This window comes from Gymnodraco acuticeps, unplaced genomic scaffold (genome assembly GCF_902827175.1).
Source record: "Gymnodraco acuticeps unplaced genomic scaffold, fGymAcu1.1, whole genome shotgun sequence".
In the NCBI taxonomy this organism is placed as follows: domain Eukaryota; kingdom Metazoa; phylum Chordata; class Actinopteri; order Perciformes; family Bathydraconidae; genus Gymnodraco; species Gymnodraco acuticeps.
The window spans coordinates 1,433,202-1,505,290 of NW_022992232.1; the positions used below are offsets into that span (position 1 = coordinate 1,433,202).

General features: G+C 40.7%; 2 protein-coding genes across 3 annotated transcripts; one reads left to right on the forward strand and one right to left on the reverse strand.

Annotated features, from left to right (window-relative positions):
• Positions 1 to 11,008: 11,008 nt before the first annotated feature.
• Positions 11,009 to 44,709, forward strand: mmd (monocyte to macrophage differentiation-associated). 2 transcript variants are annotated; one of them, XM_034206188.1, is made up of 8 exons: positions 32,629 to 32,727; positions 33,049 to 33,082; positions 33,832 to 33,913; positions 34,506 to 34,666; positions 35,414 to 35,488; positions 35,577 to 35,678; positions 36,059 to 36,128; positions 43,907 to 44,194. In XM_034206188.1, the coding sequence occupies exons 2-8, from the start codon at positions 33,057 to 33,059 to the stop codon at positions 44,108 to 44,110; spliced, it is 720 nt and encodes a 239-aa protein (XP_034062079.1). In that variant the 5' UTR covers positions 32,629 to 32,727; positions 33,049 to 33,056; the 3' UTR covers positions 44,111 to 44,194. The 2 variants fall into 2 exon arrangements, with proteins under 2 accessions (XP_034062077.1, XP_034062079.1); XM_034206186.1 differs by lacking the exons at positions 32,629 to 32,727; positions 33,049 to 33,082 and adding an exon at positions 11,009 to 11,059 and having other exon boundaries at positions 43,907 to 44,709.
• An 11,550-nt stretch (positions 44,710 to 56,259) lies between these two features.
• hlfa (HLF transcription factor, PAR bZIP family member a) lies at positions 56,260 to 71,876 on the reverse strand. The gene is made up of 4 exons (XM_034206185.1): positions 71,520 to 71,876; positions 70,012 to 70,353; positions 64,002 to 64,204; positions 56,260 to 59,881 (listed from the first exon to the last, which is right to left on the reverse strand). The coding sequence occupies exons 1-4, from the start codon at positions 71,632 to 71,634 to the stop codon at positions 59,666 to 59,668; spliced, it is 876 nt and encodes a 291-aa protein (XP_034062076.1). The 5' UTR covers positions 71,635 to 71,876; the 3' UTR covers positions 56,260 to 59,665.
• Positions 71,877 to 72,089: the final 213 nt, after the last annotated feature.

The following is a 72,089-nucleotide window of genomic DNA, read 5'->3' on the forward strand; positions in this document are numbered from 1 at the left end:
ACCATTCCTAGAACAATTAATGGTGTGGCGGTTTTACGGGGTGGCAGCTGCCACCTCAGAAAAATGCCTTGCCACCCCAGCTGCCACCCCAGTTGGCAGCTTTGTTTTGAAAAAAAAGTTGTGGGTCATCGGACATTTATGAGAGAAAATCTCTAATGTCCGAGTGCAAGTGAATGCAGCACAAGATGCGAACCTTGTAACCCCTCCCCCGGCCCTGGAACGAGCGTGGAAATATGATTGGCGGCGATTTCATTTGAACGGGGGACAGCGCAAAACGAGAAGCATTTCAGATCCAAGTAGACGGAAGGAATGAGGTATTTGCGGTCAGTGGCAGTTGTCACTACCCGATCTGCAGTGCGCATGTGCGAGATGGTCCGCCATATTGGACAACTCCGGACGGCAACCCAAGTAGGACACTTGACACAGTGGCTTTTGGCAAAGCTCAAAAATAAAACTCGAGAGAGATGAGTTATTGTTATTACAACGTGACTTCACTATTATTTAACAACTCTTTTTATTGGGTTCTTTTATTTGGGGTTAAGTACATTGTCAGAATAAGTGAGAAATGGATTTAACTTCTGTTACACAGCTATATGCCATACATTTTTGCACACATTCACAGTAAATATGTATTCAGTATGATAGCTGTCTAACAGAAGTTAAATCCATTTCTCACTTATTCTGACAATGTACTTAACCCCAAATAAAAGAACCCAATAAAAAGAGTTGTTAAATAATAGTGAAGTCACGTTGTAATATCTCTCCTCTCTATCTCTCTCTCTCTCTCTCTCTCTCTCTCTCTCTCTCTCTCTCTCTCTCTCTCTCTCTCTCTCTCTCTCTCTCTCTCTCTCTCTCTCTCTCTCTCTCTCTCTCTCTCTCTCTCTCTCTCTCTCTCTCTCTCTCTCTCTCGAGTTTTCCTTTTGAGCTTTGCCAAAAGCCACTGTGTTAATGTTGTCCTACTTGGGATGCCGTCCGGAGTTGTCCAATATGGCGGACCATCTCGCACATGCGCACTGCAGATCGGGCAGAGCTGCAGATCGGGTAGTGACAGCGGTCAAGCCCCCAGGAAGTGCGCCGGACTCAGATGAAAATATTCGTGCTGGCCAAACGGCGGTACTACACTTCCGTTTGGTTGCCAGGCCCGGAAACACTTTTTCCCATTGACTTACATGGGGAAAGAGTGGTCTGTAACTCGTTGGATAATTTTTTTTAAACTAAATAAACTACCCAGTATGAATCCTTGTATAGCCCTTATTAAAAACATTTGTTCCTCAAGTTGTAAAAATGTGCTAATAACGTTATTCTGAGAGTTATTTCCCTCTGCATTATGAACGTGCATCTAACCCACGGGACCGCGCCGCCCGGCACGTTCATGTTACGTGTCCCGACCAATCAGAGCACACTGTGCTCACAGGGAGGGTGGGGGCTGAAGCTAAGTTGGAGCTACAAAGAGCCGTTAAAGGCAGAGTGTGAAATTCAGTGAATACACGTAGTTTACAGAGATGCTGTATGAGAAACCAATGTGAGTTGCGTTTATCTTTACCCATGGATGCACAATAAGAACGGATCCATATCGTCTTACTGCCACCCCACGGAGCTGTAATAATGGATATATTGCACATGTTTGCTGTAATTCATTATCATACTACATGGGCTGTATGATTAAATCTTGTACCGTAAATGTTGTATTAAATAAAGTTAATATTACCGACATTATTAACGTCCCTGTAGCTTCGTATTGCACTAAGAAGCTTATTGCACTGTAGGCCTATATAAATATATATATATACAGTGCAATAATTATTTCATGCTAAATGAAGCTCTGTTGGATATCACTAGATCCTGTTACAGCGTAATATAAGTACATAACGATTGATGTGTATATTAGCATCATTACTAGCTAGCTGCTAACTGCCGCCTCGTTCATATCAAATCCATGATAACAACAAGCCATTACCATGATGTCATGAATGCGCGGTGCTGTTACGTGTACGCAAATTGACGTGCTTGATGCAAGCATTTTGGTTAAAGTTGCGCATGCTCTATGAGCGCACATACGGGTACTTCTCAGGAATGCTGGGTAATCTGTGACGTTTCACTCTCTCAAAAGGTGGGCCATTTTATCATCATGCGCTAATGAGCAGTGTCACTACCCGATCTGCAGCTCTGCTCGATCTGCAGTGCGCATGTGCGAGATGGTCCGCCATATTGGACAACTCCGGACGGCAACCCAAGTAGGACAACATTGACACAGTGGCTTTTGGCAAAGCTCAAAAGGAAAACTCGAGAGAGATGAGTTATTGTTTTTACAACGTGACTTCACTATTATTTAACAACTCTTTTTATTGGGTTCTTTTATTTGGGGTTAAGTACATTGTCAGAATAAGTGAGACATGGATTTAACTTCTGTTAGACAGCTATCATACTGAATACATATTTACTGTGAATGTGTGCAAAAATGTATGGCATATGGCTGTCTAACAGAAGTTAAATCCATGTCTCACTTATTCTGACAATATACTTAACCCCAAATAAAAGAACCCAATAAAAAGAGTTGTTAAATAATAGTGAAGTCACGTTTTAATAACAATAACTCATCTCTCTCTCGTTTTATTTTTGTGCTTTGCTAAAAGCCACTTTGTCAAGTGTCCATCTCGGGTTGCCGTCCGGAGTTGTCCAATATGGCGGACCATCTCGCACATGCGCACTGCAGATCGGGCAGAGCTGCAGATCGGGTAGTGACACCCTGAGCAGATGAGGGCTGCTTCTCAGGTCGATTAAATGAAATCCTTGCTTCCCTCACTTGCGTCGTTTCCCTGCGTTTAGTCCCTCCCACCAGGGAAGCATGGAGGGACGCAAGGAAACCACGAGAAGCAGGGAAATGAGTTTTAAGAGCAATGGGACGTCCTTTCCTCCGGAGCGTCACGTGAAGCGACGTCCGTTTGTGATGACGCTGCACAGCTGTTCTCTGGCAGCAGCCAGCTCTGTACCCGTTATTTCCACAAACACCCCCGCCTCTGTTAGTGCACATTTACTGACATAAACATTAGTATCATCTGTTGTAGATCCAAATACATGAAATAAAATAAGAAGTCATTCTCAAAAAAGATAAACGCCATTCTTAAAATGTATTTAAACGAACAATAGTTTGATTAATATTGATTAGAGTGCACAATAGGAATACAATTATTCAGAGAACAAAAAGAGATATGTTATCTATCAAAACCCAGTTAGATTAACATTCATTGGACTGCACACTTTGTTTGTTTGTGTGGAGCAAATTAATATTTTAAATAGTCCTTAATGAATGACTGAATGGAAATGACAATAAATGGAAATGTAAAACAAAAAAAGCGATCATGAAAATGTTTCCAATAAATGAATAAAATGATTTTTGACCACTTTGTTGTTCAGATATATCTCATATTTGTAACTAAATGATACATTAATTGAAACAAAACACGGTATAAACTGAGGAGTGAGTCCCGTGAGGTTCATGTATTTTCTTCACTCCGCTGGGGTATTGCTCTCATGTCAAGAAGCATCAGATCAGTGCATGCACTGCCTCGTCCAATCAGTGAGCGATACACAGTAAGGGGGCGGGTGTATGGAGTCAGAGTTGGGTCAATATTCTCGCGCGTAAAACAAGCTACTCACGAGCGGAAAATGTGCTTTTACACGCGCATAAAATGACCCTCGCGCGCAGATTAAACCCCCGCGAGCGGCGCTGCGCCCGCGAGCGGCTCTGCGCTCGCTCGCGAGAGAGACAGCCGCGGAGTCTGTCTACGCGCGCGTGAAAAGTTTCTGGCACTTTGGGGCGGAGCCACTGGACTTTGATTGACAGCTGCCAGGAAACCCGGGGTTGCCAGGTTTGATACATGCCTGAACTGCCAAGAGCCGAGCAGTGACGGCAGCAAAATCAGTTGGACGAGATTGAATGGTAATGGTGGGATTTCCTGGCAGCTGTCAATCAAAGTCCAGTGGCTCCGCCCCAAAGTGCCAGAAACTTTTCACGCGCGCGTAGACAGACTCCGCGAGGCTGACACTCCCGCGAGCAAGCAAGAGGGGGTTTAATCTGCGCGCGAGGGTCATTTTATGCGCGTGTAAAAGCACATTTTCCGCTCGTGAGTAGCTTGTTTTACGCGCTAGAATATTGACCCAAATCTGACTCCATAGGGGTGAGTATCTGAGGATTTCATCGGAGGATGGTCTGGTGGTTCCTCGGTTATCGCTTCTCCATGATCGCTCCTCGCTCCTCGATCCTCGGTCCTCCGGCAGAAATAAGAGCCATGGGACGGTACTCAAGATGGCGCAGGCAAATCAACTTCCGGTGAGACCGAGGACCGAGGAGCGAGGAAATGAAAATAGTCGACCTGAGAAGCAGCCATGGTACCTACAACGGCGCCAGTGTATGGCTACAGCCATACCAAGAAATGGCTTAGCCCCACCATGAAAAATGATGTTAAGGTAAGCAAAATAAAGTCCGCCAACTCGCGTGGAGTAAATTGCACAGACAGCAGTTAGTAAGATTGATTTCAGTAGCCACTTGTCTGGAAATGCCAAAGACTAGAAACGGTTTTGAAAACTTTTGTCACGTAGGCTAGTGATCATCTTCTCAATAGAACATCTTTGATAATGTCTTCTGGCCAATCAGAATCACGATAACGGCGTGTGTTGTTGCAGGAAGTCCCAATACATCGATACAGCATTACGTGTTGATAGAAATCAACACGTAATGAAATAAGACCCCACGGTTTGATGATTGATAGGTGTGTCTTTCATTTTGACACACAGAACAATGGGGGCTATCCACCCTTATCCACAATGTAAAGTAATTCACAGCCTCTTCCCTCTTCTCTCTGTGAGGAGCAGCAGGTTCAGCTTTCAGAACAAAGCAACACAAAACTAAAATACCATTCATTTTTTTAAATATGTCGTGTAGTAATAGATGTATTTATTTTTCTTCTCAAGAGAGTACCAGAATGTGTATTTTATGTTAGTATTTCAAAAAATCTCCTGGGGGAGAATCCCCCCAGACCCCCCTGCAGGGGTTGGGTTTTCAGCATGTCAACTCTTTCACTTGTGGGTAAATTGCAGGATTGGCTCCAGGTCGCTCTTTTTATTTACTACAAGACAAATGTGCCTTTTTATTTCATACAGTTCAATTTGGATTGAGACAGGGAAATAATCTAAACCTCACGCGTGGCGTTTCACTGTCAAGGGGAGCGTGCGTAATTACATTGCAAATACTGACTTGAGCCCCACCACTGTATGGGTTAGCCCTACCACAGATTACCCAACACAAATACTCTGGAGCCACTGTTTGCGGTCTACAATGATATAGAAGAGCCTGTCAAGTTTGGCTGTACTCAGCATTGAATCAAAACGCACCATAGCTTTAAATCTTAATACGTTTGTGAGGCGTTTTGCTGATCAAGATGGTAATCACCACATTCAGATGTTATAGGCATGCCAACTTGATGCTCTGCTCACGGATGAGTCGATGAGAATAATAAAGTGTTAAGATGATGACCTTACGTGTGTATAATATGTTTCTTCTTTGTGGGGTTCTGCCCCCAAAAAACAGTTTCAAATCCTGAGAAAGTCAAATAAGACGGTGTGTAAAACCTCACTGCCCAGCCAAAACCACTTTGATTTAACTAGGCCAGTAGGTAAGGACTTTCCACTGGATAATAACTGCAGCGATGTAATGTTTATGTTTTAGCTGAATACACGTTTTTTAACCCTAACTGATGCAGTTAGTCACTTCTTTAATGTTTGTTCTTTCTGATGTAAAGTCAAGGTTGTAACTGTTTGCAATGAAGTTGTGGGGCGCTGAACTGTTCTTTTGATTCTTTTGATATATGATAGTAGGGATGTCCCGATCACCTTTTTTTGCTCCCGATCCGATTCCGATCATTTGATTTTGACAATCTGCCGATACCGATCCGATCTTTATGCAATGCATTAAGAGAAAAAAAAGGTAACAGATAACGGCTGGTTATCCAACGCGATGAATTCAGCTATCTTGGCTGTTATTTGTTTGGCCTTTTCACTGTTCTGGGGCAGTTTCTCTTTCCTTTTTAAAAGTCTCTGAAAGTGTCGGTTGTTTCAGTGCCGTTACCTGAGTGGCCGCTGTGTACTCGTCGTGTTGTTGTTTGTGTTTGTTTCTCAGGTGGCGTATTAGATTGGTCGTGTTGAACGTAGCTCTGTTCTTTCCACCACGCGGAACCTCCGAGTTGCAAACATTGCATCTGGCTGTTACACTGCCTTCGCTTTCAATTTTATAATACTCCCAAACTCCTGACATTTTCTCTGTCCCGACTCCCGAGTCACCAGCTAAACGTAGCCTCTTGTTAGCTTACTGCTACTATTAGACACTGCGCCCACTCTGTTGCCAGATTTGAGAGAAATAAGCAACCAGGTCTATGAAAACAAGCCCAAAAGAAGCAACACATACATTATGTTGTGTAATTTTAAACCAAAACTAAGGCCTCAGGATGACTTTAAGACGTGAACATGGTCATTTTTGTAACATTAAATAAAAGAATACAAATATTTTATAAAAAAAAAAATTCCTGATCCCCGATTTTTTTCTCCCGATTCCGATCTTTTGAAAATCACGTGATCGACTCCGATCCCCGATCACGTGATCGGGACATCTCTATATGATAGTAATTACTTGTCTTTCAAATTTGAAGGAGGGTGAGCAACTATCTTGAGAACATTCATCATTATCTCCTCCAAAAAATATAGTTCATTTAATAATAACACTAAATATGTGAATCATAACAGTGATTGACAGCTGATTATATATATGAATAATATGATTGTTAATATTATCATATTCATACAGACAAACATCGATGAGACAGTTAATTAATGTACTTATTGCAGCAGTCTGCATAGATTTGGTACCCCTGCTGGTCTAAGAGTGAGACAAACTAATTCAGTTATTGTTCAGTTAAAATTCATTAAATGATGTCTGCCACCTTGTATATTTATATGTAAGGCTTTACTGATGTGCCACAATAATGTCACCTAATGTTATTGAGTTAAAATATCAATATTGTGGCTTTCCAAGTTAACATTGATTGATATGACTGCGATTAAATCAGCATATACTTCTGCCAGGGGATGCCACCCCTGAAATTCTCCTGCAACCCTCTTGCCACCCCATGAATATTTTTCTAGATCCACCCCTGAGTAACATTCTCAGAATGTTTTTAGAACCAACAATCTCTAGCTGGGAACTCAGACATGCCTACGCAAACATGCAATATCATGAATTACGTGCTTGTTTTGTTTTTTTAAAAGGAAAATGTGGTGACATCAGATTTGTTTTAAACATCCTTTTCAAACAAATGCAACAAGTTTGTTTTTTAAAGCGCATTACAAATAAATCTGACGTTGACCATGACCGTGTTAATATTTCTTATCACAGGAACATTTTATAAAAAAAGAATAACCTCCTGAAAACATTATCCAAATGTTGCTTTCAAAATGTTCTTCTTTGGTTATTATGTAACATTGAGGGAATGTTTTATAAAAGAACATCTTTAATGTGTTACCCCACAACGTCCAAAACACATCCTTAGAATGTTGCAGGCAAAACGTTCCACCTTTGTTAACATATCACATTAAAGGAACATTTTATAAAACACTTTCTTTCATCTCAGGCCTCAATAACATCCTGAAAACATTTTCAGAATGTTTCTTGGAGAATGTCCTTCATTTATTATCATGTAACATTGAGGGAACGTTTTATAAAGAACATCGTTAATCTGTTACCCAACAACGTCCAAAACACATCCTTAGAATGTTGCAGGCAAAACGTTCCACCTTTGTTAACATGTCACATTAAAGGAACGTTTTATAAAAAAACTTTCTGTCATCTCAGGCCTTAATAAGATCCTCAAAACATCCTCTGAATGTTGCAGTTAAAACGTTATGTCTTAGTTAACCTTAAACCTTATCGGAACATTATTTGAAAAAATAAACATCCTAAAAAGGTTCTTTGGACATCAGATTAAAACGTTTCTTTAAAACCTTATAAGAACCTGTAGGTAACGTTAGCCAAAGTTGTGAGAACGTTCCCCGCTAGCTGGGTCCCCCCATGGCTCCTTATTATTACCATACTTTATTTATTTTAACTTTAATGGCCCTATACGGCATCATACATATAACACATAAGTAAAGCAGTGTTTTTAGGAAAGAAGGAAAAAGAAGAGGGTCTTTAGGAAAATAAAAGGGTTAACAACTACAGAATTGACGATTGTCTGCAACACCAGTATCATTGGAAAAACTGGGGAAAAGTACACCGTTACCTGCCTAATTAAAGTTGCCTTTGTATAGCATGTTGGTTTAATAAGTACAATTTCCATAAATCTGTATACTAATACTCAAAGTGTGTTTTTCCATTGTTCATTTTGCAACAAAAAAAGCACAGTTGTATGAAACACTCCAAATACCAACCACTGTGCAAAAAGGGATCAACACAAGTACATAAATACTACTTACTATACAGATACTCATACTAGCAATACAGAAATCGGCTCCAACGGGCCCCTGAAGTTGTGAGTTGTATCCACATTCATGAAATATGTCCCTTTGGAGTCAGTTATTCCAGACTGATGTTAACCATTTGTTATATCCCTCTTGTTACATGAAAGACAATCAATCATCATGAGCAAATAGCGACATGTTATGAAACTGAAAAAGTTGGAAATGGCGCAGTCATCGTATGCAGAGTGCACTTTGACTGGTCCAGATGCTGACTGCTGGAGTGGCTCATCACTTCTTCCTGACAGATGAGCGCTGTGTGTTGGCCATCAGCTCTCATGTGTGGAGGTCAGCCAGGATCGGGGTCAGGCTTTCTGCAGCGAACATCAGTTTCCTGAACATGTAGAGGGATTACATGTATTAACGTGGAGAGTGAGGTCATTCTCTGCTGCAGATGTAAAGTACATCTGCTGCCCACCCTCACTGTTATACACCAGGAGGCAGGAAACATCCCGACGGACTGGATTAGTGCAGGATTTCATGCTCTCCCTGTTTATGTTATGAATACTTTTCTTGTTGGGGGAAAACCACAGTGTGCTGCCCTGTTGGCTCTGCTCTCATTGAGTGCAGTTGTTGAGGTTTTAAGGTTTTCTGTATGGAAGCCCATTACCGGCAGTAAAAAAAAAGACAAGAGGATGAAGTTGAAAATGCTTGTTTATGAAGAAAAACTAATGACTTACATGTAGTATCTCAAAACTATGATTTAGTATCTGAAAAAATTACATATATCTCGAAGTTAGGACTTAGTATCTAAAAATAAAGACTTGGTATCTTAAAAAAAGACTTAGTAGTATAATGACTAAGTATCCCAAAATAGTGACTTAGTATTTGGAAATAATAATTTAGTATCTTAAAATAGTGACTTAGTACATCAACATGTTGACTTAGTATCTCAAAATAAATCCACTGTGAAACTGCACAGCACACTCACACAAAATTTGCATAAATTAAATCGATTTAAAAAAAAACTTTTCTTACCTCACAAACTGCTTCAAATCAGTGTGAAGTATGTTACTTGGACACGTTAACAACAACAAAAACAGACAGAAAACATTGCAATCATGAGCTTCTTTGTTAGTAGTAAGTGTGAGTTATTGCTTTATTTGTGCTCCTGTGTGTCTGGGAAACAGTTGGCCTCCAGCCTCTTCTGATTCTTGTCCCCCTGCTAACATTGCTAGTTGCTGCCCTCTGCTGTCCATCGGTCTCACAGCAATCTCAAATACCTGCACCACAACAAAAGTTCCAGCAAACTTCTTGAGACACATGCAACTGAAACTTTAAAGTGTCACATCCTCACAAACACACACATTTTCTTGGCTTTGATCTTATGCAATCATGGCATGCTTTGTCATGCTGCAGCAGAGATTATAAACCAGAGCAGCACTGACTTGTAATCCCACCTCTGATTCCCTGGTAGCCTGCAACAAGGAGTCTGCTGTAATCTGCTCAGATTACATGTTCAACAAAATAATACAAGGTCATAGATTTGAGAGAGAAATGTATTTTACTTTGTCCTGTTGTTGACAAAGTCTTATGCTAGCATGTTAGCATTTTTTCCCCAGTGGCATTTTAGCCCCGCTGTCCGGCCTCTATTTAGCCAGATGGCTTCCTCTGTCAATCCCCACTCACAATCAAGATTAAGATTACACCACACAAACATGCACTCAAATGCGTCCCATACACATTAATTAATATCCACTTTCAAGCAGATGATATAACACGGGGTCTGTCGCGGTTACAACTGAAGCTTAAGTTATTAAAGGGAACTGTTGATCGCAGAAATTCAAGGTTGGAGGAGTGGCGCGGATTAAAGTATTTTTACCACAAAGCCCTGTATACGCGGTGCTCATCTGAAACCGAGAGGTGAGAGACAGAAGCGAGGGAGGAGGGAGGACAGTATAGGGAGACATATTGAAGAGGATAGAGAGGGAGAAAGACTTGCGGTTTCCAGGCTTGTTTAGTGCTTCTCCGTTTGTAAAGCAACCAGTAGCTTCGACTTTCCCTTCTTCTGAGGCCTCGGAGGCGCTTGTTTTTCCAGGCCTCGGGGCCGCCCAGCATGAAGCGGGCACCATGGGCTTTCTGGAAAACTACCAGGAGATCGACCCTGTCACTTTGAACCTTTGTATCCTGATTGCCAGCTACGTTATCTTGCTCCTCGTCTTCCTGATATCGTGTATCATGTACGACTGCCGGGGCAAAGATCCCTCTAAAGAGTACGCCCCGGACCCTCCGCCAGCTCAGTCTCCCATCAGGCTGGTGGTAATGCAGAGCTCACCGGCCCCGGTTGCAAGGTGGGACACGTCCAACATGATCACGACCTACCACGAGCCAACACATTCGGACTTTAGGGAGAAGAAGAGCACGATGGTCTGAGAGACTCTGCAGACCCACCTTTGTATATACTTGACTCTATTTTTTTTTTGTATATGTTTCTTTTTACTTGCTTCCTCTCTGAGACAATGCTAGGATTTGACCTACGCCGAACCAGTCTTGCACGGTAGGTAGACATGCGTTGATGTCTTTAAGTGCTGTGTGTTTGCATGTGAGATCCCTATCTATCTCAGGGATCTCAAGCCAAAGCCTGCAGTCTGCTTGCGAGAGGAAGTGTCACAACTGATAAAGCAGAAGGAATAAAGAGGGGGCTTTTCTGTTGTGTTGACAAAAAAGGGTTTAGGATTAAGGTAGGTGCTACGAAAACACACAGTGAAGTGTAGTATAGGACCAATTTAATTAGAGTCTTAACATCTGTGGTTCTTTTTAGATTTTAAACAAGATATTTTAAGACCAACAAGTGCCTTTAAGCGAGATCAATACTTGTCGCACCTTATTATCTTTGGACTTCATTCCTCTTTTACAAAATCATCCTATCTATTTCGCAATCAAGGGTGCATTGCTCTTTATTGGCAGCCATTCAGGGATTAGTGTCAACGTTTGGTTAAGTCTGTCAGTAACCCCTTACATAACTCGAGGAAGTGTGATGCATGGATGTGGTTGTCAAAGCGGCAGACAGATGAGTGAAAGCTCTCCTGACAGGTCTTGCTTAAACGTCTACTTTCTTATTTTGAGATGTATGTCTTAAATCACTCCACCCACACAACAGAAAGACGTTAAGACTCACATCCATTTAGCTCCCTGCTTTCTTGACACCATGACTGAACGTTTACCCGTTATCTGGAACATTACAATGGGAATGATGAGATGAACAGATAAACAGTGAAAGGAAAGCTTATATTGCTCTTATCAAATGCAGATATGGTTAATCAAGTCTGTGGAAACATGCAAACCGCATTTTGTGTAAATAAGCATGGAGCACATGATAACTGTTTGATAAGTAAACTGATTTGACGTGCATTTGTGTAACCCATCATTAAGTATTGAAAGGTATTTATTATGATGGATTGCTCCTCTTATTTAATATGTATTCTTCCAATGGCCTCCCCCGTGACTTCACTTTGATTATATCCGGCTAAACATTTATGCTTGGTAAGAAACTCTCCAAACAATTGTACGGGTCATTTATAGTAATAATATCTTCTGTGCAGTGCCATGAAGTAATCAGACTGATTAGCTGGCCTGTCCAAGGGTCTGAAATCAAAGTAGGGACATTTTCTCCTAGAAGCTGATTTACCCAATTTTCTGAATAACAGGACAGGGTGAAACCCGAAAGCCTGTCCAACTTTGATATCAACTAAAGACAAGTTTGCCAGGGTTCACTCAACAAGACATGGAGATAAGTCATTGAACCTGACTCTTGCAAAAAAGCCACCATTGGAGTTCTATTCAGATTAACATTTCCTGGAGAGAAAAACAATCCTATTGGTTGAGTTTGAACTCAGTTGATGTAGCCTAAGGTCCAACACATTATAAAATTAAAAAAGATGGAAGCCAATGTCTCTAAGATCTAGAGTGCAATTGCTGATCACTGAAAAAGCTTATTTCAAGGTATGAAAGTAACTCAAGGTAGCTTGTATGATATATTACGAAAAGTTATTTTGTTTTGCCTTTTTCCTAGAAATTTCCAGCTACAAGTTCTAGGAGAATGTCTTGTGTAGTGTCGTTTTTACACTTCACTTCTCCTGGCTCACAATTACACTGAACAAAAATATAAATGCAACACTTTTGTTTTTGCTCCCATTTTTCATGAGATGAACTCAAAGATCTAAAACATTTTCTATATACACAAAATAACCATTTCTCTCAAATATTGTTCACAAATCTGAAAAAATCTGTGATAGTGAGCACTTCTCCTTTGCCGAGATAATCCATCCCACCTCACAGGTGTGGCATATCAAGATGCTGATTAGACAGCATGATTATTGCACAGGTGTGCCTTAGGCTGGCCACAATAAAAGGCCACTCTGAAACGTGCAGTTTTGCTTTATTGGGGGGGTCCGAAAACCAGTCAGTATCTGGTGTGACCACCATTTGCCTCACGCAGTGCAACACATCTCCTTCGCATAGAGTTGATCAGGTTGTTGATTGTGGCCTGTGGAATGTTGGTCCACTCCTCTTCAATGGCTGTGCGAAGTTGCTGGATATTGGCAGGAACTGGAACACGCTGTCGTATACGCCGATCCAGAGCATCCCAAACATGCTCAATGGGTGACATGTCCGGTGAGTATGCTGGCCATGCAAGAACTGGGATGTTTTCAGTCTCCAGGAATTGTGTACAGATCCTTGCAACATGGGGCCGTGCATTATCATGCTGCAACATGAGATGATGGTCGTGGATGAATGGCACAACAATGGGCCTCAGGATCTCGTCACGGTATCTCTGTGCATTCACAATGCCATCAATAAAATGCACCTGTGTTCGTCGTCCATAACATACGCCTGCCCATACCATAACCCCACCACCACCATGGGCCACTCGATTCACAACATTGACATCAGAAAACCGCTCACCCACACGACGCCACACACGCTGTCTGCCATCTGCCCTGAACAGTGAAAACCGGGATTCATCCGTGAAGAGAACACCTCTCCAACGTGCCAGACGCCATCGAATGTGAGCATTTGCCCACTCAAGTCGGTTACGACGACGAACTGGAGTCAGGTCGAGACCCCGATGAGGACGACGAGCATGCAGATGAACTTCCCTGAGACGGTTTCTGACAGTTTGTGCAGAAATTCTTTGGTTATGCAAACCGATTGTTGCAGCAGCTGTCCGAGTGGCTGGTCTCAGACGATCTTGGAGGTGAACATGCTGGATGTGGAGGTCCTGGGCTGGTTTGGTTACACGTGGTCTGCGGTTGTGAGGCCGGTTGGATGTACTGCCAAATTCTCTGAAACGCCTTTGGAGAAGGCTTATGGTAGATAAATGAACATTCAATTCACGGGCAACAGCTCTGGTGGACATTCCTGCTGTCAGCATGCCAATTGCACGCTCCCTCAAAACTTGCGACATCTGTGGCATTGTGCTGTGTGATAAAACTGAACATTTTAGAGTGGCCTTTTATTGTGGCCAGCCTAAGGCACACCTGTGCAATAATCATGCTGTCTAATCAGCATCTTGATATGCCACACCTGTGAGGTGGGATGGATTATCTCAACAAAGGAGAAGTGCTCACTATCACAGATTTTTTCAGATTTGTGAACTATATTTGAGAGAAATGGTTATTTTGTGTATATAGAAAATGTTTTAGATCTATGAGTTAATCTCATGAAAAATCGGAGCAAACACAAAAGTGTTGCATTTATATTTTTGTTCAGTGTCATTGTGAGCCAGGAGAAGTGAAGTGTAAAAACGACACTACACAAGACATTCTCCTAGAACTTGTAGCTGGACATTTCTAGGAAAAACGCAAAACAAAATAACTTTTCGTAATATATCATACAAGCTACCTTGAGTTACTTTCATACCTTGAAATAAGGTTTTTCAGTGATCAGCAATTGCACTCTAGATCTTAGAGACATTGGCTTCCAGCTTTTTTAATTTTATAATGTGTTGGACCTTAGGCTACATCAACTGAGTTCAAACTCAACCAATAGGATTGTTTTTCTCTCCAGGAAATGTTAATCTGAATAGAACTCCAATGGTGGCTTTTTTTCCAAGAGTCAGGTTCAATGACTTATCTCCATGTCTTGTTGAGTGAACCCTGGCAAACTTGTCTTTAGTTGATATCAAAGTTGGACAGGCTTTCGGGTTTCACCCTGTCCTGTTATTCAGAAAATTGGGTAAATCAGCTTCTAGGAAAAAATGTCCCTACTTTGATTTCAGACCCTCGGACAGGCCAGCTAATCAGTCTGATTACTTCATGGCACTGCACAGAAGATGTTATTACTATAAATGACCCGTAAAATTGTTTGGAGAGTTTCTTACCAAGCATAAATGTTTAGCCGGATATAATCGAAGTGAAGTCACGGGGGAGGCCATTGGAAGAATACATATTAAATAAGAGGAGCAATCCATCATAATAAATACCTTTCAATGCTTAATGATGGGTTACACAGATGCACGTCAAATCAGTTTACTTATCAAACAGTTATCATGTGCTCCATGCTTATTTACACAAAATGCGGTTTGCATGTTTCCACAGACTTGATTAACCATATCTGCATTTGATAAGAGCAATATAAGCTTTCCTTTCACTGTTTATCTGTTCATCATTCCCATTGTAATGTTCCAGATAACGGGTAAACGTTCAACCATTGTGTCAAGAAAGCAGGGAGCTAAATGGATGTGTTGCATTTATATTTTTGTTCAGTGTACGTGGGTTTCATTGAAATTTAAGGTTGTAGGCCTATATGAAATATAGTGCATTACAATTACATTTACAAACAGTAAATGAGAACAGCGTGCTAACCAGCGGCGTAGCTGTGGGTGGGCCCGGGTGGGCCTGGGCCCACCCACATGCACGTCTGGCCCACCCACAGCCAATCAGCGCTTCATAGCGCAGAGCCGGGAAGCCCAGAAGGAAGTGCCACAAACTGCAGTTAATCTAGTGGCCGACAGGGGATGGATGCAAAAAGGAGCAATTCCCATAGACCCCCATGTTAAAATGCCCAACTTTACAGCAGAAATAAACATGTTTCTAGCCTGGATCCAATAAAACGTATTCTGGATATAGTTAGATTCCACCTTCATGACAATGGAATAGGGAGTGCATTTTTTTACCGTGAGTTTTTATAGTAAGTAGCCTAAAGTAACTTTCTCCGTGAGTGAATGAAAGTATTATTTCTTCTTGAGGTCTGCAGTTTAGAGTGTACACATTTGCTGAATATGAAAACACTCAGTGTGTGCCCACTGTGCGACTGTCAAGGATAAACAACCTGTGCCCCCGATATATGTTGTATGTATTATTGCTACACAAACATTACATTGCAGTTTAAGTGTCGCCAACTCCGTTTAAGAGATCTCTCCCCCGTCTGTGTGCGAGGGGGCGGGGCAGTTTACACACACGCAGCTGCTACATGCAGCAACACACACACACGGAGGAGATGGCGGAGAGAACGCGCTCCGAGGTGTGGTTAAACTATAGCCGTGTCGATGTGGACAATACTCGTTACCAAAAGTGGAATAAGCGTTTAGTATGTAAGGGCGGTAACACGAGCAATTTGTCTAAACATTTAGCAAAAGTGCTCCACATTCAGACGGAGAAATGCACCGGGTTCGACTGTCTTTCTAGTAGCTCTGTAGCCCCATCCACGAGTAACTTTTCCACGTCAGGTGTTATGTATGCTAGCAGCACTACACGGAGTTAACTACATGATACAAACATGGATTAATGATTAGAGGTAACTGAGTTATTTATTTAGTTAAAGTTTCAGCTATTCTGTTTACAATTCTGTCATCACATTATTTAATACGATTTGTTAAAACATTGTTGTTTCTTTTGATGTGAAATATTATGTATTTAATTTAAATAAAAAGCAATGTTAGTTTTGTTCACAATTTGTTTAGTTAGTTTACCTTATTTTTTTTCTCCAAAAGAACCGATAAAAGTAATGTTAAAGGACCGGATCGATAAGACAGACATACTTTATTGTCATTTCAACAAGACACAGAGTGTACTATTAAAACGAAATATCGCTGTACTGGCTTACAGGAACAGGACAATATAAAAACTTGCTAAAATTGTACATATAAATAAATAATAGTGACGTGGTGCTGATAAAATTAAAGATAAAGTGTGCGTTTAAAATATAAAGACTTACTATACATATAAATAAAATATACATATTATATAACAAGTGCTCTTTACACAGCGTAATGTAATCTCTGTGTTACTGGTCTACTTGCTGTTCAGCAGTCTGATGGCTTGGGGGAAAAAAGCTATTGCAGAATCTGGCTGTTCTGCTCTTAATGCTGCGGAACCTCTTGCTGGAGGGCAGCAGGGAGAACAGAGCATGGTGAGGATGAGGGGGGTCTTTAAACATGTTCTGGGCTTTTGTCAGGCAGCGTTTCTGAGCGGTGTCTCTGATGGGAGGGAGAGACACTCCGATGATCTTCTCTGCTGTCCTAACCACTCTCTGCAGAGACTTCCAGTCTTTGGCGTTGCAGTCTCTCGACCAGATGGAGATGCCGCTGGTCAGCACGCTCTCTATGGTTCCTCTGTAGAACGTGGTGAGGATGGGAGGGGGGAGCTGTGCTCTTCTCAACCTGCGCAGAAAGTGTAGGCGCTGCTGTGCCTTCTTAAATAGTGATGTAGTGTGAGTGGACCAGGTCAGACTGCTTGTGATATGCACCCCCAGGAACTTGGTGCTGTCTGTAGTCTTCACTGCTGTGCCGTTGATGTGGAGTGGTGGGTGACAGTGCTTTTTGTTCCTGAAGTCGACAATGATCTCTTTTGTTTTATCGACATTCAGGATCAGGTTGTCAGATGTTTCACCTCCTCCCTGTAGGCCTGTTCGTTGTTGTCCCTGATGAGTCCCACCACTGTTGTATCGTCCGCGTACTTTATGATGTGGTTGGTACTGAACCTGGAGCATAAGCATAAGCGCTATCAATAAAAGTAGTAGTACCGTTAAAGCCTTAACGATACCCATCCCTATGTGGATGTCAGTTTTACACACATTCTGAGGCCGCCGTGCCTATGTTTTTTGTTTTCACTGCTAATTTATGCTTATGTTCTATTAGTGCATTAAAAAATCATTAAAATCATTAATGAAGTTTCAGCTCAGACCCCACGCTTAATATGTCTCCCCCTGGCCCACCTACATTTCTCCAGGCCCACCCACACAATAATTCCTGGCTACGCCACTGGTGCTATCCTACCTATGTTAGCTAGTTAGCTTAGCATGGCATCACAATTCAAAACATCCTGAGCTAAAGTAGGTAAATGAAAAAGTTTTCAGTTTGTAATTCGAAAACAATTCGTGTCAACACTCATCTTGTCCTTATGACAGGGAAAAACAGATTTCTCAGAAAGCTTCAGTATCCCACTCAGTGCTAAAAACCACAGTAGTGCCAATAATCAAACAAACATGGACGCCTCATGTGAGCCCGGTTTTTGTTCTAGGTTATAATGTGGTGCAGAGATGATGTATGTTTTGGGACGACCCAGGAGCTGCATCATAAAAGCTCCCTTGATAACAAGCCGATACAATTTACCATTGGAAATGCATAACTATTGAAGCGCAAATGCAATCACCATGAGTAAAAAACGTTAGGCTATAAATAAAATATATCACAGTCGCATGACTTCACGTCAACACCTGTAAGCTGAAGGTGGCTAATATTTGGTGGGATGATGTATAGTAGTCTCATTTAGCCACTTAATAGCAACTGCCTTTATATTCAAACATATATTTTCACCATATGGTTATTTACTGACATGTTATATTGTATTTGTCCAATATGTAAACCTCCAAAACTCGACAATCAGACAGTTCTCATGATTCTTCTGACAACTACAGTTGCAAACACTGGTAGTTTTTTTAATGTTTTCCATCATAGTATGTGTTTATAATAAAATTAGCTTAAGTTAAATTCTGCTGTAAAAACTCGTTGTTTGCCCGTACACGTTTAAGAGGATGTTTTTAGCCTAATGAGCACTTTTCTCAAACTAAAGACCTGCAGCCAAATCTGGCCCCTTTCAAATGTTATCCTATTATCCATTTAGGTTTTCAATAAATGTCTATCCCGCCTAGTTCTAGCTGAATAATATTTGATTAATTGGCATCAAAAAAGGACGTCTGGTAGCCAACAATAATCTCTATGTGGCTGAATGGCATACAAAATTGGATGATTTTTAAGTTGACTTTTTAAAGCCTGTTTGTGTACCAAATTATATATTTGTATTCATTAAAAGCACGTTAATATTATATATCTTTAACTTGATGTGATTCTCATACCATTGAAACTCTTGAAATGTAATCATGAAAGAGAGCGAGTATAAGCAAAGGGAGAGGCAAGAACCCAAATGTCGGAGCTGATTATTTAACACGCTGTGATTACAGCTTTCAGTTTATGCTGCCAACGATCACAAATAGATTCTGTCGCTCTGAGAACTGTCAGTGAGCATGGGCACAAACCTAGAGCTCAATGTAATCCTGCTGCCCGCTTATGAGAAATGTGCAGAAACTGGAATCTCATTTGCAAAATAGGTTGATGGTAGTCTTTGTTATTTTTGCAAAGAGAAGCCAAAAAGACGATCAATACATTAAAGAGCCTGTGACAGCATCCCAACAACTGTTGTGCAATGAAATATTGGGCTACTAGTAATCTCGAACCGTCAGTTTAAAAAAGAAAAAGCGATACCGTTTCGTTAAATATCAATAATTTCGAACATCGCGGGGAAATTCCTTCGACTCATTTTGAAGTTTTGGGGGAAGCCGGAAGTGACGTCAATGCGGGAACGCTTCACTGTGCGGCGAGAGAGCCAAACACGGACAAAGTGTTTTGTCATGCGTAGAAATGGTGAATTACTGAGTTTAGGCACGTTAATAACGTTTTAATGAAGTTGACTACAGTATATTCATATTTGTCAGTGCTTTCATGTCAATTCGGCGAACATAAACATAAATGATCGTGGTGAAGATGATGATTACATTAGGATTCAAAATCGGTAGTGAGAGCTACTGAATTTCCTCCCGTAGGATGTGATATAAAAACAAATCGATTATTTTTGTAGTTGTAAACTCAAGTGGATGAAACTACATTTATTAGTGCTTTCATGTCAATTCGGCGAACATATGATACATTAAATGATCGTGAGAATGATGATTAAAAATCATTTGTTTGAGCCGGTCTGCATTTCCTGATGAGAAAACAAACCGATGCTTTTTGTAGTTGTAGTACACCAACATGGATTAAACGTGTGGTTTTTTTACCAAAATGTTGGGGAAATTAATGGATAAAATGCACGGATTATTATTATTATTATTCCCACTCCGATCGGGACACTAGGTCCACCGTTTCCCCGCAGCGAGGCTCCCCCCGTTGACAGTTTACGTGGGCTGGGTGCAGTGGCGGACTGGCCATCGGGACGAATCCCGATGGGCCGGTACCGAAGTGGGCCGGTCGGATAAGTCACTAGCACATCCCCCATAGGCGGCGCGTGAGGCTCAGGTTTGGGAAGGCTAAATAACTTATTTTACCTGACGCTGCCCACCTCCGGCGTCTATAGAAAAGAGATCAACTCAGTGTGCGGAGTTTAAATCTCTCAAGTCATATTACAGGATAAAGGAAATACAGTTTAAACTGCCGTATGCAGAGAAGACGCCGACGTGTCACACTTATCATTCATATTACATCATCAATCAGATCATCGATCATATAATATCATAATATATCATATATTTCCTTATCTGAGTCAGCTTCTCCAGCCGTATCTGGCCGTGCAACACTTACAGTGTCACATAGCCTACTGTATGCAGAAGTATTATTTTAAGCAACACATTATGTTGACGAAACACTCGAGTCAAATGTAATTAAAGTCAGATCCACTCGTGTCTTAGACGTGAACGCGCTCTCAGCTGGTGAGAGAAACCCTGGCTTGATTTACCGAGTTGATAACCAGCGTCGTAGGACCGCTTAGCGAGATCTCGTTTGTTAGTTTGTTGTTGTTAGTTTGTTTGTTACTCAAACATATCCAGGGTCTGTTAAACTGGCTTCGTAGTACAGGGCACAGGTGGCTAGCAGCGCTAATGTCAAAGACACAGACATTGCATTATATTTGTATTTTACCAGGATGCAGTGACACAAATATTTACATATTTACATTTACTATCTACAGCACCCACCGCCCCTGACATCCCCCACTCCCCCCGTTGACAATTTACTAGCGGTACCGAAGTGGGCCGGTCGAGAGTCCCGGGATGATTTTTAGTCCCATTCCACCACTGGCTACATGACCGTATGATCGCCCATATTGACGCACCTAATTCCTAAACTTCTAACAGATACAACATAAACCGATCCTTCAGCCTCATATGAGCTCTCAGACACGTTCAAAATTAAACTGTCATCGCTGTCTGAGCTTGCTGCTGTGTGCACCATCGTTCATTTACATGCAGATGCTGGGATCCTGAACGGTGCAGCTGGAGCGCTGTGCCCGCAATGACGTCACACATCATTTGGCGGGACTTGAAGAATCCCCGAGAAGATCCAGAAAATGGTCAACATTGAAGGGCAGATTAATGGTTATCAAAGTACACATATCCAAAATCAGTTCAGTAACAGTTTTCAAGGGGACAATATTTACTCAAATTGATGGGTTTGGATGATGGGGGAAACTCGTGTCACAGGCTCTTTAAGTAAATAGAATGGCTCTCGGAGAGCCAAGACGTCCGCTAACATCTTGCTATCCTGCTGTAATCCCACTGACAAACAAACAAACAAACAAACAAACAAACAGAAACTAAAAGATAACCTCCCTGGTAGTGGTAACTAAGACAAATAACTTCTAATTATTTTAAATGGCTTTATTTTAATTTGTGTCATTTATATTTATACAGACCACTAAGCAGCTGCCACATATTGATTTTTTTCCCATGTATTTTACTGTTCCAGTGGAGACTTTCAAACAGTATTAAATAACTACCGTAGTTGACCTCTATTGCAAACCTGCCTCTTGGTATCTAAACAGCCAGAAGTAATCTTCTAAAGCGATATTTATTGAAAGATCATGACAAAAACGTAAAAGAATGACTTCCATTTGCAGGACCTTAATAGAGTTTTGAAAAACGCAAGTCTGGGCCTCATTCACCAACCATTTTTAATAAGTGATTTCTTCTTCCACTTTCAGATTCACCGAAAATGTGTTATTTCAGATTTGTTCCTTGGTACATTAAAAGAAAAAAAAACCTTTGAACACTAAAAAACACACTGATGAACATTTCAGTTCTGAAAGGTTTGTGCAAAATGTTTTAATCTCTGGATTAAAATAATTACACTTTTTATTATCAGTTGCTTTCAAAAGCCTTATGCACTTTTGCAGAAGTACTTTTATTTCAGATCTAGACATTGTTTTTTTTGTGTGGTGTACTTTGCTCCATTGTCTTTAGACAGTTTTAATATCTGTGTGTGCATGGCTCGCAGTTTTGCGCCCTTAGTGAGGATTGGTGGGATGTTATAAAAATCAGGATTATAGTGGTAAGATTTGATCCTAAAAGTTATGATCTGATTTATAAATATTTTTGTGCAGCTTTTGATTTTCTCTAGATATGGACAATCCGCTATAATAAAAATGAATGATTCTGATTGTGAATGTTTGTATTTGTACAATCAAAGCAGTATCTCCTGTCTGTGGCTCTGAGGTGTTAAGTGAGTACAGTCATGCCCCTTTCACACCAGCGCTTTTTCAGCTCCGGCTCGGAGCTGGAGCCTGAAAAGCGCCGGTTTTTCCTGTTCACACCGCAGCGGCGCCGGCTCTTAGCTCCGGAATCGGGTTCACTTCCAGCTCCAAAAAATTGTCGGTCTAGAGGCAAGAGCTTCGGAGCTAAGAGGTGGCGTCGCTTACGTCTCTTACGTCGAGGCGTGCAGGAAACTAAACCCTGCTCCCCTGAACATGGGTCGACTGTCATGCCTGCCTACAAGCAGTAGTGCTTATAAACACACTTTATAAAGTCAGGCAACACTAACCAGGCTTCGTGTGATTCTGTTTATTTGTACCTTACTTTGACCATCCGTTCATTGTTATTGATCATTGTGGAGAGAGGCAGACGTTTTGTTTTGTATTATAGCAGCTATCGGATGGAATCAATACATAGGCTGCACAGGTTGTCGTGTCCGACTATCACAAGTAGAATCATAATAAAAATACGCCTGTAAAATGTGCCTGTAGAAAACGGTTTATGCCACAATAGGATAGCAATAGCATGTAGTCAGTTTAGCTTCGGTTGCTATGCTAACATCACCCATTTTATACCAGAGAAACTTTCATAACAGCGTTGTGATACCAAACAGCGTCAATTCAGACTGACACACATTCACTTAGGCTAAGGGGAACTGGGGATATGTATCAGCTGCTTGTGTGAGTCGGACAGTGAATACTTTAGAGCGGCCGCAGTGTGAGCTAACTGGGAGCTAACGGAGGAGAATAAACTCTCGTAGAAGAGCAGCCAACACTGCAGCGGTCGGTAAATGCTGCAGAAACACATTAATAAACAATGAACCACGGCACTCTGGAGCAAAGTATAAGGCTGGAGAAGTCGTTATTCAATTTAATCTGGCTTCGTGTGATTAAAAGCAACACGATCATCGACCCGACGCAGTTCCTTGTTGTTGTGAGCGCCGTAATGCCGTTGGGGAGCAAATCAGCGATGTAAACGATGACGTCATGACGCAGCAGCGGCAGCACCAGTCGGGCTCTGGGCGGTGTGAACAGAGCGGGAGCAGAAAAGGGAAACCGGAGCTGAACCAGAAAAGCTCCCGCTCGGAGCTAAAAAGGGAAAAGCGCTGGTGTGAAAGCCGCATCAGTCAGGCTGCAGGCATGCCTCAATGCAGTCTATAATCCTCAGGAAGAGAAACCAGCGTGCCTTCAGCCACATGCTCAGTTTGTTAGCTTCAAGATTAATTAACTGGGGTACGGCAAAACACTGCAACTACAAGGCTTCTGACCCGCAGTGCTTAGGCTGCAGTCTAAGGCCCAATCCCAAACCACACCCTACCCATACACACTACCCCTCCGTGACGGAGTGGACTCCGTGGAGTGACACTCGCAGCTCAACGAGGCTCCCTCCTGTCAGATGGAGGGAGTACGGCCCAATCCCAAACCGCCCCATACACCCTACCCATACACACTACCCCTCCTTTTGCACGTTCGCGCGGAGGGTCCGCCACATTAAGTGCTGTTCCAAACCAAATGAGTGTGGGTGTGGAGCGGTGTGGAGGGGGAGTGGGCTATCAAACAGCGAGTCTGCATCGGTGACTTGAGACCGGTCTCTACCTGACCGGTCTCAACGATGTGTGTTTCCGTCATATGTTTTAACTTAGGATCGTACCTGTGTTTAGTCTAGAAAAAGGTAAATGTGTGCATTTTATTAGAAAGTTGTGAATATTTACAGACCGTTGCAAAAACTAAGAAGCTTATAAACATCAGGTTTAAAACTAAAAGAGCTTTACAAAAAAGACAATGAAAGATGTTTGTATTTACTCCCTCCATCTGACAGGAGGGAGCCTCGTTGAGCTGCGAGTGTGGCTACAGACGGAGTTCACTCCGTCACGGAGGGGTAGGATCGAGGGAGTGGTTTGGGATTGGGCCGTAGTATGCTTGAAATAGTGGCTCTGGAGCAGCTTTACTCGAGAATGAGAAACACTTGTAGTCTCTTCCCCTAAATCCTTTTGAATTCTCCTATCCACTAACCCTTAACCCTGTGACGTTTCACACAGACGATAGGAATAGACGATAGGGGATGATTTTTGGACTATTCGACTGCAGCCTTCGATTTTCAATTTGGGGTAGACATGAATTAAAACGGAGATGTTTAAAATGTGTAAAAGTAAAACTTATCCGATCTTAATTTAACTTACAGTTGATATATAATTGTGGAAAGGGTTTTATATTTTGACGTTCAGTCAGCTTGAATATATTTAGTTGTAATCGTAAAAAAAGACTTTTAAAATGCTCTCATGCAGTATACAGTATATGGCACTGTCTTTTAAAGGAAATTTAAATAAATTTACAAGCAGAGTGTTTATTGTCTAAACTTCATGGGAGAACAGATATCTCCACATGTATTTCCTTAGATCCAACACTTGAGGTCAACTATGGGTCATGCATCTGAAGATGAATCAGTAAACCAATTATAAAGCTGTTTAACCCTGTGTGACGTACACAAAGCCTCTTCTATTCTAAGGTGTCTCCCACCTATATGCCTGTCCTGACAAGCCCTTTGGAAGATACAATATTAACACACATTTGCTGCAGTCAGGTGTCTGAGCAGCTGAGGGCTTTATATTTATGGCACTGGGAGCAGGTCGGGTGAGGATAGAATGCTTAAGGCTAATTATATAATATTTGTTTTCTAAATCGTTGCAGTGGAGTTACCAAATGCAGTACCGGTCCGGCACCCCAACTTCTCACTACAACCAACAATGCAAAATACCCTGAAGGACATCAAAATAATTACTTTTATTTAAGAACTAGCGTTGAACTTGTCCTGTTCTTTTTAACACAATTTTTTATAAGCTAACCTCATTTTTATCGTTATAATTATTTAAATGTTCATACTTTTTCTCCACCATTTGCTCTTGATTTAGTTTAATTATTTTCCTTTATTTTTAAACTGCTTTATTTTGTCCGAGGATTTTTTTTGTTTTTCTTCGTAGGAATACAAAACTGCCTATACTTCATCGGGGAACATATTGAACTTTTGCCATCATTGTGTCAATTTTAACTTTGGCATGAATCACAAACAGTTCCAGTTTTGATATGTTCTTGGCATGTTTTCCATATTTATTTTCATGATTTTCTTTCAACTATATTGGACGCATCATCACATTTTTATATACTGCAGTTCACTTCCAAATTCACAAACAGTGGATGTAGTGCAGGCTCCTTCAGTTACCTTTTTAAAAACTGTGGGGAAAAAAGGATTTATATCCTGAAATAGAAAATGTCTAGGCATTTCAAATAATAACCAATATAAGGTTGAAATAAAGGAACTTTACTTGAAACAATGATCAATGACTGGCTTGGATTCAGCCTAAACAGGTTAGATTGGGCAAGTAAACAGAAAATAGTAGCAGGGAAAAAAGCTGGACCAGTCTTTGAGGACAGCATGCCATCTGTGGTCAGGCAGGTGGCTGATGGTTATGTGCTGAGGCTTGATGGGGCACAGGTGTGCAGGGATGAGCAGGTGGAGGAAGTTCTGGGATGATTACAGAAGGCCTTGAGATCAAAAGCAACATCAAATCCCAAGTTAAAAAGAAATGGCAGGACGAAGTCAACAGAAGTAAAAAAGGGGAGGACATCATTTCAAGATTGAGATTTGGTCACAAAGGGCTAAATAACACATTATTCATTATGAAAAAACATGCAGCAGGCAAATGTGAATATTGTTGTCATTATGAAACAGTGGAGCACTTTTTTTTTTGCAATGTCCCAAATACCATCAAGAATGTATAATACTAAAGGAAGCACTGAACAGAAATCAAACATAATTAAATATAGTAGAGATTTTGAGAAGGAGTTCAGGGGATTTAGTATACATGGCAGTATTTAGGTTTTTAAATAGGACGGGAATTATATTAAGAACTTAGTTTAACACTGTGCTGATCCACACTCCATTCCAGAAGGTGGCGGTAAATGTACCTGAAAGTTGTTTGCCAACCGACATAAAACAATAGAAGAAGAAGAAGAAGAAGAAGAAGAAGAAGAAGAAGAAGAAGAAGAAGAAGAAGAAGAAGAAGAAGAAGAAGAAGAAGAAGAAGAAGAAGAAGAAGAAGAAGAAGAAGAAGAAGAAGAAGAAGAAGAAGAAGAAGAAGAAGAAGACCACCCATTCCCAAACCGCCCCCTACACCCTACCCCTACGTTTGCGCGTTCACGCGGAGGGTCCGCCATATTGAGGGCTGTTCCAAAGCAACGAGTGTGGAGCGGTGTGGAGGGGGAGTGGGCTATCAAGCCCACAAACAGCGACTCTGCAGCGGTGCTGACTTGAGACCGGTCTCTACCTGACCGGAGTCACGCTCTGTGTGTCCGTCAGGAAACAAGCTGTTAACAAGTAGTTCCAGCAAACATCCACTGATAAATTGCGATGTTAACAACCTCATGATAACCTCACTTTGTTTTTAATTTAGGATCGTACCTGTGTTTAGTCTAGAAAAAGGTAAATGTGTGCATTTTATTATAAAGTTGTGTACATTTACAGACCGTTGCAAAAACTAAGAAGCTTATAAACATCAGGTTTAAAACTAAAAGAGCTTTGAAACACAATGAAAGATGTTTGGAGTTTTATTTGAGTTATTCATTTAAACTTTTTGTCTAAGAGATGCTGATTTGAAACCGTTGTTACATACAGTTACGGCATTTCCTGTTTCTGCCGGAGAGAGGGGAGGCCGTCCCAAAGCTTGCTGCTGTATTTACTCCCTCCATCTAACAGGAAGGAAACCACGAGAAGCAGGGAAATGAGTTTTAAGAGCAATGGGACGTCCTTTCCTCCGGAGCGTCACGTGAAGCGACGTCCGTTTGTGATGACGCTGCACAGCTGATCGTCTGACAGCAGCTCTGTCCCCGTTATTTCCACACACCCCCCCGCCTCTGTTAGTACACATTTACTGACACAAACATTTGTATCATCTGTTGTAGACCCAAATACATTAAATAAAATAAGAACTAATTCTCAAAAAAGATAAACGCCATTCTTAAAATGTATAAACGAAAAAAGCGATCATGAAAATGTTTCCAATAAATGAAGAAAATGATTTTTGACCACTTTGTTGTTCAGATATATCACATATTTGTAACTAAATGATACATGAATTGAAACAAAACACAGTATAAACTGAGGAGTTACTCCCGTGAGGTTCATGTATTTTCTTCACTCCGCTGGGAAACTGCTCTCATGTCAAGAAGCATGAGATCAGCACTGCATCGTCCAATCAGTGAGCGATACACAGTAAGGGGTGGGGCGAGTGTCTGAGGATTTCATCAAAGGATGGTCTGGTGGTTCCTCGGTTATAGCTCCTCCATTATCGCTCCTCGCTCCTCCGGCAAAAATAAGGCCATTGGGATGCTACTCAAGATGGCGCAGACAAATCAACTTCCGGTGAGACCGAGACCGAGGAGCGAGGAATAAGAGAAGTGAGAAGGGCCCTAAGGCCCAATCCCAAACCACTCCCTCGACCCTACCCCTCCGTGATGGAGTGAACTCCGTCTGCAGCCACACTCGCAGCTCAACGAGGCTCCCTCCTGTCAGATGGAGGGAGTAAATACAGCAGCAAGCTTTGGGACGGCCTCCCCTCTCTCCGGCAGAAACAGGAAATGCCGTAACTGTATGTAACAACGGTTTCAAATCAGCATCTCTTAGACAAAAAGTTTAAATGAATAACTCAAATAAAACTCCAAACATCTTTCATTGTGTTTCAAAGCTCTTTTAGTTTTAAACCTGATGTTTATAAGCTTCTTAGTTTTTGCAACGGTCTGTAAATATACACAACTTTATAATAAAATGCACACATTTACCTTTTTCTAGACTAAACACAGGTATGATCCTAAGTTAAAAACATATGAGGTCATCATGAGGTTGTTAACATCGCAATTTATCAGTGGATGTTTGCTTGAACTACTTGTAAACAGCGTGTTTCCTGACGGACACACACAGCGTGACTCCGGTCAGGTAGAGACCGGTCTCAAGTCAGCACCGCTGCAGACTCGCTGTTTGAGGGCTTGATAGCCCACTCCCCCTCCACACCGCTCCACACTCGTTGCTTTGGAACAGCCCTCAATATGGCGGACCCTCCGCGTGAACGCGCAAACGGAGGGGTAGGGTGTGTGGGGCGGTTTGGGAATGGGTCTACAGAAGGCCTGCTGATGCAATGTTCAAGTTTAAAATAAAGTTAGGATCAGAAAGATTATTACCTTTACAACTAAAGGTCTAAAGTTTCTATGTGTTTTAAAACGTCAGTTGCTAACAAGTGACTAAATAAACTACTCAACGTCATCACGCTGAACAATCATTTTTAACTTAGCGGTCAGAAGAATCCCATAGACGTTTTTCCGAGGGAACCCTTGCTATGCTAACTTCTGGGTTAGCCTACAAAAACATGTCATCTCTGCCACTCTATTACTTCTGACAAGGAGGTTAGGTTTTTTGTTTGTATGTCTGTTGGTCAGAATGTTTATGGAAGAACTACCTGCAAGATTTTAATGAAATGTGGTGGAAGGGTATGGCATGGCAATTTAAAGAAGCCTGAGATATGGTTGGTGGTTTAGCAGAAGATATTTCAAAGATATTTTGGTTTTACGGCATCAAATACATAAGTAAATACCTTAGTAAATAAGTGTTACGATTTTAAGTGTCTTAAAAAGGCAGTTGCAAACAAGTAGGTTATAGGTGATATGTGATACCAACCCTAACCCTAAACGCAATGAAAGAACATATTGGATTGTGCCAGGTAGTCAGAGTAAAGAAAAGTGAGTTTGGTGAATCTAGGCAGTAAATTACAAAAGTTAACGTAGTAACAAAGCCACAGCCCCTTAACCAAACTGTAAACAGTCTGTGAAGGCAGTGCTGCAGTACGGTAGTGTAGCCTACTCTACTGTACCAGACAGGGTGATGGCACATTGCAAGAATAACTCCAATTCCAAACACAGTGCATCAGTTTTTATATTGACTGTTGAACGGAAAGGGGACATTTGTTCTGCAGGTAAACAGTGAAGTAGTATGAGATTGCACTGAAATTAAAGCTTAAACGTTCCCTTTATACTGGTTTTAAGTAACGTAACTGAATAGGGCGAGGTGACGTTCAGAAGGATACAGTTGTTATTTGCCATGTTCTAACAAGCCCCACAAAACTGGCAAGACTTGTTCCCGGTTACCATTGAATATAGAGAGAAGATTGACTTAGGGATTGGGCCAAAATAGGATTATATATATACACATATATTATGGTCACATGTCTAGTTGGAATTCTGATAGGGGAGATTGGGGTAAAATGAGCCAGTGGGTAAGTGGACCCACCCCATTTATCTAGGGAACTGTGTTGTTCTATTTGGCTGTGATGAAGGGAAGCACATGGTAAAGTGGTAAATGTTTTGCTTGTCAAAGTAAATGTTCAACGCAACGCAAATGTTTTGAGGGTTAAGCGTATGATACAATGGAGAGAGCAGCCACTGATGGCAAGGGTGGAAAATCCATCAGAGCAGTGGCAAAAGACAGAAATATGGACAGGTCAACCCTGTGTAGATACAGAAAAGGAAAATGGAAAAGGAAGTGAAAAAAGTATGGTACAGTTGAACAGCAGAGGCAAATAGGGTCTTCACGCAGGAGAGAGAAGGAACTTGCAGATCAAAAAACTGTCTGACCAGTTCCATGGCCTTACTCGGAAGAAATGCTGTGAACTGGCTTTTGAATTAGCAGACAGAAACAACATTCCTGTAGCAACCAACTCAGGTTTGAACTTGAAAAAGTCAATTATTGAATAAACCCCTAGATGGCTCAATTTACCCCTTATATGGGGCAAGTTAAGCGACAAGACCACTTTAATTTAAGAAGTCATATTTTCATGGCCCTTTGTGAGATGCATCATTTCGATAAAGGTTGTTGTTGTCATTTGACTTCTATCTATGTTCCTTGCCAAGAGGACAACATAAGTAGAAATTGTCTCTATCTTGCCCACTCTCCCCTACATTTCCTCAATTTATGTCAATTGAGTCAGTGCTGGTTAGGCTCAAGACTTTAGACCTCTGTGGCTTGCTTCTTTCCTCAGCATGAAATCTGTTGCTTGAGGCTACATTAGCCGCCACTAGCATAACACCCAAATCCCCCCACCAACTGCCGGTGGTTGAGAGGCATTGTGACTGATTTAGTAACCATGTTTTGATAAAGAATGCATGAAATGAAAAAGAAGATATCTTTGGTTCTGCTATAACGATTTTGTAAAATGTTCAGCCCATTATACACTGACTATGTCATAGGAGGGCATTGCTAAATCGATGCATTACCTATTAGGCTTAATCTGAACATGCTACAAGTCTTGAGAAGTAAAGTGTAATGGAAGTGCAGGTCTTTTAGAGTACTCTATTCTAACAATGACCAAAACCCAAAAAGGAAATAGGAGAGCACAGACCACCACCAAGGCCAAAATCGTATCTCACAATGTTAAACATTTTTTTATAAAGTTTTACGGCCAGCACAGGAAGGTCTCTGAGCCGCTGACACGCTGCCAGCCTGCAGCTCTCAGGTCTGTATCACATTAGAGGTGTTAGCGAAGCAGCGTGCGGATAAAGCAGACTGTAGCGAGAAACAAGGAGACTCTGTCCCCTGACATATGGCCTCTCACATGCCCCTGTTGTCAGTGCTAATGTCCTTTTTAAAACTACACAATGAGCTTTTTCTCTTTGCCTGGATCAATCCCATTGTTTGTTTTCACTGGTACAGACTATGTGTACCACAAAGGCCCAGATTATTTAAAAAGCTAAATCACCATTCTGCTATGAACTTGTTTTAGACGTATCTTTTTCAGTTACATTTCAAGAGAAAGTGGCTATCTGTATCTGCTGACAGAAAAACATTCTTAAAGTGCCCATAGGATAACATTTGTAAGACAAAATATACTAAGGCTTCATTTGGTGTCTTGTTGTGTGTAGCAGCATTCAATAGCAGAGTGTACTGCATGAACTTCATTAAGCCTGAGGATTGCACTTTGGTCTTACATAAAGCCTCTGTTATATCTAAGAGCCACTGATCAAGTTACTGTGCTGTTATGTAACTGTGCTGCTGTTACAGCCTGTGTGTGTACAGTTCACTGTCTGGTTCTGTCACTTGCTGCAACATTGGGCTTCTGCTGCAATAACTCATGCTGAAGAGACTTCTGACTTTGGTATCTTTCTGTAAAAAATATGTCAAATAGTTACTGTAAGTTGTTAAGGCTTAAGCTACGGTGGATGTTAACGCAATCAGTGTGGTATGCATGCATTGAATCCTCCAACAGAGAGGAACTTGCTTAACAAGAGCATTTTTGGTATCTGTACACATTTTACGAACAATTCCAGGATTGTCAGATTCAGATTGTGAAAAGTTGAGTTGATAAACATCTAAACACAATTGTTTTATCTAAAAATGTGAGAGATTGTCAGTTTATATGAAAGTACTTAGTAACACAACTTGTTTCACTATTGCATTCCTACACTCAAACAAAATGTCATTCTGTTTAACCACACACTCAGCGTTGCTAACCAGGCTATTAATGGCCTCTCTACAATATAATTTATGTTATCATGTGACAGGTTTCTATTTTATTTTTTTAATTTCCAAATAAACTTCGCAAGCTGACATTTTGGAGCTTTTTATGCAATGCTGTCTAGTACTGTACCACCTCCTATTAAGTCAACTTTGTAGGTCAACAAGTGTTCCTCCTCCTTTACAAACCTTGTATAAAGTCAAAGTCAATTGCCATTACATTTTTCTAAAATAATAAAATGGAGTCATAGTTGGTTTCTAGCTCTCGAAAAAGCTATTAATTCAGCAATTTTTAAATAAGTAATTATTAAGTGTTTTGTTACAGTAATCCTTCATCTCTGCAGTTATAAATGTATAGACAGGACTACTTTAATTGAAGTATTTATATCTAATCTATGAAGTAAAGGATGTATACACCATGACACCATTAATTACAAATGTACAACCCATTTGTAAAGGGGGGGGGGGGGGGGGGGGGGTGAAAAGTCTTCAAACATTTAAATACAATCACAAATTGGTCACTTATTATCACAACACATATTAAATCACTTACAGCAACACACAGACACGACAAATATATCAACATTATACAGTATTTCTATATTTCTTATTTTCCATTTCACATAAACATTGTGCATTTTTATATTTGCATATTTCTTTGAATGTGAATGTGTCTTTGATGTTCCTATTCTGGACCCCGCCTACCTAAGACCTGATTGGCCACTTTGCCGGTGGACTCGATGCTCATTGGCTTAAACCACTGCCACTAAATGTCTCGCCACTGTTTGGGCGGCGAGGCACAAAAAGAAATTATGTTTTTTGTTGAGCGCACAGCCTGTCAATGACCGGCGGAGCTGCTTGCTTGCAGGGGTCTTTTCGGTTTGTTCTGGCTTCTGCTGGTGCTTATGGATATTTCTAGCTTAAAGACGAGGCAGTAAGCCAGTATTTTTAACAGAATGGTATTAAGGAAAAGACTAAAACGGTGCCTTTGTAGTCGTAGTATTGATGCTGCCGATGCCTTGTAGCTGTAGAGAAAGTTAGCTAATGAGTAGCATAACGTTAGCCACAAGCTAATGCTAGGTCTTCCGTTTCCTTTGGCTTGTCAAGACAGTTTATTGTTTTATTCTTCCCTTTGTGGAGCGGGGCTTTGTAGGTCTTTTGTTTGCTGATTTTGTTTCTTTGCTTCCTCTGGTGAATAAGGCATTGCAATGAAGAGAGTGAACAGCTTTCAGAGGTTTGTAAATCAAAATATATCACTGTTAAAATAATGTTTTGGGCTGTCAAGCTAAGAATTGCTAATAATATTTGCCTTTAATAATGCCAAGTGTGGTTGGTTAACGTTGCCTCATTCATCCTGACCGTTAGCAGCCTAAACATGCTTTCCTTTCAGGTTAACATGTTGGTTAAAGTTCCTGTATAGCTGTGTCATAATGGGGACAAAGTCATTTAAAATGAATGCAATTATAATAATGATTCACTTTCAACTCATTTTGATTTCGGTGTTAATCACTGAAATTGGGTATATTTTGGTGTTTGATCAGTACAGACAGTACACTTTAATAAACATTTAAATGTGAATGGCAATTGTTATGTATAGCACAATAATCAGTATTTTGTGAAATGGCCATACATTTAATAAAGTCGTCAAAACAAGTAGTAGTCTTAGCCATAGTTATATATTATTAGTTAAGTCATTACATCTCAAGCAGGTTAAAATCAGACAATAAGGATGTCATGGTCTGTCACTTAGAACAGGTACAACATATAACTATCTGTGTATGGTTTCTATATTAATATTACAGCCATTTTATTTATTTTCGTTCCTATCTCCCTTCTTGAGAGCTCACATTATGTCTAATAAGTCAACCCTAAAGCATTTTCCTTTATACTACTGAGCACTGTTTTAAAGGTATCCTCCAATTTGATGCTTGATCAAATTACCACTGTTGTTTATTTGTTGTGTTGTTTATGTGTGTGTTTCAGGTTCATGAACAGACGGGCCTCTGCTAACTGCCGCTACCAGCCCACCTGCTATGAGCATGCTGCAAACTGCTACACCCATGCAGTGAGTGGATGGGACTAATCTTTTATTTTCTAGGGAAGAGGATGATAATGACGTCATCTCAAATAAAAATGATCGCTCTAAAAATATCACAGTAGCCTTCAAATCCCATGTGCAAAGAAAAACATAGTTTGTCCCTAATGCCATAAAATATCTCAATCAGTAAGGACAGCAACTTTTGATGCCATGCAAACATTGTATGTTATACCTATTTATTTACCTTGATTCATCCTCATTTATCTAGTGCTTCTTTTAAGGTAGTTTCCATTCAAGGCTTTTATTGTCATGTGTACATAGCTACAGTGTAGTTATGTCAATGAAACTCTTAGGTCACAGGCTCCTCAAATGGATACAATAGTGCAACTAAATACAAATAGAATAGAAATAGTGCAAGAATAATTTATATACAAGTAATTGGAATATGATATATTAGATAAATAATTAGTAAGTTGCGAACAGATGAATGTTATGGATGTTCTTTCAAAAGTGCAGGTGTTTAACAGTCTTATGGCCTGTGGGATGAAGCTGTCCCTTAGTCTGGTATTGTGTTTTTATGTATGTATATTATTGAAATAGTTTCATTTCGTCTCCGTAGCTCCTCATCGTGCCGGCCTTTGTGGGCATGGCGTTTCTGCACCGTCTGTCGGACAACGGCTGGGAGAAGGTCACTGCCTGGGTGTACGGCATGGGCCTGTGCGCCCTCTTCCTGGTCTCCACTGTGTTTCACATCATCACCTGGAAGAAGAGCCACATGAGGTGAGAAGGAGCACCATGACAACCCACCATAATGGCAAAGAACCAAGACACGTAGCAGAACACACTGTCGCAGAACACACTGTCGTAAAAGACACGTCACAAAATGCAAGAGGACAAAGACAAAAGAGCGAGGGACACAGTCAGTCCTTTCCTTATCTCTTTACATTCCTTTTCACCATGCTGGTATGTTGGTGTCAAGTTTCATTTGCAACCTTTTGCATAACCTTTGAAGTCATACTTTTGTTTCCTTATTTTGATCTTACGTGCTACAGAAACCCTGGGTGTTAGTTATATGTTTATTTCTTACTATAGTTTCAGAAGTGTTAGAGCACAGACACGTTATTACCAATACCAGTAACATAACAGTACTTTTCAGCAGCTTCCCTGAAGAGATTCAAACATGGTTTTCTATCATTTGCACAAGAAAAGAGCGATGTTGCCAAATGGTGTCCAAACCCAAGCAGAGACACAAAGTCAATGAAACGATTTTGAAAATTGGTAATGTTTTGTTTCCATTAGGAACTATTTGTTCAAAGAAAAGTGCCAACAGTGTTAATAATGATTCCCCAGCCGGACTCAACAACACCTGCTTTTCTTACAATGTCAAGTCTTAATTTAGATTTCCCTTTGGATGGAAACATGATATCACTTCCTGTGACAAGTGGTTTCCCTCCTGCAAACGATGTGTCTGCTTTGCATATCTGTGACCTTGAAATAAACAAATCACCTGTTTATTGTTTGTTTCAGGTCAATGGAACAGTGTTTCCACATGTGTGACAGAGTGGTCATCTACCTGTTCATCGCTGCCTCCTACACACCCTGGTGAGTGTCACACAGAGGACAGTTACACTCAGAGGGCTTGCATGAAGATGAAGGCTTGTTATAGATCTTACTTCTCCTCTCTCCTCAGGTTGAACCTGCGTGAATTGGGCCCCCTCGCAGCACACATGCGATGGTTTGTGTGGCTCATGGCTGCTGCTGGAACCATATACGTCTTCAACTACCATGAAAAGTGAGTTTGAGGTGATAATGTGAATTTAAAAGTCGGAACTACCACTGAACATAGGCAAGTTTATTTATAAAGCACCTTTCAACACAAGGCAACTCAAAGTGCTTTACAAAAATGAAAGACATTAAGAGCATTAAGAAACATATTACACCTCAGTGCTTCAAAATGTCTCATCTTGGTTACAAAATGTAGTGTTAACGTGTTTCATGCCCTCAGCGTAGCCCCATGCAGGAAGCTGTCAAAACAAAGATTTAGCAGACATTATACCTGGCTCTGGCTAAGCCGCTAGCAGCAGATATTTTTGAGGCTTGTACGAAGATTTGTTGCAGTCTATTTGTCTTGCCCCATCCACAGAGTCCGTGAAATGTTGTTTGTCTCCACAGGTATAAAGTTGTTGAGCTGGCCTTCTACTTGATGATGGGTTTCTTCCCTGCATCAGTTGTGACATCGATGGTAATATCACTATTCATAAATACATTTACAGTCCCATTCCGTTCATTTCCATGTGCTGAATCGTTCTATACCACTTGAACACGGTTTTTTTATTTCATTAGTATGGTGAATAAACACATTGTTATCCATTCATATAGTGATGTAAGCATGCATAAGCTTTCTTTTGCAGCACGTTGTGGCAATAAATGTGTAGGAAAAAAACATTTGTAGGGATTTTAATATTGGTTCTATGGGGTTTTTGCAGGATTTGTAATGCATGATAACATTTGTCAACATATCAACTCTTTACTGCTGCCCTCCTGTGGTTTCCATGGATATACAGATGTAGCGCTTCATTTCAGGCGCCTACCCGTGTGGGTCCGTGATCTGCACGGGGTGGGCCCCTGCTGAAAAGGAAAACCCCCTGCAGAACTTGAAACGCCCCCTTGATAAATACATTTAATTATAATGAAACCAGCTGCAATGGATCATGGATCCACCAGGGGGAGCCGTGAAAAGCTGCCACACTGGAACCCATGTGAAATAAACAGCTGATCTACAGGTATCTGATATAGCAGATATTTGTTAAGATCCATATGTCACGGATAGGATCATATTCTGTGCTAAATAAGAGTCATGTAATCATTTACTAAACATCTCCATGTTTTTATTTAACAAAATAATGTTTAATTCACGTTGGCGTAGGTACAAAACCATCGCTATGTTTTTAGATCAGGAAATGCATCCAGGCTCAAACAAACGATTTTCAATCATCATCCTCACGATCATTTAATGCAGGATGGTCTCCCGGGCCGTATACGGCCTGGGAGACCATTTGGTACGGCCCTCGAGGTAATTTATAAACACACGCAAAAAAGAAAAAAATTAAAGAAATCTCGACCGCAAAATAATGAAACAAGCGAGTGCCTGTTTTTCCTGGCAACGGTCATGGTCCTTGAACACAACACGAGCCTAACGTGTCATCACGTGGTATATGTCTCGTCTGACGGGGGTGCAATTCTGACGGAGAGCACCAGAACGCCGCTCCGGGACTTCAAAAAATGGCAGTACCCATAAATCCGTACCGGTCCGTACACATGCTGCAGTTTCTGCGTGTCTGTGTCTTTAGTTGAAAGCCCAGTGGCGATCTGTTCATCTGTCATACTGAGCATACAGTCAATAACTTTGTTGTTATTAGCATCTGGTTAGCTAGCTATGCTAACGAATATAGGAAGCTTTTTCCACAACCAGTGAGGTAAAGGCACCTCTTTATATGATCATTATAGTTATAAAAAAATAAGAGAATAAAGTAAACAGGTATAAAATACTATATGACAGTTGTTATTAATAAACAAGAATACAGTTTGAAAGGAGTGATTTGTAAAATATCCATAAAGAAAAAGTAAATATGCTTCCAGTTCTGTTTCAAATGGGTGTTGAGAGATGTTTCCATAGATCTCTTAATGTTGCTCTCAAAGTGCACCAGATTGATGCTTTTCACTTCAACATTTAAAAATAAATCTTCCCGGGGGAGCATGCCCCCCGGAGGTTAGGTCCCCCCCCCACTTAAATCATGTCCACATGGATAGGAAACTAAATACATTTGCACACATCTTGTGTCCATATCTTTCTGTTTGGTGATCATGCCACAACCGTGCACGTGCATGCATGCGCAAGTCATGGTGAGATATCTGGATTAAGAGGTTGCTTTTTCTTTGCACAGAATGAAAGAAAGGCCAAATGAAATGGGCTGTGATTTTTAAGCAGAGGTCAATAATTTGTGCGGCCCTCGGAGGATGTTGAAAAAATTGAAATGGCCCTTGAGAGGAAAAAGGTTCCCCACCCCTGATTTAATGTATCATATGTTCGCAAATTGAAATGAATGCACTAATACATGTAGTTTAATCCACGTGAGTTTACAACAACAAAAATAATCGCTTTGTTTTTATATCACATCCGACCGGAGGAAAATGCAGCACGGGTCTCACTACCGATAATCCTAAACCCACGGGCAAACAATAATATGGACAGTGTTAATAGTTTACTGTATTATTAGTGTCTAATATTACTGCTATAATAATCACACATTGAGTTGTTGAAATCAGACCGTCGTTTTAAAAAAAATTAAACGGCAGCTCTCAGGTGATCAGCTGTGTGTTTACACAATAAAATATGCATAGTAATTGAATACCTTCACATTACATTATAAGAACAGTTCTGTTTCATATGAGTGTTGAGAGCTGTATCCACAAATCTCTTAATTTTGCCCTCAGTGCACCAGATTGATGCATTTAACTTCAATTTAAAGAAAAACATCTTCTGTTGTAACAACAATAACATTATAAATAGTAGGGATGCTCCGATCGATCGGTCACCGATCGAGATCGGCCGATACTCACTCTCTACCGATCGATCGGTGCTCTCTAAACATGCCGATCGCGAGAGCCGATCGCATGACGTAAAATACATGACACTTTTCTCTGTGTGCGGCAAAACAAGCTCGTCAAAATGGCTTCACCGGTCTGGCATTCTTTTAAGGTGTCCGAAAAAGACAGTAAAATAGCGGTATGCAACGTGTGTGAAGCAGAAATCCTGCAGCTCCGCCCGCCGGACAGGTAAGCGCAGCGAAACACACACACAGGGAGAACCAGACCGCAGTTCATTTCCTCATATTCCAAACGAGAAATTACGGTAGCAAATCACCCGGTTCTTTACGACCAGAACTATTAACGGGATACAAACCGGAGGAACCAGGCATGGAGGGAGGTGGCAGAGACAGTGGGTGAAACTGGTAGGTTTTCGCCTGTTTGGGGAGTTTATATATATATATTGCTCGCATAAAATCCCCGGGTTTTTTTGCTTTGTATGTCGGGGGCGGGAGATTCATGTGATTGGTTGTTGGTCGCGTTGCTCGCAAAAAATCCCCAAGCTTTCAGACACGCCCAGCTCCAAGATTTTTGAAAAGCTGCTGTGTGGACGTACCGTAAGAGTTAGACCTAACACACTTAGCTATTTTATCTACCTCTGGAACAAGCTAAACTAGTTATTATAAATATATGTATTCTTCATTGTCGGGTCACTCATTACTTGATCAGTGAGCTGCATGAAATACTGACAGGCTGTCAGGAGAGAGAGAGGGAGAGAGGAAAAGAGAGCGCTTCCGCTAATTTCTCCCGTGTTATTATCCAAAGTGAATGTAAACTTGAATAATGCACATAATTTGAATTTAATAATTAAGTTGATTGTTGTTTGTGGAAGCTCCAGTGAATGAGCCCCATTAACTGAGTTTAAACATCACTTTAAATGGAAGATTTAAATCTTCCATTTAGGCCCCGCCCACTCGATCGGATCGGCGATCGGTATCGGCCGATACTAATTCCAGCGATCGGCGATCGGCCCCGAAATTGGCGATCGGAGCATCCCTAATAAATAGTAACATAGCATGGTATTGCACATTTAGCTTTGAGTGTTACTGGCCTGAGATTTTGTTATTACATGAATTAAGGTGTATAGTATTCGTTTATTAGTCCCCGAGGGGAAAATGGGTAGCAGCACATCACAGAGGCATTTAAAAAGTTAAGACAATACATTCTGGAAATGTTCACATCAGGCACCTTCAAGTTAAACAATACTACAGTAAACAATTAACACAGTAAATTATGTGGATTAAATCACATTTATTTCGTTAAAAATAAACGAAATATGATTTCCTCCGGAGTCGGCTTGACTCGGTTTGCATTCATAAAGAATGCACAAATGTGTTTAATCGTTAATGTCAGATATGTAGGCTACTAAGTAAATAGCCTACATTAGTTCCTGCTCAAGATTAGATTCAACTATATTATTATTGCACATATTACAGGTACTGAGACAACGAAATGCAGTTTAGCTTCTAACCAGGTGCAACAAGCAGTAAAGTGAAAAGTAATGTACACAATCTACAGAATAAAATATAGAATGAATTGAATGAATCATACTTCAATAATGAAAAGTAAACTAATATTAGACAAATATGAACGTTAAACATCCATGATTTAAACATATAATCCAGGATACAAGCCACAGAGTTGCACCTGCAAGGTGAATATAGAACAACTGGTTAAAAAATAACTACCGAGTGTTTGAAAGCCTTCAACAGTTTTATGATATCACTGCCCCATCTAAGACACGAGTGGATCTGTCTTGAATTACATTTGAGTTGAGTGTTTAGTCAACTTAATGTGTTGCTTAAAATAATACTTCTGCATACAGTATGTGACAATGTAGGTGATGCACGGCCAGATACGGCTCGAGAAGCTGACTCAGATAAGGAAATGTGATATATTATGATATTATATCTGAATGATAAAGTGCGACACGTCGGCGTCTTCTCTGCATACGGCAGTTTAAACTGTATTTCCTTTATCCTGTAATATGACTTGATAGATTTAAACTCCGCACACTGAGCTCTGATTGGTCAGCAGGCGGTGCTTTCACTGAGTTGATCTCTTTTCTATAGACGCCGGAGGCGGGCAGCGTCAGATAAAAAAAAGTTATTTAGCCTTCCCAAACCTGAGCCTCACGCGCCGCCTATGTCCTTAGGACCATACCGTTCACCAGCCCCAACCCCCCATGTTTCCTATGCTGTATGTTGGGAACTCTTTGTTTAAAACTAATTGGCCATCGGAATGTGTGGAGTCACATTCCACAGCTCTCCCCCCCCCCCCCCCCCCCCTGCTGTGATCCCCCGCACACAGAGAGACACAGGGAGATCGCTCTTCTGGAGTGAAGAGAGCGGAAATAATGATATTGCAAGTTAGAAACGTAAAATGCATTTTGACAGACACTTGGGGGTCTTGAATGTCCGATAGTCAACCATTAGCACCTTAGTCCGTCTCGTCTCATCAACAAAAACTAAATATACATTTCGTCATAGTTTTTGTTATCAAGAATCTATTTTTAGCTCGTCATAGTCTCGTCTTAGTCATGTAAAAAAGGTTGTTGACGAACATTTTTCGTCATAATTTTCATTGACGAAATTAACACTGGCATATTTAAACTGTCGCACTTTATGTTGCTTCTGTCGCGCATTGCCGGTATGAAAGGGTCTGTGCCGGAAATATCAAACATTTAATAAAAGTGAAAAACAATGAACAAGACTTAACGTATTCATCATAATTAATTATATTTATTTCGTTTCGATGTAGGATGTTTGACTTTGTTTAGAGCAGTGATCTTCTCTGCAGCAGAGAGCTAAGCGCTGTCAGACCGGACCTAACCCTGAAAAGTATTATCATCTGAAAGTAATCATTATGTTATTAACCCTTTGGAGTCCTGGGCTAATTTGGCCGTTTTCACATACTTTTGATTTGTCTTACTAAACCCCGTTAAGAAATGTTTGGCATGTCAATGTTTGGTATCTTTTTTTTAAGGACAACCTCACCTATATAACCTGATAGTTATTTCTTTCATTTTGAGATACTATATGAACATTTTGGACCCAAAATCACAAAAAAAACGTAAAAACAGATTTTGAAAATGATATTATATTTCATATAGGTAACACAAACATACACAACGAAACCATTTAAAAGCTGGAAATATATACATGGGATGTCACTATGATAATGTGAAAGTTTGATTGCGGTAGCATGGGATTTCATTCTGATAAGGCAAGAGTGTTATTATAAATATAATACAAATATATATATACACATTATGTACAAAAATCATTTTTTTCTGTCTTTATCTGTGCCACGCTTCAAAGCGGTTTCTGTCAACTACGACACAGAGGGCAACAGCACAGGTTCCTCCTCCTCCATGTCAAAAAACAAGCTTAAAGCTTGACTCACGTTCAGAGTTCTCTTCATCATAGTTGAATCTTCAAAACTCTAAATCTATCTAACTATATCTAAATTCTCAATGTTTGTCTGTCACTTTACTTCAATCGCAGTCTCCCGCCGTCTCTCTTCGTCTCCCGCCGCCTGTCTTCGTATATCTTCGTCTCTCTCCATTTCCCGCCGTCTCTCTTCGGTTCCCGCCGTCTCTTTTCGTCTCGTTTCGTATCACTCCGTTTACCTGATTACCTCACCCCCTCCCTGGTAAATACATCCTGTTGAGCAGAATCTACAGTTTCCAGTATTTTCCGTTTCGTAAAATGATAAAATATGGCGAAGATATTAAAATATGTGCTTCCATTATTCATACTTCTGAAATATATCTGTATTAACTTTATATCATCGTATGTCCGTGTTTATTGGGTCTTTTTGCATGAAACAAAGACTGGCATATAGTTTCAAGCCAGTACTTTCGACAGAAATACACATATACATCCTGTTGAGCAGGATCTACAGTTTCCAGTATTTTCCGTTTCGTAAAATGATCAAATATGGCGAAGATATTCAAATATGTGCTTCCATTTTTCATACTTTTGAAATGTATTAACTTTATATCATCGTATCTCCGTGTTTACTGGGTCTTTTTGCATGAAACAAAGACTGGGATATAGTTTCAAGCCAGTACTTTCGACAGAAACACACGGCAATGTTGTCCGGACTGTTGTTTTTATGCGGCACCGGCTTGAACAGGTCATGTGATCTGATCACGCCGGCGTGACGGTCGACTCCAAAGGGTTAATATTAAATACATATAAGTATTTTTACAACTTGTATTTAGAAATACTCTGTTGTAATTATTGATGCATAAATGTGTTCATCCATTCAATGTGGCATCTGCTATAATGGGGTTAATGTATGATATTACTTAATAATACAATACATTATAATATATGATAATTACATTTTAGTTTTATTCATTTCTTATTTCATAGTTTCTCATTATTATTATTTTTATCGCTCATCTTATTTTTGATTTTATTAATCTGTGAATCTGTGCTGTCCTGTTTTTCACTCTCACCCTGTTGCTGTTTGAACTACTGAATTTCCCCACGGGATTAATAAAGGTCCATCTTATCTTATCTTAATATATAAGTTGATTTACTTCAATCTACTGTACTGTGTAAAAACACCCCAACAATATTACAAGAAATATACTGCATAAAGCAGACTATATACTTTATTTGATCTAAAATATTGATGTTTTTTCATTATAGTAGCTTGTGAAAACCATACAGTAACAAATAAGTGATTAAATGCTACAGTATTCAGCAAACACAACTGCAGAGCTGCAAACATTGCAAACAGACTAAGTTCTACAACAATCCTGTAATTGAACAAATGGGGAAATTGGGCAACGCCCTCTAGCAATTTGGCAACACCCCCAGCCACTGGGATCCGCTGGGCTTTTGACTGGGACACACCCATGTGAGTCCGATCTGGAGTGCTACATCTGTAGCGGCCTGAAATAGCACTAACACTACTATTGTTCCAATGTTAACACACATTATGTAATTTAATTTTTATTTACTTCTTGGAAATAAAACATTCCACATGTTCACTAATGGTGAGATTACATCAGTCAACAAAAAAGGATGTGTAAAGATAACAAAAACAGGCATAATACAACATTCAAACATGCTGTGTTGTGTTGCATGTGAGAAATAAGATATTGAAATTATACTAAATTTAAAAAAAACGGAACACTTTTAGGAATAGATTTCTTACTTTTCTTTCATTTAGTTTTTCTTGTCAGAATTTGCTTTCTTTGTTGGAAGGTACACTTTTCGAGTTAACACCAAATATATATTTTTTTAAACTCGACACACTCTATCCCCAGTCGGAATTGATTGTGAACACAGCTGGATAGTTGTTGTTGTTGCCTAACATTTCTCTTGTATCTCCCCGTGTCCTTGCCTCCTACAGAGCAACACGGAGGGCATGCAGGAGCTGGCGTGCGGCGGCCTCATCTATGTCCTCGGCGTGTTCTTCTTCAAGAGCGACGGCGTCATCCCCTTCGCCCACGCCATCTGGCACGTGTTCGTGGCGCTGGCTGCGGCCGTACACTACTACGCCATCTGGAAATACCTCTACAAGACCCCCGGTGCGGACCCCCACCTCCAGTCGTGACCACAGCCGGGGCTGGACGCCGCTTCTCCACCTTTTGCTTCTGAAGAAAGCGCCTGCACACTCCTCTACTGCCCACTGAAGCTGACACCACAGCCCTGAAGTTTACGCAAAAATGACCATGAATTGTTTTCTGTTTTCTAACGTGGAGAACAGATTTCTGACAAACAAAAGCTACATTCAAAGCTTTTTTTGTAAAACTTCAACGGAAAACAGGGCAGCCAGGGGGTGAATTTTGACTTTTTACAATGAGTGTTTGAGCAATTTGATTGACTTTTGTATGGCTTGAGTCACATTCCACATTGGGGTCATAACTGGGAGATTTATCATCATTTCAGCGGATTATTTGAACAATAGGAGTATCCAGTGAGGTGCTAAAAATTAGGCAGGGCTGGGAGAACTAATATCACATGGATTCCTTTTTTTCATACTTTGTTTTTAATGAGTATAATTTACGGAGCCCCCTAGGGGACATGGAGAAGAAAAAAAATGTATTTGAATAAAAATAAAATGTTTTGCGAGATCTGGCAAAACCTTTGTGAGATCTCGCAAAACCCCGTTGCAGTTTGTAGACGGTCCCTAAGCACTCCTCTCCCTCCTCAAGCTGCAGATTGTGACCAATTATTGATGTTTAGCTCGGATGACGGCGTGTATCGAACTGTTCTGATAAAAACGACTCTGTAGCTCGTTGTCTACCTTGCTATGATTGTAAAGTCATGTTGTTTGTATTTTTACAACGTTATGTTCATGAGTTATTGATCCGCGAAATTGGAATCTGTCAATAACTCAGCTCAGAGGAACGTGCATGTCCCCTCGCTCTGAGTGTTCTCTTGAGGTGTCTTCACTTATGTGAAACCCTTTATATATACAGTCTATGTGTGAAACCCGTGCCTATTGCCAAGCACTGATGTTATATCTTTATATTTAAGGCCAAGCTCAAAGTAAAATCGATGAACCACTCCATTGTTGTGGTTGCTGTGTTGCCGTAGCGGCCGAACTGACCAGGAAGTACTAAATGAAAAGTATTGCGAGATCTCGCAAAACATTTTTTTTTTTTTTTTTTTAAATAATTTTTTTTTTCTTCTCCATGTCCCCTAGGGGGCTCCGTAATAATTCGGTTTTCTTTTTTTTTTTCAATACAAAAAAAGAATCCAAAGATCGCAAATATTATCAAAACACGCAGCTGTTACATACAGGGAAATAGTTTTCGGGCAAGATTAGTTTAAAACAAGAAACTCTCGGTACAAAAGGGCATACATCTGACCACACATGATGCCAACCTTTCATACATACCAACAAATGTATTGAGGTGTTACACAGCCCTTGTTATTAGTTCACACAGGAAGAAACAACGCTTGACAGGATTGTTTTTCCATTTTCTATATTTTCTTTTTACCGTTATCCACATGACCAACTTCTGTGACCAATGTGTTTCTTTTTTTCTGACCAGTATCCTAATGCAGTTTTCAGGGATTCAGGGATTCACAGTTAGTAAGTGTTTAGCACCCCTGCTGGTGATGAACAGCATTACACAGTGTGTAAAGTAGGGGACACAGGGGAGGTGGGACTTTGTTTCATGAGCCAAATAGGCGCGTTCACACCGCAGTACTTTTCCCACTTTAGTTCCGATATAGTTCCGAAATGTTGCGTTCACACCAAAAAGAGCCGGAACTCAAATGAGTTCATGAGAACCTTTTCACCTCCTTTTTCGTCCCTGCTAGAGAGCAGAGACTTTCGTGGGAGGAAAAGGTTCCCATGTCTGATTGGCTGGGCGGATTGCAAACCACGCCCCGTAAAACTCCCAAAGAGTTTTGTGAAGCCGCCATTTTATTATCCTCGCATTTGCATTATTAGCATTATTAGCATTAGCCCAGCGCAGAAACGCAGAGAGACTAACTTATGGCAACACAAAATAAAACATGGGAGCGGTGGAAATGAGGAGGTGTCGGCGTTCTGACGATTTACTCGGAAGGCTTCAGTAGAAGCTGCTGGGAGTCCCAGCAGCTTCTACTGAAACCAGTCCCCAACTCCGGGGACTTCCGGCCGGGGACTTTGGACCGCAGTATACGCCGTGAAGGGTTTGCGGCCTGCCAGTAAACCCAAAGCAGAAGAAGAAGAAGTGACGTGAGCGGCTTCATTTGCCTAATCCTCCCCCAGGGACTTATTCCGGTGTGAACGCGATCTGTACTTAGTTCATGAGAACTAAAGAGTTCTCATGAACTAAGTTCTGATGAACCTTTGTGGGAAAAGTACTGCGGTGTGAATGCGCCTAGTGATGAGAGAAAATCAGTTCAGGTAATATGATGAGAATTGTTCCACTTTCTTATTAATGTGAACAGTGTGCGGTAGAGTGTGCAGCACACCCTTTTTACTGTAGTCCAGTATTACATTTCCACTGATTCTCTCTGTGTTTTGATTTTACACCACTAGTACGAACAGTGTTTCCTGTCTGTATTCTGAAGCGGGTTTGATAAGTAGAGAAACCTCATGTTTATTTTACTCTCATGCTGTTGGTTTTTTTAAATGTTGGATCCCGACTCTTAACATTACCTTTCCTCTTAGTCAGTGGAATGATTTCTCATGTTGAAAATATTTCCTTAACCACTCTTGTTTGTATATTCTGTTTTTCTTTTTTCCGTTGATTATATGATCCTGGCCTTCGACAGAAAAAAAAAAGAAGCTGCTTCTTGTCTGTTCCATTGGCTGTTAATGGTGCTGCATATCCATGAGTGATCCTCCTCTGTCCTGAATATCACCTTTCTAATGTGACAATAAACATGATAATGCCCCAGGGTAAAGATCTGCATTCATAATGGCTTTCTTTGAAATGTAGCTTGCATTAACTGTGTTGTTTACAGGCTCTGACCACGTTCATTTCCTGCAGGGTCAAAAAGGAACAAGAACATTCCTCTTGTTACAGAATTTTAAAAGCAACCTATATGTGTGACATAAAGAGGCGTTTGTCCAAGGGCTGATTAGTATAAGAGCTCAGTAAAGCAAATATATTTTTTAAAATCTAACTTGGAATATTAAAGGGGCGCTATTAGTTTTGTTTGTGTATTCCCTTTCCTTTAGTGTGTTATATTGGTTTTTGTGTATGTCAATGGTCTGCAAAGGCTAAAATCCCAAAGTGTGTTGGAATAAAGCGACTGAACCGCCTCCATTGGGCTCCACTCCCACCTCGAGCTTCTATTGGCTAGCGCTCAAACACATTGTACATGATGGGCTAAGGCAGTGGTTCTCAAACTTTTTCTGTCAGGCCCCCCCTTTGGAGAAAAAAATAAGTCGGGCCCCCCCAACACAAATAGTCAGGCTCAGTGGTGGCGCCATAGATTTATTTTGGGGTGCTGTGGGGTAGCTTGACGTTTCATAGAGGGTGCTCAAACATTTAGGGTTTCCCATTAATGTACCGGTCGCTACAGTGGACATTTCTACTGCAACACTCCCCACGCATACACACAATGTACCCGCGACTGTTACAATGAAGGCTCAATATCAGCTCACGGCATATAGGTGTAAAGTGCTATTTTTATAGGTGGTGTGTGTCCGCATCTGTAGCCTGTTATTGTCTCATTATACCGCACTGTGAATGAATTAAAAGTAAATATAAGTCATCATGAAACATCTGTCCATCAGCAGTGGCGGCGCCAGAGATTTTCTCTAGGGGGTGCTGTGGGGTAGCTTGACGTTTCATAGAGGGTGCTCACACATTTAGGGTTTCCCATTAATGCACCAGCGCTACAGTTGAATGTTCTACTGCAACACTCCCCACGCGCGCACACACACAGTGCACCCGCGACTGTTACAATGAAGGCTCGATAATCAGCTCACGGCATATAGGCAGGGGTAAAGTGCTATTTTTACAAGTGGGGAGCGGACCTCACCTCCTCTAGGAGGGTCCTCACCTCCTCTAGGGGGGTCCGGGGGCTAGCTCCCCCGGGAAGATTTTTTGTTACATATTTAAGTTAAAAGCATCAATCTGGTGCACTTTGAGAGCAACATTAAGAGATCTATGGATACATCTCAACACCCATACGAAACAGAACTGTCAACAGATTTTCTATTTCTTTATAGATATTTTACAAATCACTCCCCTTTTAAAACAAACCGTTTGAGACCCACTGAGATAACTAGACTAAAGTTAACTATCTAAACACTGAGAGTCCTTTACTTCACCTGAGTTGAGGTTACCTGAGACTCTCCGTCTGACAGGAGAGAGTTCTCCCTCCACCTTGTTGTTGAAAAAGCTCCTTATATCCATTAGCTTGGCTAGCTAGCACCAGATGCTAACCACAACGATCTCCGGTAGATACCCACTGGTGCGCGAGGCGAGCTCTCTCGCTCGCTCGCGCACGCACGCACACAAAATGGCTCGTGCCACACACACACACACACACACACACACAGAGCAGGGCTTGAATGAAACACAGAGACCCAGAAGTAAGCTACTTGTACTCACGAGGCCTATTATGTGCAGAATCCCTCTCGCTTTCAGTTGGTTTTGATTGAGTGTCCACACGTGGTCGTTTAAGGACTAAAAACGATCAATTTTTCACTTTGCTGTTAGCAAATCATTTGGCGCTCTAGCTAACAGGAAGTCAATCAAGTGTCACAAAGTAATTTAGCCTATGGGTAGGTCAACAATCGAATGGGTGCTGACCATTGGCCTAATCATATCACCTGTGTTGGCTTTATGTTTTTGGTCAAAAATGTGTTTGTTTCACATATGCATTGATGTAATCATTAATATTTCTAATTTAATTTAATACAAATAATAATAATAATTTTCGAAAAAAAAAAAAAACACATTTCTTGGGGGTGCTTAGGGGGTGCTTTGGCAATCCTGGGGGGTGCTTCAGCACCCCCTAGCTCCCCCCTGGCGCCGCCCCTGTCCATCAGACAGAGGGCTGCTGTGCCTCCTGTCATCATTAATGGACGTCTCTTTAAAATGACCGCTCAGAGGAGAGGAGTTCTCATTTCTCTAACCGCCTGCTGCTTCCCCTCCTCTCTCCTCGGTTCCCCTCCTCGGCTCCTCCACTCGCATCTCCTGTGGGCGGGACTAAGTATCGAGGATAGGAGTCGAGGAGGGGAGTTAGAGAAATGAGAAAGGGCCACGGTCTAGCCTACGGAGCGCTTCGTATTTACGTTACGTGATACGCGCTGTTTGGTTGCGCTGCTCCAGCAGCCGGCTAGCAAATTAGCTTACAAGCTAACTCAGCTGAAAAGGATCCAGAAACTTTACTTTTACTTTTTTACTTGAACCATGTTTTGGAGATCACCGTCGGCGATGAAATAAAGAGGATCATTGCCAGGTAATTAAGATTAAGCTGTTCCTTTAGCCCCCATGTTACATTAGTAAATTAACAAGTAAATTATATATAGCTGATGTAATTTAATCATATTATTTTTAAAATAAGTCTTAATATTTTCTTAAATGAACAAAAGCATGTTGTATAGATTGATTTTTAACAATATTAGTGTTCTAATCTTAATAGCTGTGATTATAACAGTTTACAGTATATTGTCCTTCTTCCCCTAAACCAGCCCAGATGATGTCCCACTGACACCAGGTCCAGCAGCACCGTGACCCCTCGCTCTGCTGAAATACACACATTTTCTATGACCTATTTTTTGTATTAATAAAATTAAACTGAACTTAAGACAGTTTAATGACCTAGAGATATCCTATTATTCCACTGACACATGTTGTAAATAATGGTTACAATCTCAGTAAATGAAATAAACAATGTGTTTAACAATTACTATTTTAATTTCATTGTGTATTTTCATCTTATCACAAAGTAGAAGTAAGAATATATCCATCCTCTCTCTGCAGCTTCATGTCTTCTATTATTATAACTTTCATCATTGAGACAGAGGAAATCAATCATGTTATTTAACATCACCAGCAGTAAAACAAATATCAGCAAAAGTGTGTTTATGGAGTTGTTTATTTGTATTATATGTGCAACAAGTATATAGAAGCAGCTGTTTGGGGAATCAGACAGACTCAAGCTATAATCGTTAAATATCTATTAAAAGAAAGGAGACATACAACATCGAATTCTGAAACTAAGACACACGTCTAGGACGGCAGTAAGCAGAGGTCTGGGTGGAGGATGTTCCAGATCGCCGTTTTGCTTTCTTCAGCACCTCGGGGGGCCCAGGTGGATGGCAGCTCTGTCCTGATGATCCGCTGGGCACTTTTCAGATTAGGGGTCCTTCTCCAGCACAGTGGCGGCGCTAGGGGGTGGCTACTTGGGCTCAAGCCCCGGGTGTTTCACTTAAAAAAAAATGTATTTAAAAAAAAAAAAAACGTCTCGGGAGTAATGTGCAGTACCGGAGTCCACCAGAGAGGCAGCCACTGTGGGACATTAGCCTGCGTACTGCGTATCCTGCCCTGAAGAAGAAGTGATCCTTCCTAGTGCCTGACGAGTTTTAAGCTAATAGAGGCTTCCTAATGACGTCACGGGATTTCGCGGCAGACATCTTGGAGTACCACTCTACTGGCGGCAGCGTTAAAAAATGGCGAAAATGAAAGGCTACTACGAATCACTAAACCCGGAGGATAAGACCGTTTACAGAGAAAAATGTGCGTCGATTGGTTCGGTGGACCCTTATTTGATTCCCGTTAAGGATTACAGCACCGATATAAATTCATGGCCTTCACTTTCCTACTGTGATATCGTGAACTACCTGTTTTTTTCGCCTATTCCATTGTACACCATGGAGGAAATGAAGGCGTACAAAGGACTCTAGGCACATAAAGAGTTCACATCCGGGTGGATCCGCGACGTTTGCGTTGCATATCAAGGAGATGTGGCTGTAATAGCTGGAAAAGTGAGTAAATATTTCGTGAGGTCCTCTTCAGCTGGCTTTTTAAATATCCCTAAAGTCCCCCAAAATAAAATGGGTGAGGCTGCTTTTATCCACTACGCTACCAAGAAATATCAGAGGCCAACTCAGTGGACATTTTTAAACACCAGCTTTTATTTAGGTTGTACCTATATCTATATGTTTACTTTATTTTATAGGGTTTTATATTGTTGCATCAATTAACTTAGTCTTGTGTCTTATTATGTATTTTTATTATCATACCTTTTACCTCGCCGTGTCTCTTAACCTTTTAAAATGTTATATGTATGTTGTTGCTATGTACCTGTAAAGGTCTTAACATCTGATCTGAGGGGAATTTCTCGTGGTTTATTTTTAACTTGTGATTGTAAAGCACTTTGAGCTACACGTGCTTTATGAAAAGGGCTTTATAAATAAAGCTTTATTATATATTGCAATATATTTACATTCCAAAAGTTGTCAACCTATTCTTGGTTGTCAGCTTCTGTTATGTGCTACCTAACATATGACAAGGTGGTTCTAAATAGTCAACAATCCAATAATATTTTTGTATTTTATTTTTCAGGTATTGCATTCTCAGAGTATTGGGCTGCCGCCAACATGTCCGTGGGTACTGATGAAGAAGGATGGTGCAGTCATCACAGCTAACTGCAACTGCAAGGCTGGTTTGGGATCAACATGTACCCATGTTGCATCTCTCCTTTTCTACATAGAAACATACGGATACGTGATGCCAAGACAATTACCTTGGAAAAGGCATCCCCTCTCAAAAGAAACAGAAGTACTAATCAATCTGAATGACAGTGTATATATTTATTTGATTGAACTTGTTTCTTTTACATCAAATCTATATAAAGAACATGTAAGTACACGGCATCTCAGTTGTTTCCCCGACTCAGACTGCAAGGAATCTGGGTGTGATCCTAGATAACAACCTGTCCTTCACCGCAAACATCGCTGCTACAACCCGCTGCTGCAGATACACGCTTTACAACATCAGGAGGATACGTCCCCAGCTGACCCAGAAAGCGACTCAGGTTCTGGTCCAGGCTCTCGTCATCTCACGCCTAGACTACTGCAACTCCCTCCTGGCTGGTCTACCTGCATGTGCCATCCGACCTCTGCAGCTCATCCAGAATGCAGCGGCTCGTCTGGTCTTCAACCTTCCTACATGTTCCCACACCACTGCGCTCCTCCGCTCACTTTACTGGCTTCCGGTAACTGCTAGAATCCACTTCAAGACAATGGTACTTGCTTACCATGCTGCGAATGGATCTGGCCCTTCCTACATCCAGGACATGGTTAAACCGTACACCCCAGCACGTGCACTCCGCTCTGCATCAGCCAAACGACTCACTGCACCCTCGCTGCGAAGGGGACCCAAGTTCCCATCAGCAAAAACACGTGGGTTTGCTATCCTGGCTCCAAAATGGTGGAATGAGCTCCCCATTGAAATCAAGACAGCAGAAAGCTTACACACCTTCCAGACTGAAAACTCATCTCTTTCGACTCCACTTCGAGCGATAGATTTATTAACAAAGCACTTATATACTAATAAAGGACTGGCTTATCTACAGCCAGTTGAGTAGCACTTGAAATGTTTTGCTCTATGAAGCCTGATGTACTTATATGACTCTGTTTTCTTCAAGGTTGTGTCTTGTTGGTCGAACGCACTTATTGTAAGTCGCTTTGGATAAAAGCCTCAGCTAAATGCAATGTAATGTAATGTAAATGTAACAATCAAAACAAGTTGTGCACACTAAAATGATACAAAAATCATCATTATTTAAACTGACACTCAAAGAGCAAAACCTCAGCTCAAATATCCAAAACTCTAAACACATGTTCAGCTCTGCACCCAATTTGCAATTCAACTTTCCACTTTTTGAAAAGTATAACAACAGTATATTTGTGTTTCTGCACATATGTTGGAGACTTGAACAATCTTTATTTGCAGAATTCTCTATATCAAACGCCATGAAACAGTGTGCTTGAGCACGATGGTGTGTAGTTGGTTTTACAAAATGTCTTGTACTATGAATGAAGTGTGTGCCATTTGGTGCAACAGTTTGGTTTTGGTAAGTGTTTCTGTAGTTCTGGGTGTAGTGCTTAAGTCTGCAGTATATATGAGGTGTTTTGCACTTTGTGTGTATGGTTTTGTGAATGTGTTTAGTGTTTTGAGAAAATAAGCCCTGCTTTCAAAAAATGTGTTTTAGCATTGAAAAAAACTGTAATATGAACACAATGTTAATCTATCTGTTATGTGAGGTGATCTCTGCAGCTTACAGTTAAAGAAGCATGTACTTGTTTTTCACTGGGTAAATTGGAAACCTGTAATAAATATAATACTTTGCCCTTTCAATTGTTTTTTTCAAAATGTATTTACCCAACCTTAATCAGTCTGAGTTGCAGTGCCAGTCTCTGGTTTAATCAGTCCTTCTTCTTCCCCAGTGGCTCCCAGGACTGGTGTGAGCTCTTCTAAAGATGGTATATCAGACACCATGCTGTAGAGATCAAGTAGTGATGGATGACCTTTTTCTGGCGCATAAACTTATAACTGGCATGTGTAGCAGGGGAAGGTGCTGTAATTTTCTCGTGGCCCAATTTGACAGACGGTGCCCAGTCAGGATGATTTTTGTCAAAAAGTGCCACTTGTAGGTCAGTTATATCCTGGGTGAACTGTTAATTAATACAAATGTGACCTCTTTTGACAGGACTAGTCAGACTTTAGATATATTTAAAATACTGGTGTCAAGACATTGGAACATGACAAATAATTGAGGAAACCAAAAGCCTCTGAAAAGGTACCAGGGACTGTACAGCCTTTACTGTTTACACATAATCAAATGGCCAGTAGGGGGAGGAATTACTTTAAATTACAGTTAAACGAAGCACTACAGGGGATTGACAGACTGGTGTGAAGATGACCAAGGGATGACTTTACTTTGTAGATACTCCACAATCTGATATGTCGATCGATGACAGACTCCAGGATTCCTATTTCCTTGTTAAGATCCATGTCTTAGTACGTGGGTTATATGTTCATTTTGAATGTTTGTATGTAAAACCCGACACTTACCTGACGTGAAATTATCCCCACAAACGCGAGTATAGTTGTGGTTGGATGGTTTGAGATCCTCCCGAAAGTTCATGTGTTGCTTCACCCTGGTGTGTTATAATAACCGCCGGCAGCCTGTAAAATGACTTCGGCCCCCTGTTTCGATCACCTCTGTTGCCGCAGCCAACAAAGGCACAGAAGTTAACCATTGTATGTCCGGTAAAAAACAAACATTGAACTGGTATGACTTATTACGGTGTCTGTTTTGGTACTCCAGTATGGCCGTTGCGCTGACCGTGACGTCATATGCAAAGCCTCTATAGCCTATACAGTTATGGATATTAGAAAGTTATTGTCATCGAAGCAGGCGCCACAAGCTGCAGCAGCAGCAGTATCAGCAGCTGACAACAATGTCATCACCAGCAGTCAAGAAATGGATGATGTTTCAGGTTAGTTAATCTAATGGTGATATCTGCACTCTGGCTGACTGAGTAAGAAGTGAAAAAGAGTGATGTAACGTTAATGTTATAGCTAGTAAACATGGAGTAACCACACTAAGCATACCTTATATGTTAGTATGTATACAGAACATGAGTTAAGTTATCCTAAGATGTAACGTTAACCCTTCATACCTCAGTCTACTTTTAAGACACTAAAATAACGTATTCCGTATTTTGTTTTCGCGCGTGGAATTATACCGGCTCTCGTTTCAGTACACATAACAACAGAACTGACAGGCAACCCTCTGAATCAGACTCCGATTGGCTGTGACTGCATCCATTCAGAGTGTCCGATTCAGAAACGTGACTCTTACACTCTTTACGTCACAAACAAAGATGGTGGATGAGAATAGATCTATAAAACGATAAGCAATGCGCCAGAATCAAGGTGAGACTATCCGCATCCTTTAAAACTCTACGCACATTCGTTTCACCATAATAAGTAAACGACTATTTGAGTGAGTTAAGGCATTAGTTTGCTTCATTAAAGGGTGTTAATGAGTGTTCTCCAGTGCCTTTTGTCCGCTTTAAGGTGTTATTAAGGTAGGGTTAATGTTGCTCTCAAAGTGCACCAGATTGATGCTTTCAACTTCAATATTTAAAAAAAAATCTTCCCGGGGGATCACGCCTCCGGACCCCCCGAGAGGAGGCGACGACCCCCCTAAAGGATGTTCGGTCCACCCCCGACTTATACAAAATAGCACTGTACCCCTGCACCCCCCCCCCCCCCCCCCCCAACCCAACATCTCCTGGGCTAAGCCCCGGATCTCCTACAATCCTAAATCCGCCACTGCTCCATTTCTCCAGAATTGTCCTAATTACAAAGAAAAAGTGAATTAATCATATTACACACAGTGTTGCAAAAGTATTATTGCAAAATGTAACTCTAAGCATACCTTGGTTGCTGATTGGCTAATGGTTACAAGCCAAAATTCGTTATGACATCATAAAGTGGCCAAAATCTGATCAGCTCATTTTCAGACAGGTTTTTATATAAATGGATCAGGACAAAAAGTGAGCAAATCTTTTTTCCTGAAACTTTCAGAATCGTGTTTATGTATAAAAGACATGAAAAAGTGGATTTTACATAATAGGTGACCTTTAAAGCTTTAGCAGTCACCTGGAGTTAGCCATTGTTAGCAATACGGTTGATAACTGCTTTATTTTGTATTTTGTTAATACAAACATTGAGGATGAGCAGGACCATATGTAAAGTTGATTTAATGTGACAAATAATACAGAAGAGCTAAACATTTTATATTAAAGTGTTCTCTTAATGTTCATATGCAGAGACTCCATTTTGAATGATGATCACGGATGATCTCGGGTATGGCGAGGTATCTCTGAGTTTCCAAGTAGAAAGTCCGACTAGGAACTTAGATATTCACACTTCCCAGTACAACTGGAACACACCATAATTACACTAAAGATCAAAACCTAATCAAATGCACAAAGAATGTACAAATGTGTAAAATGTCTTTATTCAGATTATCTAAATAATAACTATACTAGACTAGTGCCACTTTTGAATACTTAAAATATACATTTCAATAGTCAATTCTACAGACCAGTCTGGCCCAGCTCCTTTGATAATTATACTTATTTTATAACTGTATATTTAACCTTTAACAAGGCAAGTCATCAAGCAGAAATTATTCAAAAAATTGTGGCAAGGTTGCAAGAATTGGTCATTTTGAGAAAAACATGTATGAATGAACGGATAAATTATACACAGCGGATAAGAATTGGGATTTTATTAGACACTACAAATTACAGAGAGGCTGAACAGCACAAATAAAAGTTATGCATCCATTCCATGACAATCAAGACCAAAACACATTTAGTCTGTGTTTTTATACACTTTGAACCAGTCCGTTGGTGTTGCCATGAATACAATGGTTACAAGTCTGTTGCAATGTCCAAAATAAGAAATGAACAGAGTTGTCAGTGTAGAGAATATATATAGAATTTATTTTTGATGCACTAAGAAGCCCTTCAGTGCAGATGTGAACCTATCCGATTGGTGATGAGAACTTTACATTGCTGAGAGACTGGGAAACAGTCAGTGTATTCAAGGCACTGGAATAGACTCAGAATTATGGTTAACGTTTCCGGGTGAGGTAGTGAAATCACTCGACAGTGAGGTACTTTTGGGATACACATGGATTAATTATTGGCTTTTTCCTATATATATATATTATTTCATAAAAAGATGCCCCACAGATTCAGGAGGCATTGTTCCAGTCTTCGCTCTTTCTCTCTACGAACCCTGTTCACACTCGCCTGTGCAGATAAGGAAGGGAATCCCCCTCTAAAGCGCAAAAATACTAAGACGATAGTTTGTGGTTAAAAAAATAACCATTTTATGTCACACACACCTTTGGATTGGATCAATAAAGTTAAATCGAGTCTGGACTGAGATTCAATCTGTTTTCATTGGGCCGATATTGACTCTTGTTTTTCAAAGATTTTGTTTTAAAATACAGTTTTCACCCTGAAGTAGATCAATTATTGATGCTTTAAAATGTAAAGATATCTCAACAAAAATACGGAAGCCCAGATCTGCAACAACAAAAAACTAAATAAATAAATGTGCCATTTGTGTGCTTAATGTGTATGTAAAACAAATAATCTTATGTTTGAAACTGAATAGCTGCTAAAAATTCAATAACAAACCAAATCAATAAAAAAAACGGAATTTATTATTATTTATCTACAAATCAATATGAAACAGAACTGTAAACAGATTTACTTTTTCTTTATGGATATTTTACAAATCACACTTTTAAACGTTATTCTTGTTTTACTGTCATATAGTATTTCATACCTGTTTTTCATTTATTCTCTTATTTTTTTATAACTATAATGATCATATAAACATGTGCCTCGGAAATAATTGTTTACATTAATGGTGACCAAAACATTTGAGACCCACTGAGATAACTTAGACTAAAGTTAACTATCTAAACACTTAAATTGAAGATTAAATAACAAAAGTTTTTTTCATTTGAAATGTCCTGTCTTAAGCTATTTTTTAAAAGTGTGTGCTAAACTAAGCTAATCTGCTGCAAACTGAATTCATATTCAATGCAAACAAATACATTTTGGTCATAATTATTTTATCTTTTAGCGAAAAATAAAATAATATCATAATTTGGATGATTTTGTCCTACTGTAATATTGGTAGCAATGGACTTCCATACTTTCTATCAGAAATGTCAATATTAGCCGTGAAAAACACAAATCCACCCCAGTCTTGGACTGATTGGCGAAAAGCAGCATGCAGCTCTACACAACAACACAACAGACCTTGAGGGAAACTCTACTGTAAGCCTTCATTTAAGAAAAATAAGGAAAGCTTCCCAGTATCCATTACTCAGGTTCAGGGACACGCATCGGCCGAATCCCACACAAAGCAGAGATATAAACCAGCTTCCCTTCCTTCATTGTAACTTCAACCCGTCAAATGAAATCACAAAGAAATTACTCACAAGCTGCGCGGTTAAAAAAAACAAAACAAGAAAAGCCTAAAAGAATATTCAGCATTGTAAAGACGAAAAGTCCTTAAGTGTCGGGGGAATGTCACATCACCAAACATAATGAACAAACACGTCTGATTTCTGTCGATTTTTCAAAAGTGCTTTGCTGTACATTCTCTCTTCTGGACTGCATCTGCTTCCTCAGAGTTTAATGGGATTATGACATAAGAGCCTAAAAGGAGTGTTGTCATAATATTTGTAGTGATGATGATGAGAATAATGCCCAGGAGGTTTGGGTGCTGCTGAATATCCACAAATCTCACATATCACATATTAAGCTAATATAGAATATTAAAATACCACTATACGTTTTTTTTAGCTATGTATTCTATAACAATATTCTGGATCTGTTGTGCCTTTAAAATACATAGTTCAGTAATGTATAGGAAAAATACTGTACAAAAAGAACAACTTATAGAATAGGTTCATATAAACATATTATCTCTTGTAACCAATATATCGTCTCTGTTGTGAATCTTTTGGTCTGCAGTAAACAAATCGATCGGGTTAACCACGGTATTGGACAACACCATCCAACTTTTTTTTGTCAACATCTTTTACATTCATATAGCCATCCTTAAAGAGGGCAAACATAGAGCTACAATGAGAGACATCTGTATTGATTTCTAAAAAATAAAATCAAACTCATATTAAATCATGCTAAGTTAGGCAGAAGCGGGATTTCTTTGCCAAAACAAATAAAAAGCTTATCGTTCTTTGAAAGAAAAATCATGCTGTAATCTGAAAACAAGGAGGAGCTAAACGACAATGTCAATAGTAGTATTAATACTAACAATTATATAAACAGAATGCAAATATATATAACCGAAAACAATCTTCCATCTGAGAGAAAATTATGCTGATAAATATGAAGTGGAGGAATTTATTTTGAGATAACCGGATCAGATTGTGAGACACGTATTAGTGCAAGGGGGGTGAGGAGCATGTTAGGTAGTCATGTCAGTTTTCTTCTGGAAAGGAATTATTGCTCAGTGTCAGGATAAAGAAGAAAAGAAAATCTACGACACGAATGCACAGGGAATCTTTTTGGGAAGTGCTTTCTGAACGTTAATAATATCGAGCTGTTAGAGAAGCTGTGAGGGACAACTGAACAACGACATGATCAGCACGAAAACAGTATAAGATGATGGGAAGAAAATATAATACAAAACTCAAGATTTTGTGGGGTCTGAGCAGGCTCTCAGACACATCACATGTTATACCACAGCAGAAGAAGCACAAGGGAGAGAGAACAGTTTTCAGTCTCTACCTCACGTATAAAATTGGTATGAAAGTGAACGACAAACAGCATGGCATCGACTCTCAAAAAGGTAGCAGGGGGACTCAGCTGGTGGGTTGGCTCATAGCTCAGTACATAAAACAGGAAGTATGTGTGTGTAAATATATGGTTCTATATATTAAGTGGAACAATATGTACGGAAACTAAAAGAAGGATCAAAGCTTATGATAGAAGATGGGGGAGGTTTGTGGGAGGAGGAGGGGGGGGGGGGGGGGGTGCCACCAAAAGAGACACATTGTCCTTTAAACTCGAGGGAAGGCGGGTCGGGGAAATGAGTGGGTGTGGGATGTTTTCTTTTTGGGGGCCTCACAGGGGCCCGTGTCGGGCCTCGTATTTCGCCACAATGTTCTTGCAGCGGCCCAGCTCCTTCCTGACCTCGGCCACCTCGCAGCGCAGGGCACCGTTCTCCTTCTCCAGGAAGCTGGCCCGGATGGCGATCTGGTTCTCCTTCAGCCGCCGCGCGTCCCGGGACCTCTTGGCGGCCACGTTGTTCTTTCTGCGCCGCATCCAGTACCTGTCGTCCTGAGAGAGCGGAGAGGAGGTGTCAACACTGAACAGAGGGGTTTATTCACAGACTGTATATATCATTAATTATAATATGAATCAAACTATCATAATAACAAATTGAGGCTGGACAACTCTGACACCGACATACTCTAAAAGCAAATATTAAAGAGGTTCTAGTGCTTTTTGGGGTTTTCTCTTTCCTGTAATGTGTTCAATAGGTTTATGTGCATCCAGAGGGAGTTTATCTCCCACACACTCCCCCCCTGCCTGAAACACCTCCATTGGAATCCTTTGTTTACTTCGGTAACATAGTGACATCACTACATAACACTGGCACTTCTTTTAAATAGTGCTCCAACCATAGACTGTATATATAAAGGCTCCAACAGGCAACACATGCATTTACGTGCGTAAATGCTAAGGGGAGGGACATTTCTAAGCGGTTGACCAATCACAACAGAGCTGGCCAGCTAACCAATCAGAGCAGACTGGGCTCTGGTTTCAGACAGAGGGTGAAAAGAGGTGCTGCAGCACGAATAATCAAAACTGAAGCTTTAAAGTTCATGAGAACATTTATTTAGGGCAGGGGTTTTCAAAGTGTGGGAAGGTGAGCCTCCCCTCAGAGAACATAAGAACAGCCCCCTCCCAATTATTATTATTATTATTATTGTTGTTGTTGTTGTTGTTGCTGTTGCTATAATGCAGGGGTATTCAATTGCATTTCAAATAGGTCCAGTAAGAGAAAATGTCATTAAATGCTCTGTTTTCGCTGTCTACCTTTCTCTTTTTTGAGCACGCCATTTGAAATGACTCGACTGATTCTCTCTTCTTGTCTCGTCTCCGTGTGTGTGTTTGAATCTATCGTGCTGAGTCCCAGTCCTCTCCACTGCAACCTGCCTGTGAGACGGAGTCCTGCAATACCAGTGGCGAACCGTGGCCATCACAACTGGACCTTCTGTATACACACCCCCCCTCCCCTCCGCGGCATGATAATGTCCGTCTTTTCACTGAATTGTCGTCTTGAAAAGGGTACTCACAACAATTCCGCAACAACTTCATCTTCACCTGTTGCACTTGTCATTTCAACATTAAAAACAATAAAACGGCATGAATTGCTTCGTCGCATTCATCTAGATCCGTGTTTCTCAAACTTTTTCATACCAAGGACCACTTAACCAATAAAAAAATACTCGCGGACCACCTAACTCCACAAATATCCAAAAACACATTGTTTTTTACAAATCGCCTGAAAATGGTACAAACAAGTGGCCACATGTGTGATGAAGGTGTTGCGCTGGGCTATATCATGCAATTTAAAGTGAAACTTAAGCTCGCTCCATTGCGGAAATATTCCCGCGAGAGTGCGGAAAACTTAAATTAATTTATTTATTTCAAATGTGAAATGTTACCAATATACTCACGGACCACTAGGGGGCGCTCACGGACCACCAGTGGTCCGCGGACCACACTTTGAGAAGCACTGATCTAGATCCTCTGTCTCGAGCCAGTTAACTAGCAGGCCTTCTAGAATACCCTGGAGCCGAGGGAAACTGTCAGTCCAAACGTACGCTCTCATTCAGTGCAACGGCCAGGGCATTCTATCAAGGATGTAGAATACCTTGGTTGAAGGATATTCTACCCAGAGACCCAGAACAAGATCTGATTGGTTGCTTTCTTTTCTAACACAAAACCACTGAAATGCGTAGTGCATGGTCCGAGAAGGACAAACAAATCAACGTAACATTGTAATATTACAGATCAACAACACGGATACGATTCTCATTTATTCATTTTATATACATTTTATTACATTTTATAAAATTGTATTTATATAATTAAATCGATTTTTTGTTTGTTTTATCTGAGTGTTCCAGGGTATTCTCTGAATACCTTGAAGGCCCTGACGGTTCGCCACTGTGCAATACACATGCTGCAGCTGCCCAGCGGCTCACTGTTTGTAAAAGTAAATAAATAGTATTTTCATTTCAGCGATCAGCTGATACGGAGCATAGAGAGAGAGAGAGCTGCGGTCTGCGGTGCTCGGCCTCCGCCTCCTGTCCCCACAACTCTTATTATTCCCGGGACCGCACAATTGTTATTTGTTCTTACTCGGAACCGAGTTTTGCTTCCCAACCCTGCCACTGTGCTACACGTCCCGCCCGCCCCGTCTAACAGGACAGGAAGCGGCGAGATGCATTTCCTTAGGAATCGACAAGCAGAACCGAAACTAACATTTAGGGGCGAAAAACGTCACTTGTCCGTCGGACACGTCAATGGAAAGATGTAATTTGTCCGATATTATAAATAACACGTCCCAGACGATCAGACGTGTGCTTTTTCGCACACTGCATGTTGCCGCTCGCATAAAGTTAGCTGAAATTAACCAGCTAGATTTCACTGTTTCTCGTTTTATTTATTTTCTCATGCTGCGCCTCCCATGAAGCTCTCTGGCGCCCCCCAAGGGAGGCGTGCCTCGCACAATTGAAAAAAAAAAATGTCTTCAGGTTTTGTCATTATCCATTTCAAAAATCTGAGAGAAGCTGGGAAAAAGGCTGGTAGTCATACAGTAAGAGGTCTTTCTGATCACATGATAATCAGATAATAGCGACCGTGGTAAAAACGTTTTTTCAGAATCTTTATTTTTAACATCTACCCTTGCATAGTATATACCGTATACTGTCATGTCCTTTTCTGTTCCCCTCAGCCCCAGAGTCTGGTGCTTGGTCTTGAGGAGTGATTAGTCCCATGGTGAAGGCCTGTTGCTCCTGGCAGGGTCACAAGGTCAACTCAGGAAGCTCTGCTGACCCAACGCTGTCAGTTTGAGTTATTCCCACCAGCAAATACCTTTACTGTCTCACAGTTAAAACTTTAATCCACAGACTGCTGAAAACCTTGGAGGTTAATGTCTTAATAAAATACAAAGGTAATGATGTTGTTTCTGGGCTGCCGTACGTCAGAGTGGAGCTTTTTCATTTTGTCTAAGGCTGCGTGAGTCATCCGAACCTGAAGAAAGCAACAATGGCTGCTAAATATAGTGCAACATGTATTAAATAACAATGTTTTTTTTACCAAAGCTGCAGTACCTTTTCAATCACTTAAGAAACATCAGCACATTAAATCTCTTTCTGTCATATAAAGAACATTACAAACAGAACTCCTGCTTTAAGATTAGATTATTGATTATGTTGTGATCACATACTTATTGATTTAAATCAGAGATATTTCCATTTTTAGTCTAAATGTTGGCATATTTGGCTGGATTTAATATGAAGTATCAAATAAAGTATTCTTTCAATAAAAACACACAAAAACTTGGTACTGGTACCTTACATATTGAATATCAAGCACCATATTTGTATTCATACTGATCACTGTTAAATGTTCTAAATAAACTGCACATTTATTAGGTTTTGATTTGGTTTGTATTTTACTTTAACATATTTTTATTTGACATTTTACAATAACTTCTGATGTTCATATAAATATATGTTTTTAATTTGATCTTTTTAATGCAAATTCTTACTTGTGTTAATGCAAATATTTAAAAATAAAATGGAGATCAAGAAACTTAAATTCCAAGATAATATTCTGATAGTTTACAATAAATAAGCAATTTAAGAAATGAAAGAATATTGGAAGTATATGACAGCAGCTTACTACAATCAAGTTTTTCATAGAAAGCCTTTTTCAAACCATCATGTTGCTCAGCCTTGTATCATTTAGTTTGCAGCTTGTCTTCCACCCCTAGGGGTTATTCTGAGCTGCTTACATAACAGCAGGGCAAACATCTGACCTCACGTCACCTAGGGCTGCTCGATTATGGCAAAAATCATAATCTCGATTATTTGGGTGAATAATTGTAATTGCGATTATTAAATGCGATTATTCATTCACTTTGAAAACATCCATTTATTGGAGAAAAAACATTATGTTTTTAACAGTTGATTAACCTGAACTTTAAGTATAACTCAACTAAAAAAAAATAAAAAAAATAACCGTTTTATTTCGATTACGTTGTTTTCGTAATCGTTTTATTTCAATTACGTTGTTTTCGTAATCGTTCCAAGCCATACTCGTAATTGCGATTAAAATACGATTAATTGAGCAGCCCTAACCCCCCCCCGACAGAGCTCACCTTCAGGTCTTCTGGGATGAACACCTTGCGGGCTTTTTTGATCATGGGCTGCGGCTTCAGCTCCTCAGCGGAGAATTTGCGTTTCCTGGGGTCGAACATCTCCTGTCCGGGCACGCTGGACAGAGCCAGGTCCTGGGGGTCCGGCTCGTAGGAGATGGGCACCTGGATGGACTCTGGGTCGATGGGGCTGGAGGTGTCCCGGGCTGAGAGACAAATACCACACATTAGCATAGTGCACAGATTCATCCCATTTTGTGGAGGAAAACTCCAAGCACCTCTCATTCTGACTGTAAATGCAACATTTAAAGGGCAAAGTGCAATTTCATTTTGCACCAGCAGCTCTTCTTAGTGAAGCCCTTAAAGCTGGCGGGAGGAGCAGCTGTGTAAGGAGAACTCATACGGAGCAGGGGGGCTCACAGGGGGGCTTCACAGGGGGGGCTCACTGCTACCTTTCCTTGTTTTTTAACTATGATTGTAGGCTGCAACTGAAGATTAATTGCTTGATTTTAGTCTATCAAATGTGAGGAACTACTCTAAAAGTGCAAAGTAATGTTTTAAAGTGTAATTTTTCAGTCCAAAACCCACTTTAATATCATTTAAAACAAATAAAGGCATGGTATTTTCATATTTGAGAGGCTCGAAAATAGCCTTTTCTGACATTTGAAGTTTACGAGGAACTGAAGAAAAATATGTTTTGCTTTTTCAAATTGAAATGTCCTAAAGAAAATGTGAGGAGGAGGTTCTGTATTTACCAAACCATGACTCTTTTCACATCAACATCTACAAATTGCCAATTTGTATTTTCTTGATAATCTGACAAATGTATTAAAATGCATCTGAAACAAATTGTGCATGTTTTCAAAAGCCCAAAGATGTTAAATAACTTATTCATATTCATTTGCAGTGTATCAACCTACCCAATTGTTTTCCTAATAATGGTAACACATGTGGAAAAGCTCATTCTCTTTTTCCAGTTTTTGTAAAACAAATTATTCAGAAAATACTGTGTTTCTTGATAAACAGTATTACAAATGTTTATAGAAGACGAAGAACTTTAAATGCATTTCTTAGCACAACCTTGTTTTGTAAACATTCAACATTCGACAACTGTCGAGAAAAAACCCAACAGAAAACCTGTCCAGAGGAGTATATTCCCCATCTGGGCAGCAGGTGGGGCTCTAACACCAGCTTTGAAATTCACAGGTGGGGAAATAATGTGTAAGATAATAGTTTTATCATAAACGGTGCAGCTATCAGCAGCTCAGCTGGTCTCAGAGCAGCTGTCATCTTCTGAAGGGGATCTGCATGCCTCCACGTCCGTCTTCCTCCTGTGCCAAGCTTCTCTAATTGTTCCTTTTGGGCTGAACTGGATGAGCCACAGATCCAGATCAATTTCTCTGTGATCCATTACATTAGGGCTCATTTGTTTTCGTCGCACGGACCAAACCTGCGTTCCCCCCGCTCGATAGTAGAAGCACGATGAGCATGACAACCATCAAGGATATGACATTTTCATTAGCTGCTGTTATGCTGCTGCAGTTAGTACATCATGACCTACATTTCTGTGTGAGCTCGCCATGACAGCCAGTCAATGCGGCTGACCTTCAGTCAGAGTGTGTGTACGTGGTCAGAATGCTTTGGACATTTGAGGAGGGGCCCACAGATGAGAATATATGAGAATCAAACAGCAAGTGTTTGCTGTACATCAGAGGAAGCTATTGGCTCCGCAATTGGCTATTGGCTTCCACAACAAACGTGTGAAAGACTATGCAGGACTGTTGAAACGGATCATTATCAGCTTGTTGAACTGAGCTGTAATGCAGAGAAAATGTGGTAAAATCCCCCGATGAAAACATAACAATTGAATATTTGCTTTGAGGAGGTGTTTATGTTGCAGCTCATTTAACACAAGGTATGCTGGGTAAAGATGGAGATTTTCTATTTGATGCATTCATTTAACCTTTATTATTATATCATGTAACCCTTAACAACGACATCCCAATTAAAACAATAAGAATTATAAGACAGATAAATAATTTAAAGTTATGTTAAACCATGAGAGTTAAAGGTTGGGAGGTTTAAAATGACATCTGAAATGTCCAACATATATATTGATATTAAAAGAGGTTGTGCGTTTATCAAACTATTTTTTTGTGAACATGTGTTTCCGGAAATTGTTGAAAATGATTCTTTATAAATTGATGAAATGTATCTGAAAAAATGTAAAAATGTGCATCCAGTTTCCCAGATCCCAAATGTACTGTTGTCTTTAAAACATTTATTTTCTGTAAATCAACTTATCCATGTTTTTCCCATAATGGCAACACATGTGGCCATTTGGAAATATGAAAAAATGTTTCCTACTTGTTGTAAATGATCAAAGAAATTAAACATGGGTTTTTTCCCTTTGCATTTAAATGTATTTTAAGATTATAAGAAATGTTCAAGAAGACATTCTTGCGTCCTCTTTACTTCTAGCTATGGTCGTGCTGTTTCCAAAACAACTGAAGAAACTGCTCAGGGTTCAGAGGGTTTAAACCTATTGATCCTTTTGCCTTCAGAAGATCTGACCACCAGCCATCAATCACCTGACTTGGTGGAGGTAACCCATCCTTAAAGGTAAGACCCACAGCTCCCAGACTGCAAGCTCCTTACCCACTAAAACCAGCCGCTGTGAGACAATCTGTCCGGCCTGCAAATAGCCAGCAGTGTCGCCTTAATCACCTTTCCCGCTCATTTTGATCGCCTTATTAGCGGAGTTAAAACACGGGGTAAAAGTACATGCCCGCTCGTTAACCTGGAGTGCCCTTCCACACATTCCAGTGGAGTGGAAGTCGATGATTCACAATAAAATAGTCCCCCTCCTTGCACAGGAAATCTAAAATTAGGCCAGGAAAGGTAGCTGTGAGCCGTGTGAAAGCTGAACTCATGCATACCTTGCTGAACTGGTTTCATTTTGATGTGGCAGTATTTATGTGTTTACACACAACGCCGGCTGCAGGTTGCTGTCACGCTACATGATGGTATCAGAGTGTTAACACGGTGCTGTGTGGTGATAGTACTACAGCCAGTGATCAAATCAAATCAAGTTTTATTTATATAGCACATATACAAACGATTTTTGGTCGAGCCAAAGTGCTGTACATAAAATAAAAATAGCCTACAGTAGAGACACTTTACTGCAAATACAACAGCACAGATTGTTCAGAATATCAGTATGAGAAAAATGACACCCTCTATCCTTAGACCCTCACATCGTACAAGGAAAAACTTCCAGAGAAAACCCCACAGTTTAAGGGGAAAATGGGAGAAACCTCAGGGAGAGCAACAGAGGAGGGATCCCTCTCCCAGGACGGACAGACGTGCAATAGATGCCGTGTGTAAATCGAAGCTTTAGATAAGATAAGCTGTGTTGCAGGTTGGAATGCAGCACTCTGACCTGGGTGGGACCTACAGCAGCCACACACTGAGAGAGTGCTTTGCCCTTTACCCCCTAATTGGCTTTAAACTAGTTTCAGCATTTTCGGAAGATCAACCTGGTTTTACGTGACCACAGTGATGTCCTACAATATTTCTATCCTGAAAAAAATAAAGACCAGAAATAAGATTGTTTTCTTTCTACTAACACCTATTGTGTGTGTCCGGATACCTATTCTTCCATAGAGCTTGATTGTGATCCAAAAAGCTATTAAAAACAGCTCCTGCATTCCTGACACTGTATTACTTTGACTCAATCCCAATCACTGTCCTGCAGCTTTAAATACACATGTCAGACAGATTGTGTTTCAATCCACAGCTGAAAATAGTCCAAAACAGATGCGTTTCCTCCAGTTTGAGTAACTTTTGATACAAATACAGTGTTTTTTGTCTTCAACAGATAGTATTATATGTATTGAGAGACAGACTGACTCATTTTTGGTTTTGGACCTTTTTTTAAATATTTAACAACATAAATAATGACATGCACTTGATCATCATTATCATAATTCCTCCAGATCACTTAGGCAGGACATGTAGGTCCCTTCACCGCATGACAAGACATTACTTTGAAAGAAACTAGGCCAGAGGAAACTGGCTCTGACACTGAGAAAGAAAAAGATGTGTACTCAGTAGTATTGAGTGATTGTACTCGGACACATTATTCCTCCACGATGATAAGTACTCTACATCTAGTTCCTAAAATGTGCTGATATGTTTCGCTGAGCCAACTTTCCTTGACTAACACGCAGGAATGCACCACAACACACCCTCTGACCCCCCCTTCATCCAAATTCCCCTTTGGCCCCTGCCAACAGCGCGCAGGGGTCACATGTCCTGAACCTGGCCCCGGCACAGACCCTTAAAGTCTGCAGGCTGCTCAGACTGAGAAAAACAGCGAAACGCCCACTCGCTTGTGCGTTGGTTGTGATAACAATGTTATCAGCCGCCTGCTGCGCTGCTTGCAAGCACAGAGGGATGGAGGTTTGTTGTGGGGGGGGCTGGTTAAACGAGACGAGGCTTGGCGAGCTGGAACAGTATTCGGGCACACGTGACCAAATCACAGCAGACTCCATGTGATCTCTGCAGGGAACAGCCTGAGCCTTGGCTCCGAGTCCAGGCCAGAGTCGAGCCCGAGAGAGGGAGGGAGAGGAGGACCGGACGGGAAGTGGAGAGTGTTAAAGGCAAGGGGAGAGGGGAGAGCGAGAGGAAGGAAGGTTTGTGCCGTGACAAGCTTCTGGGACAAGCCTGCATGTGTCTGTCACATGGCTCAGCGCTCCGCAGGAGACCCCAGACATGTTCATGTAGGAGGTAAATGTGAAGATGCAGACCAAAACAGAACACACACATCCAGAATGCACACAGATAGAGTGTACCGTACAGGTCGCCTTCATTTATCACTCATCTTAGACTTGAGAGGCTAAGGCCAAATTATACTTTTTGCATCCGTGTGTTATTGAGGGGGTGCTGAGGTCCTTATGACTCATCATCCCCTGAGTTTGCCTATATCCCCAAATGTGTGACTGTGCAAACTCTGAGCTCAGAAAGCGCTCACTCCGGTTTGGTTCCAAACTCCAGTCCAGTTGGTGAAGTATGCACCTTTGGCTGGTTTGCCAAGAAGAAGAAGAAAAAAAACCACAACCGATTGCTTGTTTTGAAGAGAGATTATGTGGGGAGTAATATTTGAATTAACAATTGTTCTCTTTATTTCTCAGGGCAGGCAGTTTGTCTAATGGTAGAGGATAAGTGTGTGTGGCAGGTGTGTGTGGTAGGTGTGTGTGGCAGGTGAGCAAACAGCCTTTTACAGCATCCCCTGAGGCAGTGGAGGTGTGAACAAGTGTGTGAAAGTTAAAGTAGGCCTGTCACAATGATTTATAGTACATTATATGGTTTGATTTATAGTACATTATATGGACTTCAATAAGTAACCCTATTAACTAAGGTGCAATTTTGTGAGCTTGACCTCGATCATTTACACGATATTAACTTATGGCACAATATGTGGAAACCACCTGGATAACGTTCTGCTGACCTTGATAATCCCTGTTGTGTTTACATGCCTGTTTGTTTGCTTATATAAGAATGTCACCAACATGTTATCATTATCAACATTTAACAGCAGGGTTTCCCTACTAATATTAGACTTCATCATTTTATTCAAAGTGATGGCTGTTTGTTTTCATTTCATATTTGGGATATCTTGATACATTCATTTTTTGTAAATCTGTTTTAGAATTCAAAATTCATGGCTTTTTGTAAATGTATTTGCAATATTATACTATTATTGTCCTTAAATAGTCTTCAAATAACAATAATATGATTCATTGTAATTATTTCTGGTATACGGAAGAGGATTATATGGACACGTGCAATTTTTGTGCATCTGCCGATCAGTGTTTGTTTTATCAAGTTCTCAGAATTCTGACTTCAATCTCAGAACAAAACCACAAAATGGTGGCCTTAATCGTCTTCTGTACCGGGAACCAAAGTAGTTATTGTGACAGGCCTCAGTTTCGGGTGCCGTGGTTCCTACCTGCTGAGCCGGGGCTGTGGAGGCAGGTCTGAGGAGCCATGGTGGTGTGAACCGCGGTGGTGGCGCGGCTGCTGAGGTCCACCACGCTGGGGGAAGGTGTGGCGGGGAGTGCAGGCGGAGATGCCCGAGCGCTCCGTGCTGCCTGCTCGCCCTGGGCTGTGTTGGCGGGGATGCCGTTCTCCGACAGGAACTCCTCCAGGTCCATGTACTCCAGCTGGAAGTTGTCCCCATCGTACGGCAGCGTCTTGTCCCACAGGGTCGGGCCGAGGAAGGCCGACTGCGGGTGGTTGGCTGTGCTGCTCTCATCGTCCAGCTTCTTCTCTTCCTGGTCCTTCCCGAATCCTGTGAATATTTGCACAAAGTCATTTCATTGTCACAGCACAGGAGGATCACGGGTCAGTGCATGGGTATAAATAAAGAGTATGCTTCGGGGAAATCAACAAAGGCTATTAAGAACAACTTAAAAGCCTTTGTATATAATACAATTGGTTTATATATATAAAAAAACTGCAATTAAAGATCGTGTCGTGTTTAATTGCATTGCCAAATGGAGCCATGCTGTGTTGATGTGTGTAGCATAGATGAAAACAATTATAGACTCGACTAAAAATACCGCATCATTGGTTAGTACACTGCGGGATTAGTTATGTTTTGTTATGTAATAACAGCTGTGTAGTGTGAACAACATCACTGTGTGTTTAAGAGATTGAAATTAAAATGAAATTAAAATGTTTGCTTCATAAAGGTCATGGATAGTAGCCTTAACTGGTAAGTAAATATACAAATGTTTCTCAATCTCAAGCATTATGATTTGTTTTGCTCTATGCCACCCAACATTTCTGACACTGGTCTAAACTATTGAATTGAAATCTATCCAAATAAACCAAATCCATGTGCCTGATTAATTGGAGAAACGTGTTCCCTTAAAGATTAAAAATGACAATGTAGGCTAGTTACAAAAAACACATTTAACAATACAATCAGTTTGTTATGAAAACATACACAAAAGCTGCATCAAAGAAAAGACGCCCTCTGTGGACAGACTGCGATATCACTAATATAAATCCAATTGAAGGTTTAAAGGTTATGAACGCACCTGCGAGCTAAAAACAGCACTGTCAGTCACAACACGATCAAATTAGTTCATAATAATTTAATTTAGATCCTAAGCAAAAGCCAAACTAGCTTGTTAACTTGAGCTGAAGTCCGTGTCAATCTGTCAGTCAACAACAAAACAGCCAAAACAATCATCATTCTATTTTACTTATCTCTGCAAAACCAATACGATAACTTTATTTTTCGACAAAGATCGTAATAATAATATTATGAGATATCACTCTGCATGATTTAAGTTGATCTGTGTCTTAACTGCGCTGTATCTGTCAAAACCGTCAAAACCCATGGGTGTCTACAGAATAAAAACAACCAGCGGATAAACATGACAGAAGGGGAGACGAAAGGCGAGTTAGTGTACGTGCAAGCTGGCTACTTTAAAAACAAAAACATACCTTCATCGTGATGAAAAGGCAGCTTTAGCGGGTTTTCCAGCAGGGATTTCAGCACGCCGTGAGTTGGCGGCAGGAAAGTTGCGTTTATAGGAAGAGGTCTGGCCATTTTCTCCATATGTCTTGAAGGGCAATTGGAGAACAAAATCTCGCAAAGTCAAAGCCGAATGTCCCCCCCTAAATAAGAGACACGACCCAACTAGCTTGCCGGTCCCTCGGAGATCCTCGCAGTCGCGGTGAAAACGACGCAGGGGCTCAGAGCGAAAACACGGGACTCCGCGCAGCAGCAGGATGGTGAGCGGATGGCTGCCTGTAGACGGAGCTGGCTGACAAATAGCTGGAGGAGGAGGGCGGGCTCTGACCATAGACTGTATGGCTCTGACGGAGCCTCGACACTTCATCCATGTGCGGAGCGACGTCAAAGAACCAGAGGGCGGCAACGCTTACTGATGCTCCCTTCACAAGACAGTGGGATATTTAATGTCTGAGGTAAACCAAATACAACAAAAAAATATATATATTTCTTCGACTTTGTTGCTAATTTTTTTAAATAATATTTCTATTTTTGTTGTC

What these genes read in the sequence shown, in the direction of transcription:
- mmd (XM_034206186.1), top strand. Translation starts at nt 11,022, where the DNA reads ATGCTAGGATTTGACCTACGCCGAACCAGTCTTGCACG. An exon ending in GTCTTCAACTACCATGAAAA is followed by an intron (nt 35,679 to 36,058) that starts GTGAGTTTGAGG and finishes TTGTCTCCACAG; the next exon opens with GTATAAAGTTGTTGAGCTGG. An exon ending in CATCAGTTGTGACATCGATG is followed by an intron (nt 36,129 to 43,906) that starts GTAATATCACTA and finishes TGCCTCCTACAG; the next exon opens with AGCAACACGGAGGGCATGCA.
- hlfa (XM_034206185.1), bottom strand. Translation starts at nt 71,634, where the DNA reads ATGGAGAAAATGGCCAGACCTCTTCCTATAAACGCAACTTTCCTGCCG. An exon ending in CCACAGCCCCGGCTCAGCAG is followed by an intron (nt 64,205 to 70,011) that starts GTAGGAACCACG and finishes TTTGTCTCTCAG; the next exon opens with CCCGGGACACCTCCAGCCCC. An exon ending in TCATCCCAGAAGACCTGAAG is followed by an intron (nt 59,882 to 64,001) that starts GTGAGCTCTGTC and finishes CCGCTCTCTCAG; the next exon opens with GACGACAGGTACTGGATGCG.